Source organism: Coffea arabica, chromosome 8c, assembly GCF_036785885.1.
Source record: "Coffea arabica cultivar ET-39 chromosome 8c, Coffea Arabica ET-39 HiFi, whole genome shotgun sequence".
NCBI classification, from domain to species: Eukaryota; Viridiplantae; Streptophyta; class Magnoliopsida; order Gentianales; family Rubiaceae; genus Coffea; species Coffea arabica.
Window position 1 is genome coordinate 37,818,130 of NC_092325.1, and position 70,304 is coordinate 37,888,433.

The following is a 70,304-nucleotide window of genomic DNA, read 5'->3' on the forward strand; positions in this document are numbered from 1 at the left end:
TCTCTTCTTCGTCTTCATCCTCATCTTCATCTTCATTCTCTCCTCCACCTCTTTCTTTTTCCGCTTCTAATTCTGACCTGCTCGAACCTATAATCATCATGAGATCTCCATCCGTCCATTCCCCTTCTGCCCGAGTCCTGGAGGAGGCGGCCGAGCTCGACGCTTTCATCGAGCAGCAGGCCACTTCCATCCCTTCCCCCAAGTCCCCACATGACTCTCCTGATAGAACGCTAATTTAGCATTAATTTTGTTATAATTTCCCTTTCTTATTGGATTGGATATTGCATTAATAGACATATTTTGTTTGAATTGTATGTTTAGGGGATGTTTATCCAATTGGAGAAGGAAAGTGCAAAAATAGCAGCTTTTAGAAGATTTTCCTCCAAGTAAGTGTGGACGCGTGAGAAGACATCAAACAAGCTTGGAGTGTGTGGGATTCTATGCAGGGCAGTATCCTAATTCAAGTGGGAGTCGTCATCACAACTGGAAGATGATATTATCTGCCAAGTTTCTAATTAGTAATTGGGTTGGTTTAGGAGACTTTTAAGCACTTTGTTTTGCTATCTTTTAGGAGTTAGTTTTCCTATGGTAGGAGATTTCTTTGGCATCAATCACTACAGATTGTGAGGGAGGAAGTTGATTGCGTTTTAGAAAGCTAGAAAATAGGAAAGGAAGGCCGGATCCCGCGTGATTAAGAGTTGAAGGCAGCAACAAATTCGGTGCTTCTTTTCACGGCAGAAATAAAAAGAGCACGATTGCTTTGTTCTTAGGACTTACTTTTTTTTGCTGGGCTAGTTGGCCGATTTTGGCCAGGAACAAACTTGTAAACTTCAAGTAGCTCTTTTGCACAACTGGTTCTCCATTAATGGAGAACTAGTTTCTCAATTCTAGTCAAGGGGCACAACTGAAGATTTGGTTCAACAATTACTGTGAGATCTAATTTATTTTAATTGCTTCCTCCATTTATTGGTATTTATATGTTTCCTGCTTTTAATTGCTATAGCTCGTGTGAGTGATTGAATAGATGCGCAATATTTAATTATTCACGTAGGCTATTTTGCTAAATAGAGGTAATTGAATCCGTAATTGTTCGTTATCTCTATCTTAGTAGCAACTGGCGTAATTGGGTTTATGTCAGGGGAGCATACGATCTAATTTAAACAAACCCTCGTAGCGTGTTTGTTAGTTAGGATTGGGCCTTTCTAATTATTAATGCAACCTAGAAATTAAATCCTACGGTCGTACCTAGGGTTGTTTTTGGGTTAGAGAAATAGCTAACGGTCGTACCTTAACTATCGATAAATTAAGGAAGGGTTGGTTGTTTAGCGCGTGCGAGACAACTAGAACCAATCTATTAATAAAGGTTGGAATTATTTTTGCATCAATGATCAGTGCATGAACCATTTCTGGAGTATACCCTTGGCTAGAGTTTCTCTTAGTTATTTCTTTTAATTAATTATTTTCTGCAGTTAATTTATTTAGTTAGCATTTAATCCAAGAACCATACTTTGGACTCTAGAAGAAACGAATTATCCCCAGTCCCTGTGGATTCGACCCTACTCACCGCTATATACAAAATCTGTATTTTTTTCTCGAGTAGGTATTTATTATTGTACAGGTTCGGCACCTGTCAATTTTTGGCGCCGTTGCCGGGGACTGGTGTCAGATTAATTTGTTTCTTTTTGAATTCATCTTGTTTTTATTTTTATTTATTTATTTTTCTCTTATTTTTTTTATATAGTTTATGGCTTCTAACACTCCGTATTTTGGTGATAGACTGGATTTTGTTTCCGGGGAAGACGATGAGACTAGTTTTTTTACTAAGTTTGCATATAAAGAGGCAGTAAACTCTATTAGAGAAAGAATGGCTGCTGCAACCTGTAAAATTTGTTATGCCAGAGATCATTCAACCGATATGTGCCCCGAATATCAAGATAATCTGAGTATCCCATTCAATACTTTTGGAGATTTTTCACCCCAATATCAAACGTGGTATGACCCTTATTCAAACAGGTATGATCAAGGATGGTGGGACAATTCCAATTTTAATTATGCGACCGAGCCAATGAATTTTCAACAGCAATGGTCTCAACAACCATCATCCGAGTCAGGTATGTCTCTTGAAGAGATGATAGAATTACTAGCTGCTAATGTATCTCGAATTCAGCAGGAGACACAAAGGATGAGTGAAGAGATGAAAGAAGCAAGGCGTGAATGGGCATTTGAAACGAGCAAATTGATTTCTCCAGTTTATGAAGAATTGCCCTCACCGGCTATTATCGACCATGAGAAAGATGAGAGTGCAATTATTCTGACAAATGACATGGTACTGCAAGAGTCTCAAGAAGAAGAATCTAAAGATGCAGTTGAAAAGAAAGATGAAGAGCAAGAATTGAGACCCCAACATCAAATGGTTCAAGTGAATGAATCCAGTGAACAATCTCCAAATGCGGTGAAATCTCCTCCACTCCTTGATCAATATTTTCCTGACTCTCATTCTTTAATTCCTGTTAGTGAGATTGATTTTATTATACCAGACGATTTTGAATTTCATGCCAGGAATAAGTTAAGAGTCATGATGGCAAAATATTTCGAACCAATAAGTGCTCGTGATGGAGGAGTGGGTGAAGATTTAAGATCATCACTTGTTTGTTTGGCGCCATCTACTAATCCATGGAAGACCGTAGCTCGGGTGGTCAAGAATTACTCCATTTACGAGGGCTATCAGGATTACATAGAAGATGAAGCACTGAAGCGAGCTACACGATTTTATCCTCCATGAATAAACAGGACAATGTCTAGTCGAAGACATTAAAGAAAGGCGCTGCTTGGGAGGCAACCCAAGGCCTTTATTTTAGTTTTCTTATGTTTTTGGATTTTTTGTTAAGTGTTAGTTGCATTTAGTGATTTGTTGGTTTTGTGGCAGGAAATTGGCAGTTAAGCGTGCCCACGCCAGGTGGGCACGCCTGAGGGGAAGAAATTTCGTGCAGGTTCTGCGGACTCTATAGCAGTTAGACGTGCCCACGCCAGGTGGTCACGCCTAAGTGAAAGAAAATTTCGTTCAGGTTCTGTGGACTATATAGCAGTTAGGCGTGCCCACGCCTAAGCCAGGGGTTCCTTGAGTTAAAAAAAAAAAAAATTTTCAAAGGACCCGCAGCCCTACACTTTCTTTCTTTCTGTCTTTTTCTCCTTCTTTCTTCTTCCTTTTCTTTCTTTTTCTCCTACTTTTTCCTGCTGTCAGCCGCAGCACCTCGCCTCAGGTCCGCCGCCTGCGCTCCACGCCATTTCGCGTGCAAGCTCCGCCACCAACTCTCGCACGTCCTCTCCCTCCTCTGCGCCCAAGCTCAGCTCCAGCTCTCCAGCAGCCCAGCTTGTGGAGCACAGCAGACCGAGCGCGCAGCTCCACCCGTTGCGCGCAATCTTCAAGCCCGCCGCACGCAGCAGGCTGCCAGAGCACCAGCGACCAGCAGCCCAGGCGCGCGCTCAACCAGGGGCGCAGCAGTGCGCTTTTCGTCTCCGCGCAGTCAAGCCCAGGCGCGGGAGACCCAGCGGCGAGCGACCCCAAGGCGCCTGCCCAAGCGCGTGCGACGCACGCGCGACGCCTTCTTTCACTCCAATGCCCACCCCTGCTCTCTTCACTGTCATCCACTGCCTACTCCAAACCTCCAGTGAATTCTTTCTTTATTTTTCCATCAATAAGTAGCTGAGGCCAGATTACTAGTTCTTTATTAGCTGATGCCAGATTTTAATTTCTTAGCTGAGGCCAGATTTTTGATTTGCTAGTTGAGGACAGAAAATTTGTGCTTGTTTGGGTGCTGTGGCATATCTGTGGATTGATTGTTGATTATTTGGTTAACGTTGTGCCCAACCTGTGATATTTGGGGAAAGTTTTTACTCTAGTTGTCTGTTTAATTAATTCTTGGGGGTGTGTTCATCGGCCGTTTCTGCACTTGTCTGTGATTGGAAGCTGTATTTAGTTGTCAGTTGCTTTGTTGGCTGTTTGTTGACCTCTTTGGAATCCCATTTCCTTGCCTCCACCTTGCCCTCTGATTTCCAATGACTAAACCAAAAAAATAAGGGCAAGAGCAAATGGACACTCGAATGGATCGGATGGAGCGTCAAATGGGTGGGATGGCCCAGAATTTAGCACAGTATCCCCATCACGTGTGTTTCCGCCCGCCTTTCCCTCTCCAGCCGTAATTCAGTTCTGCCCTCCTCCGTTTTAAGGGAAGTTTCGTTGCCCCAATATCTCTGTTTTGCTCTTTCTTTGTTTACATTGAGGGCAATGCAAGATTTAGGTGTGGGGGGGTAGTATATTGGCTTTTTATTGAAAAAAGTGCAAGTGTAGGCATTTTTGTTGGAATTTTTTGTTTGACTATGTCGAATTTTGTCCAATTTTTGCCTATCTTTGTGCTTATTTGTGATTGTTCCTAATAAACGATGATTAGATGTCTCAAATTTTTCTATTGCTAAAATTTTACACTTTAAGGTGTTGAGTATGACATGGTTGATTTTAAGGGTATCTCTTTGGTGAATATTTGAGGTTTTGTGACTTTTGCACTTTTTGGTTAACTTTTCTAAGTATTGTAAATATTTGTCTAGCATTTTTTGTGCAAATTGGTTCAGCTATTAATCTTAGTTCTCCATGTTTGAGAAATGAAGCGGGTTTGTGTGGTATTTAATTTTATTTTTGGTGCTTATTTATGAATAGTATTAGACTATACTCCGCTAGTATCGTTGCCTAGTAACCGGGAGTCTTCACCACAAGTGTCGATTTTCGCGTCAAAAAGCGATGATAGCTATGAGTATGTGGTTTTTAAGCGATGATGGCTGAGTAACCGGGCTCCTTCATTTGGCCAATGTCGGAGTTCGCGTCAAAAAGCTTGAATGGCTAAAAACTAAGCATTCCCCCTGAAGAAAAAAAATTCAAATAAGTGGGGATATTCTAGAAAAGAAAAAATATATGCTAAAAGTGAAAAATGTGGAAGTATTTGAATGAATTGTTAGCCCGCTGATTCATGAATTTTAATGTTGAGATTTTGCTTAATAGTCGAACCATTTGCTTATGGATGCTGGTTGAATATTTTATATTCTTAGATTAGTTAGTCATAAATTGAAAGAGCCCTTGATCTTGAAAGCTATTTGGAGAGATATTTCTTGTAAATTGCCACTAATACTTGACATGTATTTTAATTGTATTTTGGCAATAGACAATTTGAGCAATAACCATTGTTTGAATTTGATCGTTTGATTTGTTGTTCTCATGCTTGAGGACAAGCATGGTTTAGGTGTGGGGGAAATTGATAGAACGCTAATTTAGCATTAATTTTGTTATAATTTCCCTTTCTTATTGGATTGGATATTGCATTAATAGACATATTTTGTTTGAATTGTATGTTTAGGGGATGTTTATCCAATTGGAGAAGGAAAGTGCAAAAATAGCAGCTTTTAGAAGATTTTCCTCCAAGTAAGTGTGGACGCGTGAGAAGACATCAAACAAGCTTGGAGTGTGTGGGATTCTATGCAGGGCAGTATCCTAATTCAAGTGGGAGTCGTCATCACAACTGGAAGATGATATTATCTGCCAAGTTTCTAATTAGTAATTGGGTTGGTTTAGGAGACTTTTAAGCACTTTGTTTTGCTATCTTTTAGGAGTTAGTTTTCCTATGGTAGGAGATTTCTTTGGCATCAATCACTACAGATTGTGAGGGAGGAAGTTGATTGCGTTTTAGAAAGCTAGAAAATAGGAAAGGAAGGCCGGATCCCGTGTGATTAAGAGTTGAAGGCAGCAACAAATTCGGTGCTTCTTCTCACGGCAGAAATAAAAAGAGCACGATTGCTTTGTTCTTAGGACTTACTTTTTTTTGCTGGGCTAGTTGGCCGATTTTGGCCAGGAACAAACTTGTAAACTTCAAGTAGCTCTTTTGCACAACTGGTTCTCCATTAATGGAGAACTAGTTTCTCAATTCTAGTCAAGGGGCACAACTGAAGATTTGGTTCAACAATTACTGTGAGATCTAATTTATTTTAATTGCGTCCTCCATTTATTGGTATTTATATGTTTCCTGCTTTTAATTGCTATAGCTCGTGTGAGTGATTGAATAGATGCGCAATATTTAATTATTCACGTAGGCTATTTTGCTAAATAGAGGTAATTGAATCCGTAATTGTTCGTTATCTCTATCTTAGTAGCAACTGGCGTAATTGGGTTTATGTCAGGGGAGCATACGATCTAATTTAAACAAACCCTCGTAGCGTGTTTGTTAGTTAGGATTGGGCCTTTCTAATTATTAATGCAACCTAGAAATTAAATCCTACGGTCGTACCTAGGGTTGTTTTTGGGTTAGAGAAATAGCTAACGGTCGTACCTTAACTATCGATAAATTAAGGAAGGGTTGGTTGTTTAGCGCGTGCGAGACAACTAGAACCAATCTATTAATAAAGGTTGGAATTATTTTTGCATCAATGATCAGTGCATGAACCATTTCTGGAGTATACCCTTGGCTAGAGTTTCTCTTAGTTATTTCTTTTAATTAATTATTTTCTGCAGTTAATTTATTTAGTTAGCATTTAATCCAAGAACCATACTTTGGACTCTAGAAGAAACGAATTATCCCCAGTCCCTGTGGATTCGACCCTACTCACCGCTATATACAAAATCTGTATTTTTTTCTCGAGTAGGTATTTATTATTGCACAGGTTCGGCACCTGTCATCTCCTGACGGAGCCCAAGGAGGAGCTGGGGAGGACAGCGACTCCTCCGAGGGGACCCCTACTTTTGAGAAGGGGAATGACCCTGAGTTTTACTATGGTCAACCTGACCAGCAAGAGGTCACCCTCTCACCCGGGGAGATGGCCGAGCTGGCCGGATCCTTTTCTGTTCCTCCGGCTTTTGAGCCGAGGGCTGCCGGGCCCAGCGAAAGAGCTTGCCGACCTCCTTCCGGTTTCGTAGCCATCTATAGGGAGCAACTGGTCACAGGGCACCGTCTCCCCATTCCCTCAGCCCTGGCCGAGATCCTAAGCTACTGGGGGCTCAAGATCACCCAAGTCCACTCCAACTCGATCAGGATCATTATCGAATTCCTGATCTACTGTCAGATCTGCTCCATCCCTTACTCCCTTTCTCTCTTCCGAGCTTCCTACACCCTCAAGCTCTCCCTTCTTGGGTGATACTACTTCTCCCGCCGAACTGCTAGCAAAGGTCGGGGTGGGAAGGGCACCTAGGACCTGCTCTTCGGGGTCCCCTCTTCCATAAAGAACTGGAAAGGGGACTTCTTCTTTGTCAGATCCACCGATTTTTCCCCTAACGTGTGGAAGGTCGGGGAAATCAACTCCGACCCCTACCCGGAGGACCTGGACTCCGAAGTTCTCGGCTAAATGGTGAGCTCCAGGGTGAAACTCTATGCCGCCAGATTCTCTACCGAGCAGATTTCTGCGGCCGAGCTGATGGGGACGTTGTCCAAGTCCCCTGGAGAGGTGGTGTCCTCCCCTACCGACCACGACAACTGTAATGCCGACTCTGTGCCACTGTTGTCTGTTGTCTTCCCTTTCCTCTTATTCTAACTGACCTGGTGGTATGTGTTGCAGTGAGAAAGCTTTCCAAGTTGTTGGGCGAGCCCTCCTAGCCGATCACCCCGACTCCGTAGCAGGAAGCTGCCGAGAAGGCCTCCCCAGCTCCTGGGGGCAGTTCGAGCCCCCAAAAGGAGGCATCTCACTCTTCTTCTCCCTCCAAGCAGGTCGCCAGCAAGAAGAAAGCGGCTGAACAGAAGAGGGGCCGAGGGGACGGAACCCCTCAACTCGAGAAGAGGCTTGCGCCCACCCTAGCACAGCCCCCTCTCCTGCTGACGTCGGGGGGCGCCCCTCATGCAGGTCCGGTCCACTTGGGGGTCGGGTCCGCGGAGGAGCACGCGCGGGAGACGCCGCCCCCCAGTTTGTGGCACTTCCGCCACATCGTCCTCCTGAAGCCAGGCCAGGCCCTCTCCATGCACGACTTCGGCCGCTTCTGTCCCCCCTGAGGGCTGTCTATTAACGACCGAGCCCAATTCCATGAGGTGGCTCGTGAGCTAGTAACGGGTTCGGTCCTTCCGCGTGACAAGAGGTGGATGGAGCTCGTCAGCCCGCCCGAGCTTCAAGATATGTACTTCACCGCCCAAATTCAAGTAAGTTCCTTACCGTTTAGGCCAGTTGTACCACCACTTTTCGGCTAAATCACGCTGTGCTAACCTCTTCTTTCTTCACCTCAAGCCAATGCCGTTGGAACCGCCCTGGTGACCCGCTTCTCCGAACCGTCTCCCGACCTGGAGAAGTTGCAGAAGAAGAATCGGGAGACAGAGCAGAGGCTTGCCCAGGCCCTTAAGGAGGCAGACTCCCTTAAGGCCAAGATGGGCAAGGCCGAGAAGGAGTTGGAAGCGACCCAAATCCAGCTCGCCTCCGCCCGGTCCGAGTTGGACCAGGAGAAGAAGGGCGTGGTGAAGCTGAAGGAGGACCACGCTATGGAGCTCTCCGGCACCGTCAGCCGGGAGCGCAAGAAGGCTGTTCGGGAGTTCATCTCTTCCAAACAGTTTGCCGAAGACGTTGCCCTCCTCAACCAACCCATCCTCCAGGTCGGCTTCACGCGAGCCCTTGACCAGGTGAAGGGCCTTAACCTGCCTAGCTTCAACTTAGCTGACTTCAAGGACTACAATCCCGCGGCTGAGGAGAAGCTGAACTGGCTTTTCAATGGGTACTGCAAGGGGCATTCCCTGAAGGACCTGGTGGGCAGGAGCGACGTGGGGACCAACCTAGCGGAGGTTCCCTTGGAGGAGGGCGAAACTTCCGACAGAGCTCTTGGGAAAGAGCCGGTGGCTTAGGGATGTTTAGGGGGATCGAGCTGTACATAGCCAGGTTTTCATATCTGAAGGGGCACTGAACTCTCCATCTGGAGTAGAGAGAAAGCATATCTTCCCCAGTGTGAAGGGTGCGGATATCTAGCATCACCAACTCTCCCAGTATATGAAACCTGCTGCCGTGTTTTTCTCATGTCAGCAGTCACCTGCAAGAGGTTTGTCCGCCTAAGGGTAGCGACCACTCCAGAAACTCTTTCCATGTGAAACCTGCTGCCGTGTTTTCCTCCTGACAGCAGTCACCTGCAAGAGGTTTGTCCGCCTAAGGGTAGCGACCACTCCAGAAACCCTTTCCATTTTCCTTTTATAGTTCGACAGGTTTTGTAATAGATAGGTTGTATATACGTAATTCGAATGAAATCATCTAATCCCGATTTGCAATTCTCGCCTGCGCCAACTCTAACAATCAAGACCATATGCCGACCTCCCGGGTCGAGCACCAAATAGAGCAGCCAAAGTGGTATGCTGACTTCCCAGGTCGAGCATCTGTTAAACTTTAAGTTAACAACTAAATTGTCAAGGACCACAAACTAGGGCTTCAACAAATTATGTAAAATTAAGTCGCGATGTGCCGACCATCTGGGTCGAGCACCACACTTCCAAGGCAGCCATGTCGACCTCGTGGGTCGAGCGTCGAACTCCCCGATTTTAACAAACTGCACCGAAATAGTTTATGACATGCTGGCCTCCGGGGTCGAGCATCAAACCTTCAAGGCAGCCATGCCGATCTCCTGGGTCAAGCGTCAGGCTCCCAAACTTTAACAAACTGCTTCAAAGTAAGTCACGGTGTGCCGACCTCCCGGGTCGAGCCTCCGACTCTCAAATCTTAAAGTTTTGAGCCACACCGACCTCCTGGGTCGAGCACCGGCTCTCAAACTTCCAGGAACGTCGAACTCTCGAATTTTAACAAACTGCATCAAAATAGTTTATGACATGCTGGCCTCCGGAGCCGAACACCAGACTTTAAAGTTTTAAACCATGCCGACCTCCCGGGTCGGGCACCAACTTTAAAGACATTCTATTCATTACCGTGGGAACTGAAGAAGCGCTGAGTTTCCCCTGATCGAACTGACCTGATGAACTCGGCGTGCTGATGAGAAGAGCGTGTCCCAAACCTGCAAAGCAAATAAGAGAGTGGTCTAACTAGGAGGCCCCGAGGTTGTCCCCGAGGGCACTCCGATGGTTAAGTGAGTTTTCCGGTAAGGGAAGTTCTCGGGAAATAAAGAGTCGGGAGTAGTATGTTGATAATGAGCGTACCTTGTATAGTTGGTGTGCGTTACCATTTATATCTGCTTGTGAGTCCTACCTCCGTACGTTTCGAGACCTGCCCGGGATAACCTCAATCCCGCGCTGAAGGGGATTCTCCCCGCCCTCTGCAGGATTGTTTCCCAGAGCCTCTCGGAGCCCTAGTGCTGGTGTGCCCCAGGACAGTTGTTAGGGGCCTGGGGCCCAGACCCAGCTCCGACCTTCCTGGGCTGCCATGTGCCTAGGTCCAGGACGGGGTCTCTGCACTAGCCCATTAGATTAGGTAGGGCTTCCAAGCAGACCTAATCTACACCCTTGCCACGTGGGAGCTCAGCGTCGCACTGCTCTGCCGTGGTCACCTCCGGTACAGTGTCGTTACTGAAAAAGTTGCCCCCGTGTCCTTTCAGTTATCGCGTCTCTTCGGTTTCCGTACCGCTCTTAAATGCGTTCACATGGGGCGATTCAAATTCAGACAGCCGTTTCCCCCCATTTCACCCCCTATAAATAGGAGTTGCCAAATTTCATCCGACTCTATTTGCCATTTTCTTCTCCTCGTATGCCGACTTCCCGAGTCGAGCATCTGTTAAACTTTAAATTAACAACTAAATTGTCAAGGACCATAAACTAGAGCGTCAACAAATTATCTAAAATTAAGTCGCGATGTGCCGACCATCTGGGTCGAGCACCATACTTCCAAGGCAGCCATGCCGATCTCTTGGGTCGAGCGTCGAACTCCCCGGTTTTAACAAACTGCATCGAAATAGTTTATGACGTGTCGGCCTCCGGGGTCGAACATCAAACCTTCAAGGCAGCTATGCCGACCTCTTGGGTCGAGCGTCAGGCTCCCAGACTTTAACAAACTGCTTCAAAGTAAGTCACGGTGTGCTGACTTCCCGGGTCGAGCCTCCGACTCTCAAATCTTAAAGTTTTGAGCCACGCCGACCTCCTGGGTCGAGCACCCACTTTCAAACTTCCAGAACAACCATACCGACCTCCTGAGTTGAACGTCGAACTCCCGGATTTTAACAAACTGCATCAAAATAGTTTATGACGTGCCGGCCTCCGGAGCCGAACACCAGACTTTAAAGTTTTAAACCATGCCGACCTCCCGGGTCGGGTACCAACTTTAAAGACATTCTATTCATTACCATTCATCATCCAAGCCCCCCACTAGGACACTTACCATTGTCTGAGTGTGCTAGTGTAGGATTTGAAATTAAAAGTTAAACGGCATCAATAACGATGAACTTAAAACTTGAAAGTCGAACATTTATTCAATGATGAACTTGTGTGTGGAACATTTATTGTGTGTAGGATAGACAGTAAGATACTCTGGGCCAATCTATTTCACGAACAATCGCAAATTCGAGAAGTGTCAAATGCGTGGTACCTCTACTCCATCTAGTTTCGCAAGCCTGCAGTACCTAACTCGGCTCGCCTCTAGGACCTTGTATGGTCCCTCCCAATTCGGGTCAAGTTTGTTGGAACTATGAACTCGGCTGATAGAGTTCTTTCTTAAGACGAGGTCTCCTGGTTGGTACTGCGTGCTCCGTACTTTTGCGTTATGATAGCGGGCGAGTTGGCTTTTGTACTTAGCCATCCGTCTCGCCGCTTCCTCGCGCTTGGCCTCCAACATGTCCAAGTTACAACTCAACTCTTCTTCATTGGCTGGCGCAACGAAGTTCTGTGTCCGAGGCGAGGGGAGACCGATCTCCGCGGGCACTACCGCCTCTACCCCATAAGTCAGGGAGAACGGGGTCTAGCGAGTGGCCGTCCTGGGGGTAGTGCGGTAAGCCCAGAGGACACTAGGGAGTTCATCTAACCAGTTAGATTGGGCCAGTTCCAACTTAGTCTTTAATCCTTGCAGAATGGTTCGGTTAGCGTTTTTCACCTGGCCATTGGCCTGGGGGTGGCCGACCGATGTGAAATATTGGTTGATCCCGAGCTCAGCGCACCAATTCTTGAAGGGATTTTCGGCGAACAGGCGCCCATTGTCAGATATCAAGACATGCGGAATCCCGAAGTGGCAGACTATGTTTTTTCAGAAGAATTTCTGAACTGCCTTTCCAGAGATAGTGGCCAGAGGCTCCGCTTCCATCCACTTTGTGAAGTAGTCGATAGCCACCACGAGGTGCTCGTATCTCTCCGGGACTCGAGGGAAATGCCCCAAGAGGTCTATCCCCCACTGAGCAAAGGGTTATGGGTTATGGATGGGAATCATTTTCCGAGCTGGCTGGTGGCGCAGCAGGGCGTGCACCAGGCAAACTCGACATTTCTGAACAAGTGCCGCGGCATCTCGAAACACCGAGAGCCAATAGTAGCCTAAGAGCATACACTTTTTGGCCAACAGCCGGAATCCCACATGTGCTGCACATAAGTCTTCGTGAACTTCACGGAAGATGTAGTCGCATTCCTCAGGAGTCACGCACTTTAGCCAGAGAGACAGATACGACCTCCTATAGAGGGTCCCCCCAGCGTAGGCGTACTTAGCAGCTCTGAACTGCAGTCGGCGGGTCTCGATTTTGTTCTCAGGGAGGGCACCCGAGTTGAGGAAATCCGCGATGGGGGTCATCCAAGAGGCCGGGTTGTCTATAGCCAAGACATGGACCTGGTCAATCCTTTTCAGCTTGACCACCTCCACCAGGACTTCCTTGCTCAAGTGGGCAAACGAGGAGGACGCCAATTTCGACAGGGCGTCCGCCCGCTTGTTCTGTGATCTCGGCACCCGCTCGATCTCAAAAATGTCAAACAGGACTCTCGCCTCCCGTACCTTAGACAAATATTTCTTCATGACGTTCTCCTTGGCCTCGTACTTCCCGCGGATTTGGTTGACTACGAACTGAGAGTCGCTCCGGACTTTGATCGCAGTTACACCCATCTGGTGGGTTATCCGCAACCTTGTCAATAGGGTCTCGTATTCGGCCTCATTGTTGGACGTCGGGAAGTCAAATCGAAGTGCGTAGGTCAGCTCTTCCCTAGTGGGCGAGGTGAGCAGCATTCCGGCACCGCTCCCTTCGTTACTTGAGGCCTCGTCTACGAACAGTACCCACGGCTCTTCCTGCCGTACCTCCGTGGGCGGAGAGTTTGGTTCAGCTATGGACAAACTTGCCCCCTCAGCAAGGAAGTCTGCCAGGGCCTGAGTTTTGATAGCAGTACGGGGCTGATAGCTGATGTCATGCTCGACCAATTCGACGGCCCACTTGGTCATCCTACCCGAGACCTCAGGTTTCGTGAGTATCTGCCATAAGGACTGATTCGTCAAGACAACAATGTTGTGGGTCTGGAAATAAGGTCGAAGTTTCCGGACGGCATGCACCAAGGCGATGACTAATTTCTCTGCCGGTGTGTACCGCGTTTCCGGCCCCTGTAAAGCACGGTTGACGTAGTACATTGGCCTCTGAGCTCCCTTGTCCTCCCGCACCAAAACCGCGCTAACGGCCTCATTGCAAGCGAATAAGTATAGGAACAGAGTTTCTCCCTACTCCGGGGCGGTCAGAGCAGTCAACTCAGCCAGGTAGGCCTTTAGGTTGACGAAAGCTTTCTGGCATTCCTCAATCCATTGAAAGTCCTTAGGTGCTTTCAAAATTCGAAAGAAGGGTAGCCCCCTCACCGCGGAGCGCAAGTGGAATCTATTCAGGGCGTCCATCCTTCCCGTGAGCCGCTGGATCTCCTTTATATTCCTCGGAGGGGCCATGTCAAGGATGGCCTGGAGCCTATACGGGTTGGCTCGGATCCCCTCTCGGGACACCAAGAATCCTAGGAACCTGCCTGACCTAACTCCGAAGGTACATTTCTTCGGGTTCAGTCGCATCCGACTCTCCCATAGGATACTCAAGATCTCCCTCAGGTCGGGGATGAGCCGCTGGTCAGTTCGGCTTTTGACAATCATGTCATCCACGTAGACTTCCATGCTCCTGCCGATCTGATTCTGGAACAATTTGTTGATCAGGCGCTGGTAGGTAGCTCCAGTATTTTTTAGCCCGAATGGCATGGTCCGGTAGCAGTAAGTTCCTTCCTTAGTGATGAGGGAGGTCTTCTCCCGGTCTTCCTCGGCCATTTCTATCTGGTGGTATCTCTTGAAAGTATCCAGAAAACACAAAACGTCAAAATCCACAGTAGAATCCACTAACCTGTCGATCTTTGGCAGGGAAAAGCAATCCTTTGGACAGGCCTTATTGAGATCCGTGAATTCCATGCACATCCTTCAGGACTGGTCCTCCTTCTTCACCAGGACAGGATTAGCTAACCAGGTCGGGTAATACATCTCTAGGATGATTTTGGATTCCAGCAGCCTGTCGACCTCCCTCCGGATCACCTCGTTCCTTTCTAGGGCAAAGCTCCTCTTCTTCTGCTTCACCGGTGTAAGGATCGAAAACAACCTAAGAGGGGGGTGAATTAGATTTTCTAAAACCAGATAAGATATAGGTCACTTTTTTTCTGGCCTGCCCTTCTTTTCTCGAAAATCACTCAATGGATCAGATTACAAGATAGCTCAGTTGTTCGTGAAATGAAGAGATGAACAGTTTATAGAGTAGAGCTGTAAACAGAAGTAGAGAGACAAATCAGGTTTCAAACTCCACTCGAGTTTGAAATACACTTTATATAACAAGCTACTTCAGGTTGAACAGACTTGCAACCAATATCTTGTGTACAAGGGAAGGATCACTTCCTTCTTGCCCCAAACCACACTTGGTCAAGCAAGGAAGTTTTACAAACACTCAAATAATCCTCACAATGCTACACTATTGAAGAAGCTATATCACACCTGAAAAGTTACAATAAAATTGCACAAACTGAGAATACAAGAGTTCCTTTTGAGTATTCTAACACTAGAATCACTCACGATTTGATGTAGACTTGATGTACAAAGTTACTCTGAGGTGGTTGACTTTTTTCCTTTTAAAGGAGACCAAGAAATTCTTCAATTAATGTTGTCAACGGATAGAACGCAACTGAAGAGTCAACTAGCCGTTGGTGCTATCGAACGTCCGATATTCAGTTTTTATGCGTCCGAACGAGATCAATGAGTTTTAGAAGTTTTCTTGAATTTCTTAGGATGTCCGATCCCCTATCACCATGCGTCCGAGGGTAAGATGCACACTTGGAAGTTCCTCTTCAATTCCTTCGGACGGCCGATGCGTCCAATGTGTTGCGTCCGAAGTACAGCAACGCTTGTCAGACGTCCGATACTCAGGTGTTGAGCGTCCGATCGTGATCAGTAATCGTAGAAGCCCTGGCTTGTCCTCTTCAGAAGTCCGAGTCTGAGTTCTTCACACGTCCGAAGTTACTCAAAGGATGTCGGACGTCCGATACTCTCTTTTTGTGCGTCCGACATTTTCCTCAGTACTTTTCATCCTTTTTTATCTTCTTTTTGCTTTAAGTCCACAGACCTGTTTAGTGTCATTTCTGAAAAAGGTCTCTACAAAAAGTATTAGTAACATCCATTTATTTTGTACTCATCAAAAGATATGAATTAAGATAAACAATCTCCCCCCCTTTTGATGATAACAAAACATTTGGATAGAACAAAAATATACGAATTGGGGTATAACAACTCCCCCTAACGAGGTGCATGAGTATACAGGAAGAAACGCAACTCCCCCTGAAACTGACTCCCCCTAACTAGTTACTCTACACCATCAGTGCTAATCCAATTCTTTCCCTTTTTATCATCACAAAAGTGGGTATCAGTTTTGATACCAGCAGCATCAGATAACATCAGTACGATCCAACAGAAACATTAACTATAACACGCAATTTGATAACACGGATTTTTCAATCAGATAATATCAGCAAAATTCATTCATGTTCAGCAAAATCTGGAATCAACAGAAACATTCATAACAAACACATTCATTTAGCAGATTCCATAACAAACAACCATTCATAACAACCATCCATAACAAACATTCATAACAAACGCTTAGTCATAACATCCATAAACCGTAGAAAATATCCAGTTGTACAAACCAGGAGTACAACACTTAGTACATAGCATACGAAACGTTTTGCAATGCAAAAGACGAACTATAGTCCTAGATTAAGGTGCAGTGACCTAGTAGTGCCAAGATGGTGATTTTAGATGATCCAGGCCACCTCCTGGCCAGACGAAACTGTTCAGGGTTCTCTTCTTCCTCAGTTTCTTCATCATCATCTTCATATGCTTCCTCAGTTATTGGAGCCTTCCCTATATCCTTGGGTTGAGAACTGGAAGCTGGTGTGGTCTCAGTACCAGTAGTTGGCCATGTGGGCTCAGGTCTTGGCTCTTTCCCATGAACATTTGCATTATTTTCAGGTATTGGAAGGACAAGAAGGTTTCTTTTTTCAATGAAGGAGGATTGTTGAGCAGGGGTCATGGTCATCATGAGACCATCTTCAATAAGCAAGACATGCTGTTTGAGGTCTTCAAGCAAGGATATGACTTCAGAATTGGAAGATAAGGACTTGCTGGCAGACTTTCTAGAATGAATGGTGAAAGGAGAAACATAGTCTGACTGATCACGAGAAATCCTAGGAGTGACAAGGGTTTCATGAAAATTTTTCCTTCTAGACTCAGTCACAGTCTCCTTATAGCACCAATGGCCATCAAAAAATCTTAAGTTCTTTCTTTCAAAATAAGTTTTCGAAAAAACTGTTGAAGCACTGTTTTTGGGAGATTTTCCAGAAAAAAGTATTTTAAACTGAGCAAAGATAGGATTCAGAAATTTACCATAAGAGAACTTTCTACAACTATCAGTGCTAATTTTGAGCAGAAACTTGCACATCACAAAATCAAAGTCAATACGGATTTTTTCAACAAAACAGTAGAAAAGATAGAGTTCCATTTTGTTTGCATCTGTTCTGTGGCCGTCAGTTGGCACCAACAGATTTGAAATGATGGTGAAGATGATCAGATTTTGAGGACTGAGATCATCTAATCTTGCCTCAGCAGGAGTGTTGAATTTTGTTTGAAAATATGTCATGAGTTTAGTATTGTAAAAATGATGATAGGCAGAAGGGAATTCCTCATACGAAAAGAAGTTTGCAATTTTTCTTTTGTAACCATCTTCAATCTTTGTTTTCAAAATGGAGTTTACAATGTCAGGTGTTAAGGTGATGTTCACAGAGTTGACCCTAAAGATGAGTTCTGTGTGTGAGTTACCCTTTCTAAAATTAGCAAAGAACTGATAAAGCATGTCAGGGTAAAAGGTATTAGGAATGGTCAGAAGATGAACCTATTTTTGGAATTCAAACAGTTTAATAACAGGTTCAAGATCAAGCTTACGAAATTCGTTGGGAAGGATGAGCCTTTAGATGATGAACCTTTTTTGAGAGACTAACTCATATCTGTCTCTGATTTCATCATCAATGAATTTTGGAAGAGGAGTTGGTTCTGTTACGGGCTGAGATACTGGATTCTTTCTAGAGCGTTTCCCTTTCGAGGTTTGTGTGGCAAATGCCTCCACATTTTGAGTTTCAGATCTTGTCCTTGGAGACTTCCTGGTGGAGGGTTCAGGTGTTTGCTGATTCTCAGCAGTATTTCCCTCATTCTGCTGATCAACAGAGGGATCAGCAGATGGCTTTTTCTTGGATTAGGGAGTGCTCTTCCTTTTTGCAGTTCTCTTTTCTTTTCCAGATGACCTTGTGACAGTTTCATCACCCTAGATAGTCTGCTCTGCTTCCTCATTTCCACCAACAATGTTCCCTTCAGAGTTCTGCCCTTCCATCTGCTCATCAGATGATTCACCAGTTGGAGTAACCAGTTTTCTTTGGGCAGTTTGCTTTACTTTACCACCACGGGTCACCATCTTCTTTTTAGGTGCCTCAGTAGATGGTTCCACAATTTCAATATTCTCATCTCTAAGCCTAAAGGACCGTCCGGCACTAGTAGATCCTCCTCTGATTCTAACCATGATGCAATGTGGATATGGTTTTTGACGCAGAATGTGGTGTATAGATGAAGAGTGCAGTATGAGCCAACTAAAATGCACTAAAATGTCGCAAGGAGAGAATTATGTGAAGTTAGGGTTTCGTATGTAAATTGAGAGTTTTGGGATAGTTGGGGGTTAGGAGTGATTCTTATGAGTGGTTAATGATCAATAGAGGTGTAATAGAGTTGGTTGAGTCAATTTCTTGGAACTTGGATTGATGAGAGAGGAATTTGAATTTCAAATATGACAGGAAACTGAAAGGTTGCGTCCGACACTATGGAAGAGAATGAACTGGAAAGAATGGATAACTGCCTTATAGGGTTCAATTTTTTAGTGTCGGACGTCCGAACGAAGTGAAGCGTCCGACACAACCGTCCGAACCAGGGTTTTTCTGAAACTAGATGAAGAACACTGTCGGACGTCCGTTCCAATTCATCGGACGTCCGATAAAGATTGACCAGAAACAAAACTTAGAATATTTTTTCTGAAACGCCCAGTTTTGTTCTAAAGAACACAAATTGATTCAGTGGAAGAGCTTTTGTGAGGATATCAGCGATTTGCTCTTTAGAACAAACAAACTGAACACGAATTACTCCCTTTGAGACAAGATCACGAATGAAATGATGCTTTATATCAATGTGCTTAGTCCAAGAGTGCTGAATGGGATTTTTTGTCAGATTAATTGCACTAGTGTTGTCACAGTACTTAGGTACACATTCATACACTAAACCAAAATCATTCAATGTATTTTTCATCCATAACAATTGAGCACAACAAGCACCAGCAGCAACATATTCAGCTTCAGTAGTGGACAATGAGATAGCATTTTGTATTTTACTAAACCAAGATACCAAATAATTTCCAAAAAAGTAGCATATATCAGTAGTACTTTTCCTATCTATTTTACAACCACCGAAATTAGCATCAGAGAATCCACATAAGGGAAGTTCATGACATTTTGGATACCACAAGCCAAAGTTTAAGGTTCTTTTAAGATATCTAAAATTCTTTTTACCACATTCAAGTGTGATTCCTTTGGACAGGATTGAAATCGAGCACATAAGCATACAGCAAACATGATGTCAGGCCTACTGGCAGTTAAATAAAGTAAACTTCCAATCATACCTCTGTACTTCTTTTCCTTAACTTTTGTACCTTCCTTATCTTTGTCAAATTTGGTAGAGGTACACATAGGTGTTCCAACATGCTTTTAATCTTCCATTCCAAATCTTTTCAGCAGCTCCTTGGTGTATTTTGCTTGATTTATAAATGTTCCATCTTGGATTTGAACCACTTGGAGTCCAAGAAAGAAGTTCAACTCTCCCATCATGCTCATCTCAAATTCTTTTTGCATGATGATGGAAAAATCCTTGCACAAGCTCTCATTAGTAGCACCAAATATGATATCATCCAAATATATTTGCACAATTAAAAGGTTTCGTGAGTTTTATCTTGTGAAAAGTGTAGTATCTATAATGCCCCTTTTAAAATCATTTTCAATCAAAAAAACCTCTCAAACGTTCATACCATGCTCTAGGAGCTTGTTTTAATCCGTATAAAGTTTTTGAGAGTTTAAAAACATGATTTGAATAAGATTTATTTTCAAAACCAGGAGGTTGGTCAACATAGACTTCTTAATCTATAAAGCCATTTAAGAAGGCACTTTTAACATCCATCTGAAATAATTTAAAATTCTTGAAACATGCAAATGTTAGAAACATTCTAATGGACTCCAGCCTAGCTACGGGTGCAAAGGATTCATCAAAGTCTATTCCCTCTTCTTGGGTGTATCCCTTAGCCAACAGCTTGGCTTTATTTCTAACAACCTCCCCTTTTTCATTCATTTTGTTGCTAAAAACCCACATTATGCCAATGATAGGATGGTTTTATGGTCTAGCAACCAGTGTCCAAACTTTATTTCTTTTAAATTGGGTTAACGCTTCTTCCATACCTAAAATCCAGTGCTCATCATTCAATGCATCAACAATATTTTTAGGTTCAAAATGTGATACTAAAGCAAGGTTATCTACCAGATGTCTAGAAGAACGAGTTCTGACCTTTTCAGATGGATCACCAATTATAAGCTCCCTGGGATGGTTCTGGACAAATTTTCAGGTTCTTGGAAGATCATTAGGAGTAGTGGTATCTCTGTCATTCGCTTCTCCAGTTGGACTGTCCTGTGTATCAGTATCCTTTAAATCAGTTTCTGGTGAAGCAAAGCCATGATCATTGATTGCTAACTTTTTTAATTCTTCTTGAACACCTATATCATCATTTTCACCACAACTCATGGAAATGTCACCGTTAGATTCATCAAAAGTAATGTGTATTGCATCCTCTATAACCAGTGTTCTACTATTATAAACTCTGAAGCCTCTTTTGTTTTCACAATATCCCAAGAAAATTCCCTCATCAGATTTCTTATCAAACTTTTCAAGATGTTCCTTGATGTTCAAAATAAAACATTTACAACCAAAAACTTTAAAGTAACCAACAACAGGCCTTTTTTCAAACATGAGCTCATAGGAAGTTTTGTTCAGGATTGGTTTTAAGAGAAATCTGTTCATGGTATAACAGGCTGTGTTTATGATTTCAACCCAAAAATACTTTGGTAAATTGCATTCACTAAGCATGGTTCTAACAGTCTCTTGGAGAGTTCTATTTTTTCTTTCCACAACACCATTTTGTTGGGGGACTCTAGCAATAGAGAATTCATGTGTGATGCCATTGTTATCACAAAAATCTGGAAAGCCACAAAAACGAAATTCAGTACTATTATCACTTCTAATTTTGATAATCTTCAAGCCAACCAAGTTCTGAACTTTAGCAAACAGTGACCAAAGTTCTTGAAAGCATCATCTTTATGTGCAAGAAACATTACCCATGTATATCTGGAATAATCATCAACAACAACAAAACAGAATCTCTTATCACCAAGACTTGTAGTTTGTGTAGGACCAAACAGATCAAGATGTAAAAGTTCTAGTGCTTTTGAAGTAGAAACACACTTCTTGGGTTTAAAAGATACCTTGACTTGTTTTTCAAATTGGCAAGCATCATATATCCGGTCCTTTTCAAATCTGATTTTTGGGAGACCTCTAACAAGATCTTTTTTAGAAATTTCTTTTAGCAAATCCATATCGAAGTGACAAAGCCTTTTATGCCACAACCATGGGTCCTCATTTGCAACTTTGAGACATTTGAGATAGGAGGAATCAATTTTTTCAAGGACAACTACATAGATATCATTAACTCTTTTTCCTTTGAAAACAATATTGAACTTTGAGTCAGAAATGAGACATTCAAGTTTCTTGAACAGTACCAGCAGATTCCTATCACACAGTTGGCTAACACTTAATAAATTGTAGTTCAAATTGTTAACAAGAAGAATATTGTGGATAAAGGTTTGACCATTCTTACCAACATCACCAATACCAACAGTTTTGACTTGGTTATCATATCCAAACGTTACCTTTCCACTTGCTTTTTGCTTGAGTTTAATGAAGTGAGATGCATCACCCGTCATATGTTTTGAACATCCACTATCAATAAATCATTTTGATTCTTTAGCAGTAGTATTCAGGTTCACCTACACACAAAACCACAAGATAATACTTGGTACCCTTTACATGTTGGGTCCTTGAGAGTTAGCATTATGTCTAACCATCCACATACATCTCATGCTATTTTTCATGTTTTTCTTAACATAGCAGTTGCTATTCATGTGACCAAAGTGGCAACAGAAATTACATACTGACATTGGATCAATCAAACGAATTGGTTTAATGAATCTGACTTGCCTTCTCCTATGGATAGCAAACTCATTTGCGTTTTGATTCAGTTTTATTTGATGAGAGTTAAGATGAGGTTTAATGTCATTCTTTTGAAGACAGTTCTGTTTCATATGATGTAACAATTTGCATAAGTCATCCATCCTTTTTCTTAGACAACATTGTTCACTTTTGAGTGTGTCACAAAAATTTTTCTTTTTGTTGAGTTCAGCAAGCACATCAGTTTCAGTTCTTTTCAAGTTTTCATTTTCATGCTTAAGACACTTGTTTTGTCGAAAAAGATTTGCATTGTCTTGAATCAGAAAATTAATTTTCTATTTTAGTTCTTTGTTTTTAATATAAGATTCTTTCAAATTATTAACATCATCATCAGATTCATTGTCACTATCAGTTTGGTAAGTACAAGAGGTTATCTCATCATCACCAATGGCCATGAAAGCCACTTGAGTAGATTCCTCTTCTTCCTCAACTTCACCTTCTGAGTTGCAATCATTCCAGGTGATCTAGAAATTGTTGAACTTTGGTTTTCGTTCAACCTTGTTCTCCTTCTTTTTCTTTATTGGACACTCATTTGCATAGTATCCTGATTGACCACATTCGAAACACTTATCAGTCTGCTTCTTGTTGAACTCCAGTTTCCCTTTGTTTCTAAAGTCATTAGACTGATTTGGGAAGGAATTGCTAGATCCACCTTTCCTGAATTTTCTCTTGTTAAGTATTCTTTTGAAATCTCGTGTGATGAGTGCAATATCACTGTCATCACCTTCCAAATCATTTTCATCCTGTGAAATTGTTTCATCTTCGTCTTGTGATGCTTTCAGAGCAATATTCTTTCTTGCCTTGGTGTCTTCTTCATCCTGCATCTTAGATTTAAGTTTTAGTTCATAAGAGATTAGAGAGTTAATCAGAGATTCAATGGATAAAGTATTCAGATCTTTAGCTTCCTCGATGGCGGTCACTTTGCTCTCCCAGTCCTTTGATAGAGCATTCAGAATTTTTTAGTTCTTTTCACCTAGAGAATACTCCTTCTCAAGCACCTCTAAATCTTTGATCAGATCATTAAATCTGCAATACATTTTATCAATATTTTCATGAAACTCCATCTTGAAAGATTCATACTTGGTAACCAGAATGGATTTCTTTTGCTCTCTCATATTTTCGCTTTCTTCGTGGATCTCTCTAAACTTATCCCAAATTTCTTTTGCAGATCTGCAGCCTTTGACTCTAATGGACTCATTTGACTCTAATACACTGTATAGAACATTCATAGCCTTAGCATTTAGAGTGAGATGAGTTCTATCTTCAGCAGTCAACTCATTTCTGGTTTTTTGTCTCAGCCTATAGGTAATTTCATCAACAACAGTCGCGTCATATGGACCTTCACTAACAATAAACCACAATTCAATATCAATGGATTGTAAGAATATAATCATCCTTTCCTTCCAACTCACATAGTTTAACCCATTGAACATTGGAGGTCTAGTGACAGATTGTCCCTCAAAGAACATGGCATTGTTGGTTCTCATTTTTACTCCCAAGCTGATTGAGCTTAATCTCTATGAGTCCAAACTCTGATACCAATTGTAAGGATCGAAGACAACCTAAGAGGGGGGTGAATTAGGTTTTCTAAAACCAGATAAGATATAGGTCACTTTTTTTCTGGCCTGCCCTTCTTTTCTCGAAGATCACTCAATGGATCAGATTACAAGATAGCTCAGTTGTTCGTGAGATGAAGAGATGAACAGTTTATAGAGTAGAGCTGTAAACAGAAGTAGAGAGACAAACCAGGTTTCAAACTCCACTTGAGTTTGAAATACACTTTATATAACAAGTTACTTCAGGTTGAACAGACTTGCAACCAATATCTTGTGTACAAGGGAAGAATCACTTCTTTCTTGTCCCAAACCACACTTGGTCAAGCAAGAAAGTTTTACAAATACTCAGATAACCCTCACAATGCTACACTATTGAAGAAGCTATATCACACCTGAAAAGTTACAATAAAATTGCACAAGTTGAGAATACAAGAGTTCCTTTTGAGTATTCTAACACTAGAATCACTCACGATTTGATGTAGACTTGATGTACAAAGTTACTCTGAGGTGGTTGACTTTTTTCCTTTTAAAGGAGATCAAGAAATTCTTCAATTAATGTTGTCAACGGATAGAAGGCAACTGAAGAGTCAACTAGCCGTTGGTGCTATCGAACGTCCGATATTCAATTTTTATGCGTCCGAACGAGATCAATGAGTTTTAGAAGTTTTCTTGAATTTCTTAGGATGTCCGATCCCCTATCACCATGCGTCCGAGGGTAAGATGCACACTTGGAAGTTCCTCTTCAATTCCTTCGGACGGCCGATGCGTCCAATGTGTTGCGTCCGAAGTACAGCAACGCTTGTCAGACGTCCGATACTCAGGTGTTGAGCGTCCGATCGTGATCAGTAATCGTAGAAGCCCTGGCTTGTCTTCTTCAGAAGTCCGAGTCTGAGTTCTTCACACGTCCGAAGTTACTCAAAGGATGTCGGACGTCCGATACTCTCTTTTTGTGCGTCTGACATCTTCCTTAGCACTTTTCATCCTTTTTTATCTTCTTTTTGCTTTAAATCCACTGACCTGTTTAGTGTCATTTCTGAAAAGGGTCTTTACAAAAAGTATTAGTAACATCCATTTGTTTTGTAATCATCAAAAGATATGAATTGAGATAAACAACCGGCTTGAAGCGAGAATCCACGTTGAGGTGGTGGACGGCCAGGTCAGTCAGAATCCCGGGCATGTCTTCAACCATCCATGCGAAGACCTGGGAGTATTCCCTTAACAGGGCCTTTAAACCCTCCTTCTCCTCGGAAGATAGCGACGAGCCAATGCGGAGGACCTGATCGGGCCGGTTCTCCCTCAAGGGGAACTCCTCAGTCTCGTCCTGGGTGCCCAACTGTTAGGCCTCCTCCCCCGAGATGTAGGACTCCAGGCTGGTCGCCTGTGCGACCACCTTCTCCTATCCCCGGAGCATGACCAAGTAGCAGGCTTTAACCACTTCTGGAACTCCATGTACCTCGGTTATTCCCCCTGGGGTGGGGAATTTGACGCTGAGGTGGAGCGAAAAGGGAATAGCCCGGAGGACGTTCAAAACGAGCCGACCCAAGAACACGTTGTACGGGGATGGTTGCTTGACCACCACGAAATTGACAGGGATGGTTCGGTACTTGGGGGCCTGCCCTACCGTGACCATCAGGGTGATCATCCCCTCTGGGTTGATAGGCGGCCCGATGAAGCCCATTAGGGGTGTTCGAGGTGGGGTCAACTGTCCGTCCTCTAGACCGAACTCTTTGAACACCCTGTAAAATAAGATGTCCACCGCGCTCCCTTGGTCGACGTACACCTTTTTCACCCGATAGTTATTGGTGACGTCTATCACGATGGCCTCGTGGTTCCCGAACGCTAGGGGAATCGCATCCTTGGACCGAAGGTGATCTCTTCGTCCATGCGCAACCGCTTCAGGGAATCATCCCCCTCGGGAGGAGGTCACCTGTTCTTCCGAACTGCATGACTGTCCCCCCCTGTGGGACCCCCAGCGATGGTGTTTATCACCCCTACTAGATTCTGGATGTCCTGGTCAAGGGAGCTTCCCAGAGGAACGTCGCACCGCTCAGGGCGGTCGCGACGCTGGCCCTCGCCCCTGTCTCCACGGTAGGTGCGTCCGGGCTCCTGGTCTGGACTATCTTGCCGCACGAATCGTCCCAAGAAGTCGCGCTGGATCAGATCCTAGATATCCCTCCGCAAGGCCCTGCACCCCTCCATGTCGTGCCCGACGTCACGGTGAAAGGCACAGTACCGGTCCTGATTCCGTTTGTTGCGAGGCGTCCCCATCTTAGGCGGCCGTTCTCCCAGATCCTCCGCCTCCATGACGGCTAGGATCTGGGATCGGGGCCGAGTCAGGGGGTGTAGCCTTTCTCCGGAAGCAGTGGCGGAGCGGGGGTTTTCTCCTTCGAGAGTTGGTCAAAAACGTTCTTCTTGGCCGGACCATCCTTGTTCTCGGGGCTGTTTCCCCGTTCTCTCCGATCTCCGAGCTCCCGATCTGACTCTCTCTTCAGGCGAGCCGCCTCCTCTGCATTAGCGGCCGCGTGCGACCTAGTCAAGAACTCCTCCAGGTCTCCGGGAGGCTTCTCGGTTAGTTTGTAGAAGAGCTCCTCTGCCCTGAACCCATTCGTGAAGGCGGCCATGACCACCTTTTCATCCTTGTCCCTGATCTGCAGGCTCTTCGTGTTGAAACGGGTCATGAAATTCCTCAGTGACTCGTCCGACTTCTGCCTGATCGCCATCAGGTGGATCGCGTTTTTCGAATAAGTCTTTGAAGAGACGAATTGGGCGACGAACTGCCTGACCAGTTCGGGGAAATTTCGTATGGACCCCGGTGCCAAACCCTGGAACCAGAGCCGAACCTTTTCCTTCAGAAACATGGGGAAGGTTTTGCAGCGGATTTCATCCGCGACGGTTTGCAGACGCATGTGCGTCAGAAAGACCGAGAGGTGGTCTTCCAGGTCGGTTGAAGGGTTATACAGCTCAATGTTCGGGATCTTGAACCTCTGGGGCAGTGGGTAGTCCTCTATCTCCGGGTAAAGGGCGAGGTGGTATAGTTGTCCTCGTACAATTGCGGCCGCAAGATCTGCTCGAGTTCGTCTCGAACAGGCTTCCACGGGGAAAGATTGCGCGGCCGGCTCTTGACAGATCGGTCAGAGGAGCGTTCAGGCTCGTTCCGCGCAGGCCTCCGCGGGGAGCGGTTTCTCGGTCTACTCCCCACAGACCGGTCGTGGGAGTACCTCTCGCTATCTCCGACCACTGAGACTCACGGGCGAGGGGGAGTCCGTGGCCGTTTCCTTCTGGAGGGGCTGGTCCCGTGACTCATCCTTCGAGGGGTCGGGGGTGATTCTTTCTCCTTCCTCTTCGTCTTGGAGATCTGTGCACCTTCGGTTTCGCCTCCCTCCTTCACTTGTCGGATCATGTCTTCAAGCATGGGGAAGTTCTCCGACACAAACTGAAGGATCTTTTGTCTCCGTTCCCCTGAAAGGGCTGAGTCCCAGGCGTCCCGTGCAGCCTCGGTCTCCCTTCGCCAGGATCCCTCGCCAGCTCCGGGATCGGTGGTCTCCACGGTTCGCTTGGAACGCGTTCTTGCCATCAACACAACTACACTTTACCTTTCGGTTCCCCCAGACGGCGCCAACTGAAAAAGCGCTGAGATTCCCCTGACCGAGCTGACCTGATGAGCTCGGCGTGCTGATGAAAAGAGCGTGTCCCAAGCCTGCAAAGCAAACAAGAGAGTGGTCTAACCAGGGGGTCCCGAGGTTGTCCCCGAGAGCACTCCGATGGTTAAGTGAGTTTTCCGGTAAGGGAAGTTCTCGGGAAATAAAGAGTCGAGAGTAGTATGTTGATAATGAGCGTACCTTGTGTAGTTGGTGTGCGTTACCATTTATACCTGCTTGTGAGTCCGACCTCCGTATGTTTCGGGACCGGCCCGAGATAACCTCAATCCCGCGCTAAGGGGGATTCTCCCCGCCCTCTGTGGGATTGTTTCCTAGAACCTCTCGGAGCCCTAGTGGTGGTGTGCCCCAGGACGGTTGTCAGGAGCCTGGGGCCGAGGCCCAACTCCGACCTTCCTGAGCTGCCACGTGCTTAGGCTCAGGACGGGGCCTCTGCAATAGGATCAATACAAATAATTATAATTCGTTAACAGCACAAGTAGAGATATTTGGATCTCTATGTATGGGGCTACAACATATAAAGCAGTGAAACTTGAATTGGAACAATTCTAGCCAAGAAGTTGGAGGGCCATTTTACACGATATTCCACCTTATACAATTACTGCATTGATTAATAAAAAAGTTTACATGAGGTAAGAATTTCAGTCTCTAATGAGTTAGATCTCGCTTGAGAGTTTAAGAAAGAAAAAGTATAAGTTAAAACTCCATGTTTAAATTTCTCTCAATTAAATTCTCTAGCATATTTTATTCTTTTTGAATTCCAGGAACCAAAAGTTTTAGGTTGTGATCAATTAAAAGTCTTGGATTCAAGTTTCATTAAATGTAAATTTTTATCTAACTTTATGTTAGTTATCATCTCACTATCTATGCATTAGTTTGTATTCTTGTTTTGTTAATCACATAGGCCCTAATTAATAACATAATCAGCATTTAAATTTAATTGGTTCAGATCTAAATATGTTCAGATGCATTTGATAACTAAAAATTGAATATCTAAATTAATTAAGTGATACTGAATTTTTTAAGTAAAATTTGCTTCAAAGAATAAGTGATAAGTTATTCACTTATCGCTTAATATAATATGTACTCAAATGTATTAGATTTAGTACTTAACAATTCATTAATTTAATATATTCAAACTTCATATTTCAAACTTCAGTTTTATCAAACGCAAACCTTAATTGTTGGCTGTAATCAATTTGTATTGATCCCACCATTGTGGGTTACATGTACTCTCACTTTAAAAAAAAAAAACAACTTTTTTCCGTTGTTTTATTCCTTGCCTTTCTTTTGGAGTTTTTCCTAGTCCTTTTATTTTCATTTTTACTTATTTATTTCCTTGTTTCAAGTGTTATCTCCAAGCGATAGTCTCCAAAAAAGTTGATCCTTAAAGGTTAAGAACGAAGATGTTGTAATGCTCAAAGCATTAAAAATGCAAACACTTGAAAATAAAGAATGAAACTAAAACTACAAGTCACTTTTTTATTTTCTAATCATCTTTTTTTATGTTAAAATGGTACATTATATATCAGAAAGTGTTACACTATGATTTTTTTTTTTTTTTAAAAAAAAAGCAAACAAAATCTAAATGCTAATTTTTTATTTTAACTATAGTGATACAGTCTAACTTATTGACAAAAAGAATTTTTCATTTTTCGTTTTTCAACATTCTAATGTTAATCTTCTCAAACAAAATTTTCAACTCAAATTAATATTTCGTTCAACTTATTCATCCTCTGGCTAAAAACATCTAACACGTCAAAAGTGAAACGGCAGAAATGTCAACTTATTAGTGTATTTCTAATAAAAAAAATTTTTAATTTTTTTAAAAAAGCCAAGAGAGAGAGAGAGAGAGAGAGGAGTTGTGACTTGCAAGTAGTAGTAGCACTTAGCAGTGGGGCAAAACAAGGAAATAACATGACTTCAAGTAGGGCTGTCAACGGGTCGGGTCCGGGCCGGAATTCATTATTTCGGATCCGGACCCGAATTACTATTCCGGACCCGGACCCGACCCGTTTACCCGACGGGTCTTTTATTCTATGTTCCGGATCCGGATCCGGCGGGTCCCGGATCCGGATCCGGGTCTACCCGAACAAATTTAGCAAAATTTATAATTTCTAATAAAAATGAAAAAAAAATATATTTGTAAACTAATTTTTAACTAATGCAAAGAAAAAACCAAATAAGAAAAGAAATCAAATTAACTTTATTAAAATACATCACTCTAATCAAATTATATTGATAAATAAATATATTTAAAATTATTAATTCATTTATATCCGGATCCGGGTCTAATACGGGCCGGAATACTATATTCCGTATCCGACCCGTTTTTTTGTTTGACAAAACGGATCCGGATCCGAATCCGAAAAACGGAATTAAATCCCTACCCATACCCGCAATAATTTCACGGATCCGGTCCGGATCCGGGTCTAGACCCGACCCGAAATAATTTTATTTTTTTTTTTTTCAATTTTCCGATCTTAATTTTCCAAAGCTACAATAAGCTGAGCTGAAGAGTGAGAGAGGTTGGATAAAGTCATAAACCCTGTGTTTCTCAGCTCGCCATCGGCTCCTTTTCACTCCACTCTCCCCGCTCCCAACTCCCATGAATCCACGCTCTTTCTCCATTTAGGTAAAATTTCTGTTTCGATTTATCTTTCTTACTGTGTGTGTTCGTGTGGTAGTGTGTGAATTTCTGTATACCACTATAATCTTACAGGTATATACAGGGTTTCTAATAGCAGACAAGTGTGCAAATTTTTTTTTTATAACCTGTATTTTGGGATTTTTGGACTTGTTCTTTACTGGGTTTTGGATTTTGACTGACGGGTTTTGAGTTTTACGGGGATTTTTTTTGGGGGGTTAAATATTGTATTATATTTGCAGAAATTGGCAAAGATTGTACATTCTTGTTAAATGTGTGAAAATTTTGGCTGTTTGTTTTTTACGAAATATTGTGCTTCTCTTATTTTGCATTGTAATTAGTATGGAAAGATAGGATCAGGACTGGTAATTCATATTTGTGGTTTTGGGATTATCATATTCGGGGAAATTCAACCAAAAATGGTTTTTTTGTTTACTTTGTTTTGAGATTATTCTGTGACTTTTCTGGAAATGCAGACATAAAATGCTTAGACAGAAAGTCATTTGGGAAGCCTGAAAATGCATTAGATGAGGATATTGTTTGCCCAATTTACGTATTAGACCCAGCCCGTGGAAGATTTGTTTGAGGCTCAGCTGCATAGCTCATTGATTTAGCCATTGGGTTTTGGACCTTTGGTAATCACGGTTGATATGAATAAAAATGCTTGCAATGAATTATTGGAATGTAGTAAATTTTCAAGTACAATCTTCAAAACTAGATGGATATGCACCCACTTTTCCTTAATGTTTTGAAAAGCTCTGGTAATCACTATTGTGAAAAGTGACGGAGTGAATCGTCAGTAGAAGGTATTGAAAGGTGGATGAGTTTTTGATCCTGCTTCAAAGTTTTAAGTTGTTGTAATATCTATTAAGAGTTTGTGAAGGCATCTACTTAGGATCTACATGTGGTGCACACGCACAATTATCTGTTCTTCCCTTCTAGTGACCTTTCAGTCCAAAGTGCTCAATTTTCTAAGTATTCTTCTGTGATTTATTAAGCAGTCTTCTTTTATGGGTTTACTTGGAGGTTTATGTGCGTCAATTTCTTGTTACTGTAGTAATATCATGAGAAAAGAAAAGTCTTCCACTTTGCTTCTATTTTTCTGATTTTGAATTTAATTTTCATTTTTTCTGTCATATTGAAGTGTGTGAAATGTTTTCACTTTCTTGATTGTAGACCTTTACAAGGTAACTGAATATGATTTTAGATGGATGCCGTTTGAACCCTGGAGATGCTTCTATGCCTTACATGGCATGTAATCTGAAGTCTTATAGGTTAGCATCTTCAGGCATCCCTTGTTTGTCTCCCAACGTTGTATTAGCGAGTGCTGGAAGTTCTTGGGCTCCTCATCACAACCGTATATCCTGCTCGAAAGGTGTGTCTGTCTATCTTTTGAGGGTTATTTATCATCCATCCTTGTCGCTTATAAACATATACGTAGAGTATTATCTCTATCCTATTTATTTTGATATAAAACCAGTTGGCTCCTGTGCTTTGTGTTGCTGATGTTTAGGTAAAGGAATTGTTTATTTCTCAGTTATGTAATTTTTCTTAGTTGTCCTTTTCTCATATATCTTAAAGGGCCTCTGTAGCTGGATGGCCCTCTTAAGTTTCTGTATAGATTTGAGTTCATATTTTTCGAACAAGATATAGTCTTGCCGTCTTTATGAATTGAACTGTGGGGGAAAAGTTTTTCTTACTACCTATCAACTTTACTGGATTGAAGTGGAAGTAGAACTAGATGCGATTAAAGTCATTGCCATCTCAAGTAATTCTGCTTCGCTGTTGTTTGCCCATGTCCAAACAATTTAGTACACCAGCGATCAAAGTCTACATGCTTGTGCACTTTGGTGTTGACCACCTGAAGGGAGCAATTAGAAAACAAATAGTATGTTGCTATTGCATTATAAGACAGATCAGGTTAGAATTTAATGGTACATATGGACTATGGGCTTTTCGTGTGCAGAATCTCTCCAGAAAACTACCATTGATATTCTGAAAATATGGTGGCCAATTGTTCAAATGATTTTGGAGCCCTTGAATTTTTGTTTTGGCAGCCATCCTCTTTGCTTTCGTCCTTAATTGTGGAATATTTTTGCCTTATCTTAGCTATATCAGATGTTTTTAATTCTATTATAGTTTTCATCTCTATTAATCATTTTCTTAAATATTGTTCTGATTGGTCATTTCAGGAATTCAGATTCTCAGTCTTTCTTTTGCTTCATCACCACTGTTAAATAGTGAACTAGGTGGGCTATCACATGCTGTACCTAGGTTACCTAAGCGCCGCCAGTTTTTTCGACCTCCAAGGGCAGCAAAGGATGATGTTCCTTACAGCTATAGATACCCTTCTATGACCAAGAAGCCCAGGTGGTGGTGGAGAACTTTGGCATGCCTCCCTTATCTGATGCCTCTACATGAAACATGGATGTATGCTGAGACGGCATATCATCTACATCCCTTCTTGGAGGATTTTGAGTTTTTAACATACCCTTTTTTGGGAGCCATAGGGAGGTTGCCAAGTTGGTTTCTGATGGCATATTTTTTCGTTGCATATCTAGGAGTTGTTAGGAGAAAAGAGTGGCCTCATTTCTTCAGATTCCATGTGGTGATGGGCATGCTTCTTGAGATAGCTCTGCAGGTTATTGGCACTGTGAGCCGCTGGATGCCTCTTTCTGTATACTGGGGAAAGATTGGAATGCACTTTTGGACTGCTGTTGCATTTGCTTACCTGTTTACGGTTTTAGAGTCCATGAGGTGTGCCCTTGCTGGAATGTATGCTGACATTCCATTTGTATGCGATGCGGCATACATTCAAATTCCATATGACTAAAGAAAGGCCTTGAAGGATGACTATTAGTTTCCTTTTCTGATGGAACATTTAAGACATCGGCGATGTGGATATTGATCTATCATGGATTGAACCTGAAAGTTCTGATGTTTAATTTGCATTTCTCTTTTACAATTTTGGCTTTTGGAGATAGCTTTGGACCTCATTTAATTAAATTTTGTACCGTCTCTTATTATACATGTATGTCTTGGGAGAATATGTAATGGGCATGAACAAGCAAAAGCTTAGGATGTTTTTCGGCTTTTGGAAATCAGATCACCCTATCTTCATTGTTGTTGTTTCAACTGAAAGTTCGCCGTAAAATGGTGAGGTAAATTATTTTAGGGTAGCTCTTCTTCCCTATTAAATTTTTTGTATTATAAGGTTTTCTTTTTGCATTCATGGCTACCCTTCAGCCACAGCCCCTTTAGCTGGTCTTTTGCCGACTTTCTTGGTGACTCTCTGGTGCTTTCTCCCTTGCGGATAAACAGACTTCCAAACGCAAAGGGGTGCCTGCAGTTTTTTTGTCTAAAGATGAAACCCTGAAGCTAGCAGCGCAAGACTCTGGAGTAGGAAACAATTAAAGTCTAGAGTTGGACCTTCTTTGGTTGATGATGCATTGGCTTCTCCATCCTATTAGTATGAGCGGAGTTGAAGGACACATTTGAACCAATGGGGTTCGTGATACAAACAAGAGGATTGATGATATTCAAGCTGCCCCTTTCTCTACTTGGACACCTTTTGTTAGGAAGCCACTGGGTGAGATTGGTGCAGATACTTTGGAGCAAGGTCAAATTTGCGATTCTCCCACTTCTTTCTTGGATTCAAATGATCTTGATTTAGATAAATGTCTAGCAGAGCTAAAGTTCAACAGCAAGACATAATTGGATGCCCCATCCAAGGAATTCAATGATGCGTAAATGAACATTTTGAGGTAAAAAAAAAAAAAGAACAAAAACAGAGTAGACAATGTCAGAAAGGACAAGAAGTGTGCAAGAGTAAGCACAAGCACAAATGAAGTGGCTGAATTGTATTCCTGAACCTTCCTCTTTTCCATTTCATGGTAGCAAGCCCAAATGACAACTTGACAAAAAATCTTAAAAATCTTGAAGTTGTTTGCCTGTTTTGGTATCATGCGGCGAGGCCGGCCTCCAGGGCTCTCCAGCATGGCTGCATTTGAAATCAACCAAATAAAATTCAAGTTGTACAAGACTCTCTGGCAGTTGTACATGCTTTTTGTCTAGGCAGCACAGTAATGACATTTGAGTCAGTAAAAAGCCCGTCACTGACTATTTAGTATTTACAGGCACAACATATTTTATTTAGGGAATAACATCAAACAGTCATCAAGGTTTTCGGTAAGAGACTTGTAAAAAGACAGGAAGACAGGAAGAGGGGGGGAGAAGCACTACAGATTTGCCAAATAGGTTTATCAACTTGTCTTCTAGATTTTAACTTTCAATTTCGTGATGGATGGATGATGCATCAGAGGGAAGTCAGGAAGATTGTGGGAAGATCATTAGCTTCATGGTCCAAGTGAGAAAAAATTTCTAGTTCTTCATTTCCCTCATCAATTATATCTTCATCTGTTTTGAAGTATGGCCTGCATTTCCTTTCTTCCTTTCTCAGTCAAATTGCATACTCACAAAGGATTCTTAAAAAAATGAGAGAGAATGCAAACGAAGCATGTGCCGCTATTCATAATCCTCTTCTTTCCTTGATGGAAGAAAGGAAACTGTACAAAATTTATCTGTTTTCTACGTCACAAAAATTGTGCCTTGCTATATCATATATATAAAAAACTACTACTGTTCTCTAAATTTACATGCCAGTGCTGCTAACTCATGTTTTTACTCAAGCAAGAGGTCAGATCAATGAACTTGTCTTCTCTGCAAGGGATTGTCAAACCCCCCATTGGATGATCAAAGCCAAATTCTTCCTCAGCTTGACTCAACAATTCTTGGAATGTAGGCTGATTCAGGTAAGCTATGGGAATCACAAAGCGCTTCTTTTCGCTTTCTCCAACGTAAACTGCAATATAGCCCTTCGAAACATCCTTGGAAGATGGTCTAAGGCTTTGCTTAGCTTGAATAATACGAGGCAGACGGATGGCCATCACTTTGCTGGGGATGCTTTCTCGTATAGCTTGGTTGAAGAAAAAGAAAGGTAGGAAACTTGCAAGAGAAAAAAGAAAAGCTTTGGATCAGTGTTTTGATAGCTTATGTTTAACAGACAAGTTGGAAGGGTATATATAGAAGAATCACAAGTTTTTTTTTTTTATCTTGATGATATGTATGTGGTGAAGACTAAAGAGACATTTTCGTGGACATTAGAGATAATAGCTGATGAGGTATCACATGGTTATGCCTTCCTACTCACGCTGATCAAGAATGCAGAACCATGTACTCATTGAAGCTTATCAGGGCCTACCACTTCCTTCAACAAGAAACAGAGAGGACCACTTCAGAAATTAAAAAATATCAAGACAGGGGAGTGAGCATTCAATGATTGCATAGCAGACATTGTAGCTGTAAAGCTTTTTTTGGCAGTTAAATCCCTATTTTCATCTCCAAGTAACTTGCGAGTTTTGGAAACAATGAAGGGTTAAAATTACTAGCTACCTAATGGAATACGAGCTTATTCATGTTCCTTCTAAGGTTGATTTATTCAAGTTTTACCTGTTGTTGCAGGTCAAGCAACCAATCTACATACTAAAAACTTGAACATTCAAAATCCCTTATCATCACATGATAGACTCGCATCAAAGCCATGCATGCCGAAGTAGCTAATGCCTTTCAGCATTTGAATTCATTTCAGACAGAGCACTGTGTAAATGAGACCGTGGTATCGCACAGGAACAATGGAAAAGCTCCAGTGATAACATCTCCAGGATTTTACGAGGTGGTAAAGTTTAGTTTTCTCTCTCCAAGCTCCAGTGATAACATTTCCAGAATTTTACGAGGTGGTGAAGTTTCTTTTTCTCTCTCCAACTTCCCAGTTTTCATTTTCTGCTAACAGATTAGATCTTCCTAATCTGATCTCTCACTTGGCACTACATGTTACAAAGCAACATTGTCGGCTAGGAGAAGAGGCATAATTTAATGATCAGTAATTGGAGAAAGTCATAAAACTACAAACTTTTGAAGCAATATAGACCTTGTACGCGGTGGAGGAATTGACAAATTTTCGTGTTAAACGTACATGCCAATAAAACATGGCTTCTCTGGCAAGAAACCTGTTACTTCATGGATTACATGTTGGAAATTTCATTATCCATTAACTTTCAAGTGGTTGCTCAATTACAGTAGCGTATGGTATGAATTCGTACATTTTCTGCTTTGCAGATTTAAGCCATTTTATCATATAGCTATTAAATACCAAAAGAAGAAAAGGAAAAATGCCAAGTGAAGATGTCAATCTATTCCATGACAAATTGTATTTACAGTATGCACCGAGGGTGCCCCCAAAAAAAAAAAAGGAATCTAGTTCTGCTTTTCCAAAATTGGATTTACCAGATTCTAGCAATTCTGCTAAAACATAAGCTTCCAAATTTGCAATCACGGCTTGTTTATCCTCCTTATGGGGACCTAGAGTTGCAGGTGAGATTGATAAAAATTTCTTCCGTGCATGGAATTGTCAGAGCACCCATAGGCCATACGGTGGTTGAATCCAAACTCTTTTTCAGCCTGGGGTAGCAAGCACCGAAATGAAGGATGGTTAAGGTAATATAATGGGATCACATATCTCTTCCTACGGGCTTCCCCTACATAAACAGCAAAGTGGCCTTTTGGTACATCTTTACCTCCTAAATTAGAAAGAACTCGATTCAAAATCTGCTTAGCATGAAAAATTCGTGGCACGTGAATACCCATTATTCCTGGTTAAAGCTCACTGTGATTGATTCTTGCACTTCGTGGACGAGGTTCTGTTATGTTGGATTTGGTTTGAATGGCAGCAGATATATATAGTACAGGAAGAGAGGAGAAGGTGGTGAAAGATCTTTTGACATGAGAGGGCGGTAAAAAAATACATTTGACATTGAGGTCCACATAAAAAAATAATATGATTTTCTGTTGTTTGATTGCGGTCACCAAGTATCCACTAAGATCACAAACTTTATAGTTGGTCATGGCTGCTGACAGAAAAAGAGGTTCGACACATGAAGATGTTCTTATGATGTAAACTAATAAGTTTCTGAGCAACAAATGGTTCTACAGAGACAAGAAATTAATGTTATGTTCATTGGTGATTCTAGTAGTATTGATGCATACTAGTAAGATAATGAGCATCACATATTTCAGCAGCGACAAGCAACACATTCAATGTTGGTTGATGTTCCCAAATTGCTCAACTAGAAGTCAAGTTATAGTGCATTCTTAACATCATGTTTTATGCACCTGGTTGAGCAGATACAAGTAAGGCATATCATGTTTGTTGATGGTTCTACATATTTAGCCAATTGCTTACACAAGTTGGGTATCAATGTATTCTTGACATAAACTAGTAACACAATGAACATCACACAGTTCTGCGGAGACGAGCGATGCACATCATGTTGGTTGATGGTTCTACATACTAAGGCAAAATGCTTATATACCAATTAAAAAGCTGGGTATCAATGTATATTCTGCTTGTTAATGTATTGGGTGGATTAAATAGCAAAATGGAACTGACCAAGCATGTCTTTCTCAAAAAATAAACTAAAAACCTTGCCATGTCCATACCAGATGGAGATTGGTAATATCTCCTCTCTCAAAAGAAAAGTGGGTAACATGTATATGAGTTAACATTTCAAGAGAACACCCAAAAAAAAAAAATAGTTTAAATGATTTTCAAAAACTGAGAGTGAGCAAGTATGAGCAAAGTGGAAGCGTGAAACTGGGGATTACTGACATTCCTCCTTTCCATAAGGTGACAGCAAGCCCAGCCACATCCTATATTCAGAAAAAATTCAAAAATGTTGAAGTTGCTTTTCTTTCAATTTCAGTTAGCACAAATTTTCTAGATGTAATGTAGCATAGCTACTCCAAGCAGCTTTTGCTTCAGAGATGTTACAATTGAGTGCTTCTGTACTGCAGGCTACATGGGAGTCTCTATTCTTCGACAATGCTGCCTCGCTGAAATGAATTTAAACTCAGTAACGTCCTATCTACTTGTTTGATATGATTTCAACTTCTAATTCCCCGTTGGTATGAAATGAATCGATTTAGCAAGTGGAGAGTTTTCAGTAGGTAGATCGATTGCTTCCTGTGCAACAACAGTAAACTAATATGAACTGTAGTAGGACAAAAAATGAATAAGCCCGAATTCCATTTGGTACTAATTTTCATCCTTCAACATTTACCAGATTTGTAGATTACCTTGAGATGACAGTAAGATTTAGATGGCAAAAAGGTTCATTGGCCTAATAACTTCTGGTGTGCAATCATTGAACCTCAGTCTTGATACTTTGAGTTCAAAAGGGGTCCTCCTTGTTAGATGTTCAAGAAAGTTGTAGGCCCTGCTACACTTCTTGGTTCTAAATTCTTGATCATTAGTTGGGAGGCAAAACCATGTGATAATGCATGACTCATGTCCTGTCTTTAATGTCCGAAGAAAAGCCTCTTTACCACATCAACAAAATGATGATTCTTCCGTATATAAGCTCATAACTTGATTAGCACAGCACAAGTTCTTCATTCACAAACATTATAGAAAGCCTTCTTTATCCTTTAAATCTTTCTATTCATTGTTTGTTTGATTTAATACAAGGAAGCATCCTGTACAACAATGGCTATTCGTCTGCCTCGTATTATTCAAGCTAAGCAAATTCTTAGGCGCTCCATATTGACGTCTAATGCTGCCATTTCAGCTTCTGTAGATGTTCCAAGAGGCTATTTAGCAGTTTATGTTGGAGAAAATGAAAAGAAACGATTTGTGATTCCCGTTGCTTACCTGAATGAGTCCGCATTCCAAGAATTACTAAGCCAAGCCGAGGAAGAGTTTGGTTTTGATCATCCAATGGGGGGTTTGACAATCCCCTGCAGAGAAGACATGTTCATTGATCTCACTTCTCGCTTGAGTAGATGTACGAGTTAACCGAGCTGGCACGCAGTGTTAGACAATAATAGTATTTAGTTGACATAGCAAAGCACAAACTTTGTAATGTAGAGTATGCAGATTGCTTTTGTACATTGCTTTTTTTTCCATGAAAGCAGAGCATTATGACTATTTGAAGCTGTCTGAAACTGCCATTAGTAGAGGAACAAAATACAGCTTCAAAAGAATGATTTATTAATCATACTTATCAGATTCGACCTGCAGCATTCTTCTGTTTAAGAGGAACATTTGCAGAATAACATTCATGATCCATGCTACTCTTCATATTCTTCAAGAAGAAAAGAAAGGTATTAATCAATTAATTGAAAGAATAATTGTTGGCCTAATTGCTAGCACAAGAATTGCTTATGTCTGTGTTTAAGCAACACTATTGTTACGTGTTGATTGGTGGTTAACTTTCCAAGCAAAGTTCTTTTGAAACTTTTGTTCCGCAATAGCATAAAATCTAGGTATTGGACAAGTAGTACTGATCTCAGACAATTTGATTAATGACACATATAATCAAATCTAAAGAGCAGGCAACTTGATTAATGACATATTAATCAACTATTCAGGATAAAGAGAGAAGAGTTTATTTCATAAGAGGATTTATTTCAAGTACTATAAGAGTGAGTTTGAGCAGAAACAAAGGGGTTGATGCAGATTACTAACCTTGCTATACCTCTCTTATGATCTTACGAAAAGCCCTGATGACATCTGAAGAAGATTCACAACCTGTAATAATTACCAAACTTGCAACATCAGTTACATCATAGGTTCATCTGAGTGAAAACAAGCCATGATCTAAAAGAATTGCCCACACAAAAAAAAAAAAAAAAGAAGCCTTCTCCCTTTCTACTGGTAACATGAGGAGCATGGTGTTTATGCAGCTTGAGGCAGAAAGGAAGGCAATTGACAATAAAATTATATGGGTGAATTACATTTAAGGGAAAGCAAGTATTTTACATCAGATTAAAGCACCCACCTTCGTCCTTACTCGAATTTGGAGTATTGCATTTCCAGCTAGATGTGTTAGAATATATATATCTCTCCTACATAAGCCTGGTGCGTATTTTCAATTGTGAGCAGTGTAACTGACCAGTGAAGACTTCTCCGAAAGAATGGGCAAATCCAATCTCTTCTTAAGTGTTTTGCTGCAATATTAGAAGTTTTAGCGGTGGTTAATATCTCCAAGCTTACAAGCTACATTCAAAAGAAGCTCTTGCAGATTGCAGTGAAGTTTGAACACATAAGTAGGAGACAGCTTACGAGAAAAAAATTTGAAGGTCAATCCTCTCAGTCATAGGTTGTCCTCATCTGTTAATGAAGATGTTTTTACAGCGGGTTTTCCACCAAAAATCCTTTTGGGTCCAGAAGATAAACATCAAAAGCCAGGGTTAAGGAAGCAGATTACTGAATAGGCCCCCATTCAATCCACTCAAAATGAGAAGCTGTTGGAAATTGAGGAGAAGATGATGGAAAACGTGCAATGAGATGGGGTTGGATCGATACATAGTGCCTAACGAATTAAGGATGAGTTGCATCCTAAATCAATTTAGCAGGAGGCAGCTCTAAAGAATTTGGATGCAGCAGACAAATTGTTGGTGTCTGTCTCAACAGGGCAATAAAACGGAAATTAAGTACCGATGTTTCACTGTTAGAGAAGACAACAAATTCGAGAACGGACAAGTGCTGCATTAGCATATCTTCAGAAGGAGTTCAAACCAAACCTCCTATTCAATAACAGATGGTGCGAAACTAGGATTACAAAAAGGCACACAAATGAAAGATGTTTTTGACGGCTTAATCGTACGAAACCAGATACTAAGGAACGTTTAGGCAAAATTTAATGGGTTCATATTTTAACATATTGTGTGTTTGGTAGTAAAAAATAGAACAAATATGGTACTGAATTTCTGCAACAGTTACTTCCGAAAATAAGTATTTAATATGATATACACTCAAATATCTCAAATATATCAGATCTAGTACTTAACTATTCAATAATTTAATGAATTCAGACTTCGGATTTCATATATCATATTTCAGTTTTCAAATTTCAATTTTATCAGACGCATCCTAAATGAAGAAAGAACTAATCAAATGTTCGTAAAACAATACAAACACGGTACAATTCCAAATCCAATATTGCAATACCTTTTTGTCACCATAATTGTGTGCACGTTAAGCCAATAATCTAGAAAAGTACATTAAATTTGACATACACAAGCAAATATACAGTTATGACTGGAAATTTTCAGGGAGGGGGATTCGATGTGAATACAGGCTCCAGAAGAAAGCCAATTAAGGCCGCCACATATTGTGGAAAATTTTTGGTCAACCCTTGCCTCCCGTACCACCAAGTTGGTGGTGACCACCAGGGCAAAGGCTTAGTGGCGGAAATTTTCGATATACATGTAAATAGAGTTCTGTTTGAAGGACTAGACATCACTCATCAGAGAATTACGTATGTATAGGACTGCACAAACATACAGTTTCCACTTTCCAGTGCCATCAAAACTGACGCACACCCTAAGATTGAGGTCTAGACAGAACACTGGCTTTTTTGTGAATTGCGATTGTGTTGCATTACATCTGCAAATATTATCAGACTTCCAAATCAGAAACAAAGAACAGGTTCTTAAAAGCAGACATTCATGCATCAATCTACTTGTAGAATTCCAACACCCAAAGGTCAAAGAGTCGACATTCGACTCTTATGCCTCTAAATCCTGCTTTAGTAGCCAAGGCCCGAAATTCCAGCTCTGATCTCTCCTTTGCACCGGGGGAACAAACAGCCATCATGAAAAGATCAATTTGCATATTGCTTTTGGCAGCTGCATCGCTATTTTCAGGATTCACAGGAACGATTGCATCGACAACAATTACCTTTCCATCATTTGGTAAAGCCTTGTAGCAATTCCTCAGCAACTTCACGCAATGCTCATCATCCCAATTATGAAGTATCCACTGCAATGATTAGATACCCCAGAAAATCATCGTGTCACCAAGGGAAAAAAATAGAAAAGAAAAATACAATTGCATAAGCACGAAAAAAGAATTGTAAGAAAAAAAAAATAACCCTTTAATTTCATGCACATTGTATAAATTCTTGATATTTCAACTTACCTTCATAAAAATTGCGTCCGCTTCTGGAACACTTTCAAACATATCACCACCCTTATGCTCAATCCCTGCAATTTCACACGTCTCTAACTCAATTGCAAAAGGTATGTATGGCTTTCATGGATTTTGTAGATCAGAATCTAAAACTCATGCAGAAATGTGAAAGCAAAAGACTCAATCAAGCATGACTTCTTCGAACAAGAATAATTTAATGTTATTACAAACTCAATGAGGTCTTGACTGGTAAAAGAAAGAATGCACTTTACTTAGTAAGTGCCATTTATTTCGATTTGTATCCTAAGTAATATTCAATTAATCATATGCAGAATCTCTATGGTCACCCCGAAAATCAATACATGAAGGATAAATGATATTATACATACCAGGGTAGGATGGGGCAAGCTCAATAACATGTGGCAAGTCAAAATTAATGCCCTTAATGTCGGGGTATTTAGATGTTATCATATGGATGGCTTGTCCAAGAGCACCACCCACATCAACTAAGGTTTTGAGATTTTCAAAACCCTTGTAGCACTCGAGGGCCTTTTCTAGGACCACCTTTGTATGGCAGCTCATTGCCTTATCGAAAGCCTCGTTGTACGTGGGATCTTTTGTCATATACTCGTATAGCGCACAGCCATGAGTCCTCTTGAATGCATTTCCTCCTTCCAGAACTGAAGCTTCTAATTGATACCTGAAATTGATCCAAGTTGTATCTCAGAATCAAATGGGGGAGTGCCATTAGTTGAATAGTTTAGAATACTATACTAGTGGCAAGTTAAAATATAGCCTTAAAGTAATTGCAAAATTTGAAGTGTATATAATTGTTTATTCCTTGTTGCAAAAATATATATATGAAGGAAGAAGTTGCATTTTACTCATAGCTCCTCATTTTATAGTTGGCCTCATAGACGTAATTTTGTCTTCTTAATCAGTAAATTGTTGATGTTCCTCGATATATCAAATTTAAAATGAAGAAAATAAGGCCTTTAACTGCTATATAAGAAGCATTTGATCATCCTTAATTAATAGAGTGATGAAGTCTTGGATAAGAATCTACAATGCACTAGAACGCCCTTGTTGACGATCCTTTACTCCGACAGCATCTTAATTAATAGAGTGATGGCGTTGTATTGAGACAAAAAACCTTTCATTAGAAACCTAATTTTTGTTTAGACCTTTTAATATCTTTATGATCTAAGATGTACCTAAGGTTTGAATAAAAACAAATATTTGATATTTATAATTTTGAGGAAAGTCGTCCCAAAACTTTGAAAAGGGCTAAATATGAACCTTTCTGTGTCCAATTTTGAACAAAAAGGGAAAAATAAGAAAATCTTGCCAAGTAGTGATGGTGAGAATCATGTCAACATTAGTTAAAACAATAAAACTTAAAATCTAGAATTGTCTGCACAAATTACTTCCCCTTTTTTAACCAAAAGAAAAAAATCAATCATTTTTCAGTATTTGCAAACTAGAGTTTCAAGTAACATTAATATGAAGTGAGACATAGGTAAATAACGACTTTACGATGGATTTTAAAATAATAGAGTCAACATTATTGTTGTCACTATTAGCAATTATACAAAAAAAAAAAATTTATAGTATACATTTTCTTTTTTGGTAGAAATAGGAAACATTGAGATCCAAATTTGGTAATATACATTTCCTCTTTTTGGTGTTTACTACTCAAGTTTTCCTGAGGCATGGTCTATAATTTAACAAATTGGATTTGACTGATCAGAAACAAAATTTGCAAATGTACCAGGAGTCCATCAGCAGTTTATTTTGAAGGTAAACCGAAAGCTGCCTCAGGGTTGCCCCATATTGGTGTTTGATAAAGTATTTGGCAACTGGTGCCAACCCATATCGTCTTTCATGATGAGCACCGGCACCACCATCAACGACCGAGCAAGTCAAGACCGAGTAGCCGGCTAGGAGGCGAAGCATCCGGTCCAGAAAAACAGGTGCATCAGGGTTTTTTGTGGGCATTTGGGATACAATCTCGGAGGGTGAAAGTTTTCCACCAGGTCCAGCTTTTGCAATGATTTCCAGCACATCCAGCTTTACGGCGGCGTTCAGCACCATCGGCACTGTCATCATTGTCATCAGCTGCATGGCGTAGGAGAACCATTGCTCTTCTTCTTCTTCTTCTTCTTGTCCACTTATGGTATGTTGGCTTTCTACCCGGCAAGACTCCATCAACGATCTTGAATTTTTTAGTGATGAAATTTAGGTATGGCAATGGCAGCACTGAAATTGTCTGATTTAATGAGCAGCTGTTTTAAATTTTACTAATTGATAGGATATGTTTCCCAACCAATTCTTCACGTCAAATATAACTTCTTAGTACATCAATAATTGTAATGGACGCAGGGCGCACACGGTTGTGAATAACAACAGCTCGGAATAATATAATATTTTTTAAATAAAGTGTAACTCTACATAAACTACTTGTAAAACTTTATAACAGAGGCACAATTATTACATATGAAACCAACATGAATAATAACAAAAAATCATTTTTCTGTTGTAAGAATATACAAGAAGTTTACATAGCATTATAAAATCTTTAAAAAATGATGCACTGTTCAGGTCAACTGTTCCTGCCCCCATCCCAATTGTAATATATTCTTTCCTTTTTTAGATATATGTAATCTTCTTGTACCATTTATTTGTCAAACTATGAAAGATTTGATTAACGAGTGCTAAATGAACACATATTAAGATTTTTGAAGTATTAACCTTAGAATTAATCTTTTCTACAATAACAGTGTGTACACGTACTGTCAATTTTGGATAAATGATAATTGTACAGAATTTGAATTTGAAATCTAACTTTTACATATATGTCATAAATTTAACCGTAAGTGTACATAAGATTTACTCTTAATCTTATAATTAAGTTAATTCAGAAAGTATCGAAATGCAAAGGGTACAATAAATGTGAATATTGTCTTGATATAGTAAATTAGGTATAATTTAAATATACTGACAATTGCTCAGTTGATAATTATTGGGCAAATCCAACAATGAATCCGAATCATAAATTCCTTGGACACATGGTATGGACACTTATAGAAGCAATGTATTAATGTTGGTTGTACAATGAAGCACAACTTTCTAATAATAAAAAGGGGCAAAGTCGAGATATCCACTTATCCATCCATATAAACGATCATTATATGGATGGATTATCCATATAATTCATGTATATCCAATTAGTAGAACAAAACGATAAAAAAGACACAACTGTATTAACTCAGTCATAAGCTGAAACCGTCTCTTTTTTACTCTTTTCCTCTTACAAAAGTGGGACCTCGGGACATTTTTCATTAAGGAAGCATAGAAAAATCATCAACTAATGTCAAAGTCATTTTATTTTTATTTTTTAAAAAAAGTGGCAGCTAATTTGTTTGTTGAGAGAGAAATTGTAGATGGCCCAGCAAAATAGCATGGTATTACATGTCTCTGTTCTCAACACATAAATTAGAGAATTTTCCATAGTTGAAGAGGAAAAAAAGCATACACTCTATTCATTTTCATTTCATACTTTGTTTAGGCGACATTGCATTGAATTTATAAGTATTTACATAAATCATAAGTTTGTAGCATCATTATTTCATCTTTTTCATCAAATTTTTTGAGATTGGGATTACCAACGAAGATACATAAATTTTTGGAATATAAATTGCTATGCAGATTTGGATCCTAAATTTAGGACTTGGGCGAGTAAATGGTTAAATGGATGAATCATGGTTTTGTAGTATCCATTTAAATGGCATCTAATTAGATCCATTTATTAAATGGTTCTAATCGGATGGGATCAATTTTATCCACAATACATTTAACTATAACCATTTATCCATTTTGTCACTTCTAGTCTTCGATCACAACTTTAATACAATAATAACTTCTTTTATTAGCACTAAAATTCAAGCAAAGTGTAGATTTAAATTGAGAGAATATGAATTTAGCTTCTTCTTTTCTTTTTTTTCCTTTTGTTCATAAAATGTGCCCATCATCGACATTTTATTTTGCTGATCACATAGTAGGTGAAGGAGAGCCAAAGCAGGATATGTAAGAGAGGACGAACCAGGGGAGGTAAAACAAAAGGAAAAAAAAAAACAAAATAGTATTCTAATTTCCTTGAAATTTCTTTTAAAAAATTTAAAAATAAAAGGGATGAAATTTAAGAAGTAAAAAAGAGAAAGGAGGATTAAAGCACATACTCTACCACGCGCAGTTGTAGCAATGATAGTATCGGCCCTCAATAGGAGAAGCCCATCTCTTAAAATTCCACATCGTAGTTCGATGTTTTTTCTTTCACCTTACAAGATGTATATATTTTAGGTAGAGCAATGAGAAGTGTATGGGACAAAATATCCATACAAATGAAATATCCAACCAACAACCACACAATGTGGACCACTCTGAACGTCTCCCCTTCCCTACATTTAAATATATAGTTATCAAATCGTCTTTAATTTTTTTTTTCTGTTGTTTTTCATACAAATACTGAGCACATAAAGAATATGGGGATAATTTCATAAACATCCTCTAAGGTATCTGGCAATTTTACTGAGCTTTTGTTAAGATTTTAAAAATTATACATATTTTTTCTTAATTTGACACTTTTAGGAACCAAACTTTAGACTTGGTCAAAAATTAAAATGAATGTTCCAAAATACACTCGCCTTATAAAGTTCGATTGCTCTCTAAAGCAATAACAATATGTTTAGCCCACATATATTTAAAATATATATATATATATTGTCGAGTTTTCAATATCAAATTTATTGTTTAATAAGCAATTATGATAATAGTTTTACTACTATGACAAAATATTTTTTTTCAATACCAAATTTATTCTTTCTAAATTAGAGAAGAGTGCGTCGTCATAATGCTTTTAGAGTTGGTGGCTTTTCAGATTCGTGAAACTATCATAATGCTTTACAATAGCAGTTTTGAATCTTTGTTTTTTTTTTTTTTTGGAGTTAGTATTGCTTTTAATACCAAAAAAAAAAGAAAAAAAAAGGATTGACAAATAAAAATTGGATCACATTAAAAGTTCTTCATAAAAATGTCACTAGCTTAACATCTAATTGGGACGTCTAATTCTCGAACTCTCAACCTTAACTGTTAGATCAAAACCTTCTTAAGCCGTTGTGAAAAAATGACATATAAATGTGATAAACGACCAGTTTTTATGAATTTCAAGGTGAAATATCAGCCACGTTCCCCAATTTCTCTTTCGTGGGAAGGTACAGAACCTGCAAGTTTTCTCAATTTATTAAAGAAACATGTTTTCACGAAATTTTTCCTTAAACTGCAGGCTATCTCTTTATCTAGGAGGCACTCCAAAAGAAGTCTCTGTGGTGCACCATACTGGTGTTTAATCAAGTACTTGCCCACCGATGTCAAGCCATAACGTCTCTGATATTGACCATCGGAGCCACCAGCCACGACGGAGCAAGTGAAGACGGAGTAGCTGACAAGTTGTTGATGCCTATGCAATAATAAAAATAATCTTAATTGCCAATTAAAGTAATCAAAATCTGATTCTAAATACTGGAGCAGGAATTCTAGGTGTGCAAATGGATTACTTAATTCACCCTGTTCTCGAAAAGTTTGCTTAATTCACCCTTCTTAAGCCGTTGTGAAAAAATGACATATAAATGTGATAAACGACCAGTTTTTATGAATTTCAAGGTGAAATATCAGCCACGTTCCCCAATTTCTCTTTCGTGGGAAGGTACAGAACCTGCAAGTTTTCTCAATTTATTAAAGAAACATGTTTTCACGAAATTTTTCCTTAAACTGCAGGCTATCTCTTTATCTAGGAGGCACTCCAAAAGAAGTCTCTGTGGTGCACCATACTGGTGTTTAATCAAGTACTTGCCCACCGATGTCAAGCCATAACGTCTCTGATATTGACCATCGGAGCCACCAGCCACGACGGAGCAAGTGAAGACGGAGTAGCTGACAAGTTGTTGATGCCTATGCAATAATAAAAATAATCTTAATTGCCAATTAAAGTAATCAAAATCTGATTCTAAATACTGGAGCAGGAATTCTAGGTGTGCAAATGGATTACTTAATTCACCCTGTTCTCGAAAAGTTTGCTTAATTTAATATACCAGAATGGGATTGCTTATTCACGAAAATTTATTGATTTGTATAAAGGGCAAACATGATCGTCTCCTCAGGGTCGTCTTCTCAAGTCAAGCAGGGTGGTCTCCGCACAAAGTTGACGAAACAGTGGCAGCCATTGTCCTTGATCGGGAGAATTCTATACGTTCGAATAATGAAGAAAAAAACGAAGCTACTGCCAATGATTCCTTGGTTTCAACCTTTTCCTGACATACGAGAGGAGAAAACTACTAAAAGACGAAAAGGAAAAGTAAAAAAGTAGTAACTACCTTCTTCTCCATTGTCTGCTATCTAATTCCTACCGCCCTCTACTATTGCGGCGCTCCAGAGGAGAAAAGGAAGGCTACTGGTCTTGTTTCATCTCCTCTCTCTTCGGCAATTACCAAAAGCTTTTCGATTATTATAAAACTCTGCCCAGATGGAATGAGCTTCTCTTCTTTACTGCTCACTGCTCAGTGTAATATGTAAATACGTACAAGGTGCAAGATTGTAAGTATTTGGTTTTTAAATATACTGTTTGGATTGTAAGTTATTTGGGATTATTTGGGATATTTTTACTGTAGCACTTTTTATGATGTGATGTATGTGAGATGAAAAGATATTGGGAAGATAAAAAGGTGTATTGGAAATTGTAAAGATGATGTAAGCAAATAAAATTGGAGAAATATGAAGCAATCCAAACAAACCCTATAGTTAAGAATTGTTTGTGAAAATGATGTGAAATATACACTAAAAAAGATAATAATGTACTAATAAATGAAGCATAATTGGAGTAAAAAGGTTATATGATGTCCCAAAAAAAAAAAAAAAAAAGAACAAGAAGAAGAAGAAGAAGAAACTGGGCAATAGCCAATAGCCAACAAACTCTCAAGAATCTGTCACATCCACAAAGTCAAATTTGTAAATTTCACTAGCTTTTGGCACTAGCCGACAATAACAGAGTCAAAACAATTAAGAAATGGGATTAGTGAGTCAGAGAATTAGTGAAAACATAAAGAAAAACATAAATGAATTAATCAAAAATTGAATGATTCAAAGTTTGATTCTTGTATCTGATAGTTGGGGATGAAATTGGTTAAAAAAAAAACCCACAACTATGAGTACTCATCTTACATTCTCCCTTTAGGATCCAAATCCTATATTTACAACCATAGTATACAACCACAGGATCGTAAAGTCTCCATCCATCCATAAGGTTTTCGTGCTCTATCATTATAGGATGAATATAGATTTTGAAGATGGAAGTGTACTTACATAAATTTTAAACAGCCAAAAGGAACTAATAAAACACCAGTCAAATCACGGTGGCAATTGGCAAATCACCAGTTCACCAAACTGGAGCCATAGATGCGGAGGAGGAATTGGGGCCGCCATGAAAATTGTGGGACTTGATATGTTCTCCAAGTTGGATTCTGGTTTCTTTTTTTTTTGAACAATATGATGGATGTTTTTTGGGATTTTTTGACCATAAAATATTTTGTATAGCACATTTGTTTCTAAATACGTAGGTGAAATAAAAAGAAAGGTAAAGGAAAATCATACTCCCTCCATTCTATTTTGATCATCTTGTTTTTCTTTTTCATCCGTCTCAAATTATAATCCACCTTTCAATTGAAGAATATATTTAACTTTTAACTTCTCTAAAATTTCGTTATTTAATATACTTCATTATCAATGAATATAATTTGTCTTATGTAATAAAGTCAATTTTTCACTAATAATTGTTTTCATATATTCTTGAATGGTGCAATATATCATTATTATTATAATTAATGTAAAAGTATAGTAATTAGTGATACTCCAAATATTAATATAAAGGTACTTTAGAAAAACATTAGACTAGATTTACTTTTTCAACAAAATGGTAACTAATTTTGTCTAAACTGAATGAAAAAAAAATTAAAACTATTAAAGTATGACGAAAGAAGTATTTAAATTTTTCTAGGAAACATGTCTTCAAAAAAAATAGGGTAAACAACAAAAAAAACCCTATGGTATAACTATCTTACAGCAAAATCCCCTATGATTTCAAATCATACGTGTTGATACATCATGGTTTGAAGTAATTTCAACATTGATGAAAATCATTAAAACAAACGGTTTTAAGTGAAATGACAGAAATGCCCTAATAAGCAAAAAATAGCCTAAAACAAACGGTTTTTTATTCATTAGTTTCATTCACTAATAATATAAGCAAAAAATGCCGATTTCTACAAGTTTGGAGCAAATTTAAAGAAGAATCATGATTGTTTTATTAAGGTATGAGGGGCAAAATAAGTATTTCAGGTCAAATTTTGCATTAAAAATATTTTTTGGAAGAACCATGCACATTTCTAGCGCATTTACATCACACATGTTAAATATAACGATTTTCGTTGATTTTTCACTTTACTTCAAACCATGAGATACCGATGTATATGATTGAAAACTATAAAAGACTTTTTTATAAGATAACTAAACTACATGGGACTTTTTTGGTGTTTGCCCAAAAAAAATTATGCCCACACAATCGGAGCCAATGTATACTGAATCTGAGACATGAGTATTTAATTTAGCATACCACAAACACTACTCATGTTGAGCCCCAAAAATTTACACGAAGCACGCGCACATGCATAACGAGATATGACAGCGGGGCAGCAAATCTTATTCGGCAGAACTACCCCTTTTATTTCCTGGCTCAGATCCCCAGAATCGACCCTATGCAATAATTGGCTGGAGAATTTGAGTGTGTTTGACTTGATTTTTTCTGAAAAACAGGCTGCGTTTGGATTGAGTGTTTTTGCACCTGTTTTTGAAAAACTGTTTTTCACATTCCAAATGCTACAGTAAATTTGTATTTAAAAAACAACTTCAAAAACACCATATCCAAACAATATATCAAAAACAACTCCAAATATATTTCAATTATGTATATTTAATTTGTATATTTTAATAAGTATATTTTAATAAGTATATTTTAATTATGTATTTTAATATGTATATTTCAATTATATTTTAATATGTATATTTCAATTATGTATTTTAATATGTATATTTCAATTATGTATATTTTATATATTATATTAATATAAATATATTTATTTCAATTATGTATAATATTACATATATTATATCAATTGAAATAAATATTATATATTTATACAAATACATTTATTTATATATAAATTTATAAATATATTTATTCAATTTTGTTTTATAATATTTATTAATATATATCAATATGTATATTCAATTATGTATATTATAGACAAATTATATTAATAATAATGTATATTATTTATATTATACATTTCTAATATTATATATTTATACATACATATTATAAATATTTTATTTTATTTATAATATATTTTTATATATTTATAATATATTTACATAAATATTATATGTTATATAAATTATATATAATATAATATATTAGACATTTATATAAATGTACATTTATACATAATATATAAATATTTATGTATATTTATAATATATATTTATATTATGTATAATATATAATATAATACATTTATAATACATTTATACATTTATATTAATATACATAATATTAATTTTACATTTATACATAATATTAATACATGTATACATTTATATTAATTATATTAATACATTTCTACATAATATTAATATATATTTATAATATATTAATTTATACATTTATCTAATATTCATTTATAATTTATACATTTTTAATAATATACACTTATATATTTAAATATATATTTATATTATGTATTATATATAATATAATACATTTATACATTTATATTAATATACATAATATTAATTTTACATGTATACATAATATCAATACATATATACATTTATATTAATTATATAAATACATTTCTACATAATATTAATATATATTTATAATATATTAATTTATACATTTATAATAATATACACTTATAATTTATAATATATTTATAATATTCATTTAACATTTATACATTTATAATAATATACACTTATACATTTATAAATATATTTATATTATGTATTATATATAATATAATACATTTATATATTTTTATATGAATATATAAATATATTTATTTATAAATGTCTATAAATGTATTATAAATGCATAAATGCATATTTATATAAAAATATAAAATTTATACATTTATACATTTATATAATATTCATTTATAATTTATACATTTATAATAATATACATCTATACATTTGTAAATATAAATGTATTATAAATGCATAAATGTATATTTATATAAAATATAAAAATTTATAATGTTCTAAAAATACTCAAAAATATGTTTCAAAAATACCTCTAAAAATAATCCAAAAAAATCTACAGTAAAAGTTTTCATATAGCTTTTGAAAAACAACCCCAAAAACAACTAATTCAAACGGACTTGTTTTTCAGATTCAAAATGCTACAGTGGTGTTTTTAAAAAACAAACCAAAAACAGCTAATCCAAACGGAGCCTGTGTAATTTTCTTGGAATATATGTAGGAGGTGTTTTGTGGGTTTTAAATTTTAAGAATTTCAAATATAGAAAAAATCACAATTTTTTTACACTATCGGTACTGATAGAAAACCCATAATGTCCTGGCATTTCATAAATCTTAAACGAATATGGTTTTAGAATTCAAGGAAGATCAACTGGATTTTAGTTTGTAAAATATAGCAAATTTAGCTCTAAAGCACATCACAAGACCACGCATTACCTATAGACTCTAATTGACTAAAAAAATGTTAAAAAAAAAAGAAAGAAAATTTCTAGCAGCCGATTGGTAAGATATAAGAAGTGGAGAGAAGACAAAAAGATTAGAACTCAGTATCTCTAATTCTTCGGGCCTTCTCCAAAAATGACGTTTAAGATGCTATATAATGATAAAACCTCTAATTTCCGATTTATGGTAATTATAGCATCTTTTTCAGGTCTTTGAAAAAACAATAAATTCAAACTGCTCAAGGAGGAAATACCAAAAAAAAAAAAAAAAAAAAAATCAAAACAACAAAAACAAAGATAGAGATAAGCCTATATTCAGATAGACAAAAGATGGCAAAATTCTTTGAGTCTTGGCTGGTGGTGTTGTTAAAAGTTAAAACTCATATTTTAACATCACATCAATCTTTCATAATCTTGGGTTTTACTGTTTCGGTCATGGTAAGGAGCAACACTACTATTGTTTTTTTTCCTTTTGGTAAATAAATTTTAAGATACTACAAATAAGTATCACCATTATGGATTTGTTATCATTTTTTACCTTAATAAACTCAAAGTTATAAATTGCTGCCTAACCAATAATATTAATTAATATTCTCTTCATTCTTCAACTATCGTAGCTTTGACTTTTATGAAACGCTGAAGCAGGAGGAGGGGCATAGAAAATTAGTTAACATCTCAGAGATCAATTTGCAAGCAACAAAATCGTAACCGGGACGAACAGTTAGGTAAATTGATGCTCAACTTCAAGAGTTGAACGGGTGAATGAAAAGTAGACTATGCTCCATTAGTTTCGTGACCATTTTAAGATATTGTAAAGTAGGAAAATGTATATCATATGTTTAATCCGAACAAATCCTATGTTTAAATCCCTTTTTTTTTTTTTTTCTGAGACGAGGGATGGGTTTGAAGGTTTCGAAGGAGGATGTATACGTGCAAGTTCGAACCCTTTCATTTATACTATAAAAAAGAAAAAAAAATCCATTATTTTCTTTTTGTTTTGTTTTGTCTTTTTGCACGGCAATTTGTTTTTCCTTTTTTTTTCATCTAAAGGGTCTAAGCTACTAAACCGATGTAGGTCAATCACCCCAACTTTTGCTCCTATGCTGGACAGGAATAGACACATTTTCTTGGTTTGGTTTAAATGCAGAAGTCTTTTGGAATGTTGTGTCAATGTTGCCTATCTAATGTATATCCTCTTTTTTTTTAAAAAAAAAAAAACCAAGTAAAGGAGAGATGAGATTTAAGAAGCGAAACTGCGACATAAAAATTAAAATTCAGAACGTTTAATTATCAGGATTTCAACTTTAACCGTTAGAATAAGATCGGCTCAATTCGTATATCCTCAATTTCATCCACGCTGTATATCCCCAACTTCAAGTAAATAAAGAGGAAAATGTGTAAAAGACATGTATGTTTATTTATCAGGAATACCTTATTTTATAAGATAAATTTGTACTAGTATTAAGCACTTATTTTATTATATCTGTAGTAAAAATCTAAAAAGGTCGGTGTTCACTTTTAAAACCGAAGCAACTAATGATGCTCTTAACGGAAAAAGCTTATCAAAAAACCAAATCGAACCGCACACTTGTGAGTTGTGACCCACTAATGAAAAGCAATACTATAATATATTGCTTGGTTTGAATTTCTCATAGCACACCAAACAATGGCGAAAGTTCATCTCTCTCTTCATTGAATTTTGCAATTTTTCTTTTTTAATTAACTTCCCACCAAACGGATGCCGAGCAATAAATTGTTTTAATTATTGACCACAAAAGAAAATGAAAAAAAAAAAAGAAAACTAATGTCAATAAATAATTAGCTAAGGCAGCAATTTATGGCCTTTTTTTTTATTAACTTAAAGAAGACGCATTTAATTCTAGGATAAGTTTACAGATCTAAGGGCATGTGTCTCCTGTCTTGAACATATAATTTTGTTTAATCTACTTTTCCTTCAATGCCAGACATCCATCTGAGGTTGGTGCAGGATAGGTTTGAATTTGGAAGTATAATTGTTAGTGAAAAGAACCATTGACTAAACAAGTTTCATTCGGTCTTTTTTTTGAAATAGTCCCGCCATTACCAAAGTTCAAATGACAGGAATAGCAAGCAATAGAGGTAGTTAGATGCCATCTTTGCTTTTGTACTGGGCTACAATAATTTATCCGATCGAACTTTATTTGTACTGATTTCTTAGATCTGTTGTATCTTTATTTGTATTGATTTCTTGAATCTGCTGTATCTATTGATTTCAGATCTATATGTATTCATGCCATGTTTGTTTGTTGTATTTTCTGTCATTAGTGCAGATTTATTGAGTAAAATGATATTTTCTGTCCCAACAAATAAAAGAAAAAGAAGCCATCTTTGCTTTAATAAAATCCATGAATGTAAAACTATTTGGATGGATTCAAATACACAATTTGGTAAATCTGATCTGTTCGCCAATTTTATGCGGATTCAAATACACCAATTTTAAAAGTTGCTTTAGTAGCCTCAGACACGAACCAACTAATTGAAAGTAAAGTTGATGAACCTATTTTCTTACTGCACTTTAATCTGGACCCTAATTGGTTTCGATTAGACAAGTGACGTGGTATATTTTTGGGATTTAAGTGCATTTAACCTTGCTTGCTAAGCTGTCAACGAGCTCATCGTCAACCGCTCCTCCTCGGCAGCTTTTTGCCGTGTTGTACATATGGATGATTTTGCGGCATCCTTCTCTTTTTATTTTATTTTATTTTATTTTTTGTCAACTGTGAATATCCGGAACCACTCGACTAATTCTACAGCACCCAGGCAAAGCAGGTCCAACCGTTGCCCAGGAGATCAACAACTGGGTTGCGAACTGGAATCGAACCTAGGTAGACTTGGAGTAACTACCCCGCCTCCACCATCCGAGCAACCCAGCGCGGGCTCTTTTTCTTTTATTGATTTTTGAATAAATAAAGGGCTTGCATTCTTCTCTGTTTACGGGGTTTGTCGGAAAAAAAAAAGGTTATCTTCAACCAAGGTTAAGAAACCCGGAATAATAGATCTTTTTTTTTTTCAATTCAAAATTTTAGGCCTTCTTTGGAAAGTAAATTTTTGGAGAAAAATTTTTAAGTTTTTCAAAAATATTTCGTTCTACACAATTTTCAATCACCTTACTACCTTATATACATCACATTCTAAAAAAGCGTTACACTAATTTTACCCCAAAAATTCTCCCAAAAAAATGCAATCCAAACAAGCTCTTATAATCTTACGGTACTTTAGTTAATTATCCAACCAATTGTGAATTAGCGATGGCTATAAAAAATAGGAGTTATAAAAATGATTCTCCTATTTTAAAAAGACCCTTCTTCTAAGATTAGTCCAATAAAATGTTAACGCCTCTTCTTTTTTTTTTTTTATCATGGATTGCCCAATTTAGCTTTTTTTGATCCTATAAAAATCATCTCGTAGCATTTTGATATCAGTTTCAAGTAGCACTGTGAGTTGCATGGAAGTTTAAGATTAAAAAGAAAAAAAAAAGAGCATCTTGCAATAGACGTAAATATATCAATTTGCAAGTAAAATAGATGGATAAATACATCACTTTAATAGTGATAAAAAAAAAAAAGAAATAAGACATATCTTTGGATTCTTTGCTACATTTTTCCCTTCCTAGTGTCTACATTACCTTATATTATATGTTCGAGAAGCTGCAGAAGCTCAGTAGCTGGGCCACGTACAGAAGCTAGAAAGCAACTGGAGCCTGGTGCCTGGTGGTGGGCGGAGACAGTGTTGACTTTTTATTCTTGAAAAAAAGGAAAAAGAAAAAATGAAACAATTTATTTGAAAGTCTTGAACCTGTGGCACGGGTCTGCTTATTAATCCTTCCAGTCTCCTTCCTCAGTACCCTCTTATGTAGTGCATGGAAATTTCTCAAATCTTACACATAAAGAATTATGCCAATTGAAGTTAGTTCAATTGACCAGAGCGGGTCACTTTCTTGCAAAAGATTTGTTCATAAGAGGATTGTATTGATAAATGATCTGTTAAAAAAAAAATATTACATAGAGAATTGTATGCTTAATTACCGATTTTTATCCAATCATCTTGCAACAGAATGCATCTCTGTTCTCTCCATTTACTTTTATAAATTGTTATTTATCTACACACTAGATGACTAGTTTAGGTAAAAAATAATAATAAACCCAATTTTTTTCCTTTTATGAACTCGAGCTAAAATTGTTTTATGTTTGAATTGTATGTAGTATTTTGGAACAATGTAGAAATTGTGGACTGGGATCATATCCTTCATTTATGTGTGGAGGTGGATCCTCCATTTATTCGGTCTAAATAAATGAGTAACAGTCACTTTTTCTTAGAATGAAGGTTATGTTTTAAAAAAAAAAAAATTTCTCACAGGGCAAGAGTGAGATTAATTAAGAAGCGAGAAGAGAACAAATGGATCTCCAATTTCTGAGGTCTCAAATTTAGCCAATAAATCAAAACCTTCTCGGCAAGAAGGGCAAGCTAATTGTTAACCACCAGCCTTTGGGCAAAGGTTGGTGGTCACCACCAATGCATTAAGGTTTGGTGGGGTGGGAGACAGGGGTTCAAACCTTGCCTCCCACCAATTTACCACATTTAAATATGGCATTGCTTAAAAAATTCAGGCGGGTGCGTAATGCATCCGTTTCGTCCGGTGGTAGTTTAATCCCCTCCCAATTATTCTAGAATCTTTTCAAGTCCTCTCCCTCCCTATAGTGTAGGAAGTTATCATATCGACAAAAAAAATTTTTCACTTAAAATTTTAAACAAGGAATCGCATAGTCTTGACACAAACTAGTTTCGTCCCACCATAAATGCAGTAACATGTATAAAAAAAACCAGTATAGATCATACACATAAAATGCATAAAAAACTAAATATAGATTGGCACGTGTATATAAAAATATGAGAAAATTTTGTGAATATGTAGCAATATAATTTTGACCGCGTTTAGTCTTTTTGTTTGTAGACTAACTAGATACTTGGATGACATATACAATTCGTATATAAACATTTCAACAATAATGAGCAATCAATTGATTGTATATGAAATTTCATATAGTATTTCGTATAAAAATTAGAAAAAAAAGGATTGGAGCTAATATCTTGTTGTTCATTTCTTTACCAAGTATATAATCCACTAATGCAAAATGAAAAAATCCTAAAATAGAAGAAAAGGAAAAAAAAAGGTTCTTAGGAGAGGAATTAGACACATATGATCTTCATCCTACCTATAATGGTTCCATGAATGCAGCCATTTACCTGTGATCTATTATCTTCAATGATCTTCTTGCAATTTCTGTTTTTTCATAGAACTTGCTCAACCATAGATGATTGAGACAATCCCTAAGGTAATCTGCAAATGTTAATTCCACAACCATATCAATCCCACAAACGTAGGCAAAGCCACTCATATACATTTAATCTACCCTACATGCACCTAGACTATAGATCAATTCTTATCCAATCTCAGCTTAAAACTTGGATGAAATCAAAGATTCTCCATTCTTTTTGCTTGCAAATTCAAAAAACCAACAAAAAAAAAAAAAAAAAGAGAGAGAGACCCAAATTACTGCAACATATCATAACCCCATGACAAACTAAAGAAATTTTCATCCTTTCTTGTCACTCTTCTATTTTATATCGTATTCCAGAGGTACAATAAATACAAGTATATTATGCGTTTAATAATTTTGACTTTCAACTTATTATTGTCTTTGTTTTTCATTTTCAGTTAATCTTCAAGAATTAAAACACATTGCCATATATAACCATCATATTCTAGAAGCAAAATCATAAATGGAACACAATCAATGTCCATCCCAAACTCAAATAAAAACACTAGGCTAACAAGTGAAAACCAAAAAAAAAAAAAAAAAAAGTCTCAAATTCCTTTCCCAAAAAAAGAAGTCACATGTTCGAAAGGGAGGAGGACAAAATGGTAATTTCACACCTTCTCCTCACATACCAGCATCTGGAAGTAGCAAAATCAGGAGTGGCTTTTGATAACAAGTTTGAACCATTCCATCATCCCGCTCTCCTCACTTTATCTCTAAATAAAATATCTCTATATATAATTATATATACGTCACCTTAAAGAGAGACATATTTTTTCACACACAACAACACACACTCACTCACTCACTCTACTGCCATTACTGAGTCTGCTGAGTTGAGTGATTCATCGGCGACTTCCAAACCCTAGCTGCGGTGGTATCGAGATAGAGACAACTCTCGGCCGGCGAATCATCTCTGAGCTGTTCGAATTCAAATGCGAAGTAATTAAGCTCAGCTCATCTCTCTGTTTTTCCCTGGATTTCTGGAAATTTCTTTTTTTTTTTTTTTTTTTGTTTTGATCTGATCGCTTTTATTAATGTGTAGACGGAGATTGATTATCTGTTGTTTGTGCTTCCGAGTTTCTCATTTTTACTATTGTGATAGTGTTTGGAATTTTTTTTCTGAGTTTAATGTGATTTTTAGTTGAATTTTCGGAGCTTAGTTTTGAATTTGGACTGGCATTGTGTTATAATGCGTAGATCTGTAATTCTGGAATCGTTTTATGGATCCTTTTTGCCTCTTTTATTTCAAAATTTTGATGCTATAAGAGGTCGGCTTCTTGAAATGTGTTTGTTCTTAGAAGATTGTGGCACATTTTGTCTTGGTCATTTGTTTTATGGATGCTGAATGCTATTTTTAAAGGAGTTTAAATTCTAAATTTAAAATCTAGTCTGGAGAAAGCGATTTCATCCGGGAGTTCTTACAGCTGCCGGATCAGGGTACGTTTGATTGTTGCTTAGTATTTGAACGTTCGTCCGAATTGGAAAAGAAGGGGACTAATTTTTTTTGTTTGGTTTCAGTAAATTATTTCCTGCTCTGCATCTTTTATTTGCTTTCCTGGTAAACTTCTAAATTTTGGATTCAGTGGCTATGAAAAACAGAAGAAACCTAAAGAAAAAATAATAAATAAAAGGGCTGCAGCTTCAAAAGGAAATGCTGTAGAGTTAATTTTCCAGGATTATAAAGCTGCTTGACGAAAAGTTTGCTGCAGGATTGCTAATTTCTGGGACAAGAGTATGAGAACTGAAGCTCAGATATTTGGATCTTTTAAATTTATATCTGGAGACAATGCAGGTCAGTTTTTTGACTAAAATATGAACTCCTACAGTTATAGTTTGTTTTTTGGATAGTGGTAAAAGAGCTGGGGAAATAATTTATTTTAAAAGGATTGCAGTTCTCTTCAAAGTCAGAATCTTATTTTCAGGAAACTATTTCTGCCATGATGTACCATCATTTTTATGCTCTGTACACAATGCATGACATATTTAAGAATCCGTAACATTTCTTTGGGTGTAAAATGCAGGTCTGAGAGAAGGTATTCATCATTGATGCTTTGCACCACTTTATAAGGCGTGCAAAGATGAGTCAGGAAAATAAGCGTTCAAATTTTGAAGAGCCAGCAATGCGCATTACTCGTGCACGGGCTAAGGCCTTAGGCCAATCTGGAGGACTGCCGCCACTTTACCCTTCTTCCAAACCTAATGATAAACGAGTCCTTCGTCCAAACTTCAAAAGAACTGCACCTGATGAAAACAAACCTGTTACTACTGCTGCTGCTTGTCATCAACATAAGAAAAGGGCTGTACTTAATGATGTAACTAATATAATCTGCAAAAATTCTTACAGAAGGTGCATCAGTTCACCCAAGCTACAGGTAATATGTAATATATGTTTCTGTTAATCTATCTAAAGTTCATTTTCCTAAGCTAATATGCATATCAGAAGATAGCTAAATAATGCTTTTCTGAGCCATCTATGCTTAGATTGTCAGTGCTTTCAAACTTTGAACGACTGTATTGTTGAACAACCTGCTAAGCAGGAGAAAAAGCACTCTATCAAGAGAAATGCAAAGGTGGTACCTGCTGCTCGTGGAGAAAAACCTGAGAATAAAGAGGAGAAGATTGAGAACTTAACTTGCGAAATGAAAATAAAGGCAGAGGAAAAAATTAACCTGTCAGAAAATATCAGAGTGTGCATGGGTATTAAATCAAATGAAGCCATCGGCATAAGAGGCTGTCTTGTAGCGAATCTTGCCCCTATAAAGCAGAACCACAGCAAGCATGTTGAGCTCCAGAATCAGCCAAAGAGAGGTTAGATGATATATATCAGTATGATACCATATCTATGCAAAAGACTAAAAGAGGGAACTTTCCCACTCTGTGTAAATATGTATAATGATAAAATATGTAAGATGAACTGATGAATTGGCTTGACATGTCGAATTCCAAAGTGCATTCTGAAGAGAAATAAGAGAAGTTCATTGAATTGTTGCAAAGGAAGGATATGCATGAATTGTACTAAACCTTTTTAGCTGTTTCATGCAGAAAAAATTGAGCCTTGCCTGAAACATGAAGGTTCAGATGATCAAGGAATTACTGATATTGATGCAAAACATAAAGATCCCCTGATGTGCAGCCTCTACGCACCTGACATTTACAGAATTATGACTGCTATGGAGGTCTGTCTTATGTTTTGCTAGCCATGATCCTTTAATTCCTTTTGCAGTTATTAGCCGAAGCCAAAATGATATCTGATTCCATTATCACCCTATTCAATTCCTTCAGAACCTAATTCTCTAGTTAAATCACGCAAGGATTTATTAATAAAAAAATGGGTCTCTCTCCCTCTCTCTCACTAATAATTTCTCCTCTCTGAACATGGAGCCATAAGCTGGTTGGACAAGCATTGTGTCTTTGAAAGAAGCTAAGCGATCACTTGCAAGCTAGAAGTAGTTCTGGTCCCATCCACGGTGATTCCTGGATAATTTATAATATTAGGCAATTGTGCCATTGAGTCATTTTAGTTATTTATTACATTAGGCAACTATTGGGAGTAGTTGTTAAGCAAAGTTCTAAAACTGGTTTGCTTTCCTATGTAAAATGGGAAATAAGGCTCCAACATCTTTTAGGAAAGTTCATTGTTTAGAGGTACTGTTCACCATCTGAAGCAGTCATAAGATCCTGTCATTCTTTGGCTAGAGCTAGTATGCAAGATCTCCCCTATCTTGTCCTATATCTCTCTCTCTTCTTATCACAAATTGACTGCTCTTGGGGCAGTGTACTCTAATAGTTACTTTTATATCCACAGCTTGGCCGGAGGCCTTCAGTTGATTACATGGAAAAGTTGCAGAGAGATATTACGCAGGGTATGCGTGGTATTCTGATTGATTGGCTTGTGGAGGTTAGTTAACTCTAAACTATTGAATTCTCTCAAGATAGCATCCCTTATCTGTATGAAACAAGCCCATTGTCAGTTAAGAATACGTTCTACAAAAATTTCAGATTTCTTAAATCATTTAAGCTTTGTTAGTGACAACTATTTGTTTTTCTTGATCTTTTATTAACTTTGTTGTCATAGTAATGTGATATTTTTCTCTCATTTTCAGTAAGCATCTGGCAGTCTACATCTAAGTCTAATTGCATGTCATCCCTACAAGCTTTTGGAATTGATGCTGGATCATCTAATGCTGATAGAATTAACAATTTTTCTCTCAAGTGTGCTTACCAGCATTCTAAATTTATAACTAGGTTGGAATTCCAAGTAAAATGCATAATTCACTGTGGGCTATCCTGCTGCTTTTTCTCCGTTGGAATTCAGAATTTTCTTATTGTACTAGGCAAATATCCACAGCATTGTGTTCTTTGCTGATTAAAAACGTATGTTTGTATTGATTTTTTCCGATGAGTACATGCACATACTTTTCATTATGATCCTCTTGCTTTCTCTTTCCTAAAACCTTTATCACTTTACTTTTAATGAACAGTGTTTATGTAGTATTTTTGGATATTAAGTTCGTACTTTCCGAAGCATCATGTAAATAAATTGGCCAAACAATTTCTTCTCTGTTGTAGGTTTCTGAAGAGTACAGGCTTGTTCCGGACACCCTTTACCTGACTGTAAATCTCATTGATCGTTTTCTCAGTGGAAATTACATTGAGAAACAAAAGCTGCAACTGCTTGGAGTTACCTGCATGCTAATTGCTTCGTAAATTCTAACTTCTCTTTCTTTGTCATTCTGGCAAATGCACATTTTGTTCTACTTTGATGTCCCACAGTTCTGTTTGCTAGAAATACTTTGTAATGTAGCCATAATATCAATTACTAGCCATGAATCAGGAACAGTATTTTTCTCTAATTAACAAAGAACTACATTATGATTTTCCACTTTGGTTTTACTTTCTATATATTATTCTTCAAATGGACTGCCAGAGAATGCGCTAAGTTACTAGCAATTTCCTAACTCTATCTTTACATAGCACTGAGATCTTGGGGTGCATGATATGTAGGAAGTATGAAGAAATTTGTGCTCCTCGTGTGGAAGAGTTTTGCTTCATCACAGACAACACCTATGGAAAAGATGAGGTATGCTTTTACTTTCCTATGAGTCCTGATGTACATTTTATCAAGTGGAAACTTAGAAAGAGAGATGCCATGATCAAGTACCCAAGGCACTAATTGTGGGAAAACGTGATAGATGAAAATATTTTGAGTTTGTTTTGTGTGATTCTTCAAGTTTCTGAACTGCTGATCTCAATTCACAAAGCACTTGGGCTCTATTGCATGACAAGAATGTCCTATATCCTAGCTACTTTAATCAGATACACTTTCATTTTACCAGTTCCCTTAAGTTGCAAAGTGCTATGAATCTTTTGGCAGTCATTACTTGGTCAGCCATAGTCAGACTTCACTATTTTGACTACAATTCTATTTTCATACGGTTAATCCTAAGAAGCCTATACAAGAATGATGCTGGATATTATCCTCGATGTTAATAGTAAGGAGCTAACCTTCTTGACTGCCTTGTTCATTATGATATTTTTTCGCTTTTCCAGTGTGGTGTCTTTGTAAGTATCGTCTGTTTAACTATTTGAAATTCTGTACCACCTTGATGAGCTGAACTGTGGATAGCGCCTCTGATCATGTCATGAAGCAAGACCTTTTAAAAAGCTTCATCCTGTTCTCCTGCTTGTTCCTCTAAATTCTGAATTCAGTTTCTGATATCATTAGTCAATGGGAAGTGAACACTGCAGCTGTTCAAGCGCAAAATCTTCTCAAATAAATTGTTGATTATTGTATAACTTGATCTATGGAGGCTCATAGGCGGTGTCTTTGGCAGGTGGTAAAGATGGAAAGCAGAGTTTTGAACTTTTTGGGGTTTCAGTTGTCGCTTCCTACCACGAAGAAGTTCCTTAGGTACAGTGGCATATCTACTTTGTAAGTCATATAAAACTATCGGTTTAGCCTAATGCTTTTTGGTCTTTACTTTTTGAAATTTTTAGGAGGTTCATCCAAGCAGCACAAGCTTCTTATGAGGTAAAGGAGGACAGGAAATCTGCTTTTGGCATGTTTTTATTTGCAAGATAAGCCTCTAACTTTTGACTTGCTCATTGTAGGTTCCTTCTGTCGAACTGGAGTTTTTAGCAAATTATTTAGCAGAACTAACTCTTCTTGAGTACAGTTTCGTGAAGTTTCTTCCATCACTTACTGCTGCATCTGCTGTATTTTTGGCCAGATGGACACTTGATCAGTCAGACCACCCATGGGTCCGCATTCTTATCTTGAACCATTTTATTTCCTTTTGTTAGCTGAACTGAATGGAAAAATAAAAAAAAATAACTCCTAAAACTCTTTGCAGAATCCAACTCTGGAATATTATACTAGTTATAAGGTGCAGGAGCTGAAAACAACAGTTCTTGCATTGCAAGATTTACAACTAAATAAAAGTGGTTGCCCCCTTAATGCCATACGTGAAAAGTACAGGCAGACAAAGGTAATGGTTTACAAGCCAACTTTTTTTTTTTTTTTTTTTTAATTTACTTCTTCCATTCCTTTTTTCTTTTCCTAGGTTTTTTTTTCCTTCTATTTTTCCCCTTTCTATTCTCCGTGTGTGTGAGAGAGATAACGGACAAAAAGCTAAGTAAAGCAATATATTCTCCCATATTGCAACTTTTATAACAAAAATTGGTTGTGGTTTGGGCTTTGCCTTATTCTGATGAGACTGCTCCTTTCATGACAGTTCAAGTCCGTGGCAACTCTATCATCTTTGAAACCAGTTCAACCACTGTTCGAGCAACATCTTGGTATATGATCACCATTCGTCCTAACTGATCTTGGCATTCTGCTAATTTAAGACGCTTAAGCCTCAACTCGTCGATCAAGCAGTATTACCCTTCACAGCAGCATTCTTTATTTTATCCCGTTGCAATTAATCACCATTGTTGTATCATTGTGACTAGTTCTCCTACTACCAGACTGTTTATAGCATCCAACTATAAAAGGTAAGAGTGGTTTTGAGACTGTAATTTATAAACTATTTAAGGTTGCTAGGCATCTTTCAATAACCTGCAAGAAGTAACCTAACAGCAGCTGCTAACTACTCGCTGGCTTGCAAGATGTATCTATGTGACTTTCCTATGTGTATGAGAGCTATAAAACATGGGGTTTTCTATTCTTATATTGAAATAAATTCTTCAATAGTTGTCAATAGTTAGCATATCTGTCAAAGTAGATTTTGAGTTGCATGATATCTGCGTTCTTGGGCTATGAAAACGAATTGTCAGAGTAAGCTAAATGATACATTTAATCTTTTTTTTTTCCCATCTTACGGTCAATCTCATAATTCCATTTTGAAAAGTTCTGGTTTTTCAACGGCATTATTCAACAGCCATTCAAATTCCCCAAGCATATTTACCTAAGTTCAAAATAAGGTCAATAACTTTCATTTTCTTGGTTACCGAAGCTAACTTTGGGTAGAAAAGGTGGTTTCATTTGAGGAAGGTAGAGAAAGATCGGATAAAATAAGGTGGGGTGTAGAACTCTGCAGAAGAAATTTCTAGTCGCAAGACATGGAGGTCTGTTTCGAGAGAGATAAAACTGAAAATGTCCAAAAATAGACCCTTTTAGCGAATGAAGTGGCATTCAGTAGGATAGGACAGGACAGGGGAATCTTATGTGTAATGCCTGTGGAAATGGTATTGAATCTATTGAACGATGCTCCATTTGTGTGTCCAGAGGCTGAAAAGTTGTGGCAAATGGCACGAGGGCCTTAGAAAAGAAGTTCAGAGTGGTTTTTGGCAGTGGACTGAATTTGATTTAGCATGCTTGAACCATAACGGGTAGAACATCTAACCATTGGGCTTTTGTCTAATGGTCTGGAGAGTATCCTAAGATCCTTCCCTTACACTACTAGATTAGGGGTTTAAAGCACGCCTAATGCATTAAGGAGAAGTATAGTGCTTCCATTTCTTAAAAAACGAGTCGTGTACTTGTCTGGTTTAGAGATTCACCTACAAGCCCAGTTGGGCTCCCCCTCTCCGATAGCATAGGAGTAGAGTAGGGTGGATTGTTGACGTTAGATAAAAAAGAAAAACATAAAAAATAAAGGCATTTATAAAACAGACAAACCGGATAGAAGCAAAATGGAAGACTCCTGCTTTATTAGGTATCAGGTATCCTTAGAATCGAAACGGTCGCTATAGGCCTGTAGCTGAACCTCTTCTGCACAAGGTAAGTTCAGGGATAGCAGCAATAATTCTCAGGGCAAAATGATAGCAGGTTAGACCAACTCTGGCAGGCCAAAGAGCAACCCTAAACTCCAAGAAGCAGATACAATCAGGACTGGTCTTTAGTTCGATTGTTGATAAACTCAAATCAGGACAGGGATTTAAGACGTCCTTAATATAAGTTCTCTGTCCTGTAAATGCTCCTCTTATTTTGTAGAGAAAATTTGGCAATTCAATTAGCCATTAAACTAGCTACAATAGCTTTTCAAAGTAGTACCTGAACAAATTTTGGGCACCTGGCCAGCTTATTGTAACTATTTCTTGGTGACTGAATAAATTTTCTATCGTGTGAGAAAAGAAAAATTTTTTTTTGGGGAAAAGTTATGTAAGTAATTAGATTCTCAGAACACATGTATTAATTTTATAGGACCAGTAATTTTTACTAGTTTTCATAATTTTGGATGAAAAACAAATCCCTGAGATGGTAATATATATTGACCTGCATCTGTCAAGGTTATTTTCACCTTAAAAAGAAAGCTTTCCATAGCATTTTGTCACAAAGAGGAGTAAAAACAAGAAACTCTCGAGTTGAATTCAGGAAGAGGAAGAACATTTTCGTGAATGAACGGACTAATTATGTAATCTCAACTAGTTAGACAAAGAATTAAAACATGTAATACTACTTATTAGCAATTAAGATTTCAAACCTTATGCAGGTTTCCAAAACCATTAATTAGAATCTTTCTTCAGTAGCTCAATTGCAAAATGTAGACATGTCAATAGATTCAAACCTTCAAAGCCAGAGCCACAGTTCTTAGACCCAGACACAAATCCTCACGAGTACCCAGGTGTGTGTGTGTGTGTGTGTGTTTATATATACAGAATATACACAGTCTTTCTTCCCGGTAGCGAAATAGGATTGGGTCCTGTGGGATGTGGTCTGTTTCATTGGGTTTCTCACAGACATTTCCATTTGAGTAAGATGAATCATCAAGGACAACGATAGACCTTAGTTCAGTTGCAAAACTTGAACATGAAAGTGCTGACAGTATCATAAAGCATCAAAAAGTGAATGTGCATGTCCCAGACAGACACAAATCGAAAAAACAAAATCAAAATGTAACATGACATTAACAAAAGATGTTAGTTGCTATCATTCACTACAACACCCTCCTTCTTCTCCCCCCTGGAGTAGAGTAGAGGTAACAATGACGTAACAGATACAAGTTACAACAAGAAGCTATTACCAGATTGTACAAAAGAACCCAAAACCTCCAGACGGTAGGTATAAGCATCAATCTTTGCTAGCTACTATCCCCCAACAAACTAGGCAAACAGCAAGATTTTTATGGCCAGTCTACATAAAACACCTGTTAACAACGAATTGAAGTTGCTAAAGGTGTTACCAGAACTGCAATGTTTTCTGCTATTGGCTTCAGACTGGCAGCATTTTCCAAGTGTTCCCATGCTTCCTTCCGCTTTTGAGCTGCCAAGTTTAGTTGTTCTTTTTCCTCTTTGTAACGCAAATGGCAAGCAAGGAATAATGCGTCATCCATCTCTTTAAACATGCTTCTTACATTTAAAGTCAAATTCAGCACGGCATGGTTCCAATGGCTCTGAGCATTGTTTTCAAGAGCTGGGAATATGATTGGCAGTATCACATGCCGGTTATGTGCAATCAGAGTGGCAATTTGATCATTATTCCAAAGGAAAAGAGCCCTTTCAGCTACCTGCAATAGATTCAAAAACACAACTAAAACTGAGAATTGTTACAGAAAACATAAGCGTAAGTTCAGACGCACAAGTTCTCAAGACCAAAATCTATTGAATTGCACACAAGTTAAAAGTGAGAAATAGCAATTGCAACATATGATAATGTTCTTATCAGAAGTTGACCTATTCAATTACGAGAAAGGTAAATGTGAAGGCAATTCCAAATCCAAAAAAGGAGAGAGAGAGAGAGAGAGAGAGAGACTGACAACTGTCTATTCCTTCTCAATATCTACCCCTTTCCTGACAGTAAAGAGTCAACAGGCCTCCCCCACCCCCCAACCTCCAAAGAAAAAGAAAAGAAAAGAAAGAACAGGAAAAAAAGTTTTGCGTAAACACCCACTAGCTAACTTGTCCTCCTCCTTTTGCTTCAGATGATCCCACTTCCTTTGGCTGTAAACTATCCATTTCCAACATTCTATCCCCATCCCCATACCCCTTCCTCAAATCCTGCTTATGGATTTCCTCACCTCATCTCAGTTCTTCAGCCATTCCCCTGCCTCTCCACATCTCTCTCTCTCTCTCCCTCTCTCTCTCTCTTTCCCTCTCTCTCACATGCACACACAGATACACACAAACTTATCAAATACTAGTATGATGGCCTGTGGAGGTGTACTGGTGGTGATTGTTCAAAAGACAAATAAAAAGAAGGAGAAAGAAGTGAAGAAAAGAGAAAGGTAAACCAGAATGAGAGAGTGAAGGCTGCCACATCATTGATGTTATCTACTGCACATCTGTATCTCTTATTATGTACCCTTAAATTTTACATCTATCAAGGGATAGCATAATGATCCTAAAATCAAACTTACTGCATATATAGCATTCTTTCAAGTAAAAGGAAAAAATCAGGAAAGAAAGCAAATAAATAAACAAACATAACGTTAGAGGCCTCCTTCAGATTTCTTTGATCTGCTTTGTCTCTTTCTCTCCATTCTAGATTATGGAGCAATTAATTATATTAGCCATCTTACACGTCCGGACATTTTTAACAAAGAGAACAGACAACAATTAATAGCATGCCAAAATAGGAAAGCACAATTAGATACCTTGAAGCAAGAAGCTAGGAGATGTTACTGGATAACAAATAAAACAATTACCTGAAAGTGGTAACTGCTAATGCAGCATCCGATCCGCCAAAATAACGGGACCATGACCTTTTGGAATTCAGCAACATGGATTGCTTCTAAAATCTCTTCCAGCTCACTGAGAAACATCACCTCTTTCTGGCTATTTGTTATTGGCCAGTACTTTAACAGTCCCTGAACTACAGTGCTAGCTAACTTCGGATCCTTCTCAATAAACTGCGTTACACAGTACGACAACTGCTGGTAGTAAACTCCCAAAGATTTTGGCTTGTGCAGCGGTAGCAAAACCCTCCACAGAAAGATTTTATGCTCCTCCTTCAATGGCAATGCGAACCCTGTTATCACACTCCCAAAAATTTCCAACAATTCAGCAATTCCATTATGCTTCTCGGTCTCAAGCACAAACCTATAAAACACATTACTTATGCTTCTCCTTATAAAGGGCCGGTGAACCATAAACTTCCCATAAAGCCTGTGCAAAACAGCTTTTAGACAGTCTCTTTCCCTTGGATCTTCAGCATCAAACAACTCAAGTAATCGTACAATAAATGAATGATTCAAATACTTCTTAGCCACCTTAGCTTCTAATGCAGATGAAGTAACGAACTTAAGCAATAAATCGTACACTAACTGCAAATGCGACCAAGCAGGATCGAATGTAGGTTCATCATCATCATTTTCACTAGCATGTGAACTATTATTTTTTGACCTATGGTCAGGCGGGAAAACACGAAATAGATTAACTGCACACATCTTACAAACAACTAAAATTGCGGGTTCCGAGTACTTCACTGTATTGGATGACACAAAATCAACTAGTTCAATCAATGTAGCTCTTTTTAACTCCTTCTCTGAGGTGTTCTTACTTGGATTAGTAAAATCAAATACTACACAGCAGAGACTTAACTTACTAATGAAAAGATTCATCTTTTCAGAGCTGGGAACATCTTTGAAAGGCACCAATGGCTCAAACCCTGCAACCACACTTGCTGGAAAAACAGCTGAAGAGGCCCTCTTGAGAGCTCCTCCACCCGCCCCCCTTCCTGAACTGCAGCCGCTATTTTGGCAAAAAGGGTCAGATGAATCAAGTGACTCAGCTTTGGAAAGGGATTTTCTAGGGAGTCTGCTGAAAATGTGCTTCAGCATTGTTCTTCTTTCCCTTTCTTTTAATAATGTCTGAATCAAAAGAATCTAAGTACTACAAAAACATAACAGGAAATTAACAAAATTTCAACTGAAGTGCA

At 38.4% G+C, this 70,304-nt stretch overlaps 7 protein-coding genes across 8 annotated transcripts in view; 3 read left to right on the top strand and 4 right to left on the bottom strand.

The window, feature by feature from the left end:
• Positions 1-9,281: 9,281 nt before the first annotated feature.
• Positions 9,282-13,518, bottom strand: LOC113706071 (uncharacterized). The gene is made up of 3 exons (XM_027227961.2): positions 12,462-13,518; positions 9,912-9,997; positions 9,282-9,368 (listed from the first exon to the last, which is right to left on the bottom strand). Exons 1-3 carry the CDS (start codon positions 13,516-13,518, stop codon positions 9,282-9,284), a joined length of 1,230 nt encoding a protein of 409 aa, XP_027083762.2.
• Positions 13,519-29,575: 16,057 nt separating this feature from the next.
• LOC113705244 (protein TIC 20-I, chloroplastic) lies at positions 29,576-32,861 on the top strand. 2 transcript variants are annotated; one of them, XM_027227033.2, is made up of 3 exons: positions 29,576-29,714; positions 30,903-31,101; positions 31,919-32,861. In XM_027227033.2, the coding sequence occupies exons 2-3, from the start codon at positions 30,924-30,926 to the stop codon at positions 32,557-32,559; spliced, it is 819 nt and encodes a 272-aa protein (XP_027082834.1). In that variant the 5' UTR covers positions 29,576-29,714; positions 30,903-30,923; the 3' UTR covers positions 32,560-32,861. The 2 variants fall into 2 exon arrangements, with proteins under 2 accessions (XP_027082834.1, XP_027082835.1); XM_027227034.2 differs by having other exon boundaries at positions 29,584-29,714; positions 30,934-31,101; positions 31,919-32,773.
• Positions 32,862-34,230: 1,369 nt separating this feature from the next.
• Positions 34,231-34,772, bottom strand: LOC113705646 (auxin-induced protein 15A-like). Its single transcript, XM_027227563.2, has one exon. It carries the CDS (start codon positions 34,670-34,672, stop codon positions 34,394-34,396), a length of 279 nt encoding a protein of 92 aa, XP_027083364.1. The 5' UTR covers positions 34,673-34,772; the 3' UTR covers positions 34,231-34,393.
• Positions 34,773-38,254: 3,482 nt separating this feature from the next.
• LOC113705644 (auxin-responsive protein SAUR22-like) lies at positions 38,255-38,762 on the top strand. The gene has a single exon (XM_027227562.2). The coding sequence runs from the start codon at positions 38,326-38,328 to the stop codon at positions 38,632-38,634; it is 309 nt and encodes a 102-aa protein (XP_027083363.1). The 5' UTR covers positions 38,255-38,325; the 3' UTR covers positions 38,635-38,762.
• A 2,163-nt stretch (positions 38,763-40,925) lies between these two features.
• On the bottom strand, positions 40,926-44,036 carry LOC113706457 (caffeic acid 3-O-methyltransferase-like). The gene is made up of 4 exons (XM_027228359.2): positions 43,526-44,036; positions 42,144-42,454; positions 41,764-41,828; positions 40,926-41,604 (listed from the first exon to the last, which is right to left on the bottom strand). The coding sequence occupies exons 1-4, from the start codon at positions 43,960-43,962 to the stop codon at positions 41,302-41,304; spliced, it is 1,116 nt and encodes a 371-aa protein (XP_027084160.1). The 5' UTR covers positions 43,963-44,036; the 3' UTR covers positions 40,926-41,301.
• A 14,718-nt stretch (positions 44,037-58,754) lies between these two features.
• Positions 58,755-65,193, top strand: LOC113702925 (cyclin-A2-2). The gene is made up of 13 exons (XM_027224104.2): positions 58,755-58,924; positions 59,695-59,777; positions 60,007-60,357; positions 60,523-60,793; positions 61,028-61,161; positions 61,791-61,883; positions 62,555-62,688; positions 62,990-63,065; positions 63,820-63,896; positions 63,983-64,016; positions 64,097-64,246; positions 64,339-64,473; positions 64,720-65,193. Exons 3-13 carry the CDS (start codon positions 60,064-60,066, stop codon positions 64,789-64,791), a joined length of 1,470 nt encoding a protein of 489 aa, XP_027079905.2. The 5' UTR covers positions 58,755-58,924; positions 59,695-59,777; positions 60,007-60,063; the 3' UTR covers positions 64,792-65,193.
• A 2,113-nt stretch (positions 65,194-67,306) lies between these two features.
• LOC113704014 (serine/threonine protein phosphatase 2A 57 kDa regulatory subunit B' kappa isoform) overlaps positions 67,307-70,304 on the bottom strand; it is a 3,553-nt gene continuing 555 nt past the window's right edge. The window contains exons 1-2 of the mRNA XM_027225608.2: positions 69,073-70,304; positions 67,307-67,935 (exon numbers count right to left, since the gene is read on the bottom strand). The exon at positions 69,073-70,304 is cut by the window's right edge and continues 555 nt beyond it. Of these exons, the coding sequence (XP_027081409.2) occupies positions 67,579-67,935; positions 69,073-70,206 (1,491 nt within the window). The 5' untranslated portion in view covers positions 70,207-70,304 and the 3' untranslated portion in view covers positions 67,307-67,578. The remainder of the gene's footprint in view (positions 67,936-69,072) is intronic.

Excerpts from the sequence above, each read along its gene's own strand:
- LOC113705644 (XM_027227562.2), top strand. The coding sequence starts at position 38,326 with ATGGCTATTCGTCTGCCTCGTATTATTCAAGCTAAGCAAATTCTTAGG.
- LOC113705646 (XM_027227563.2), bottom strand. The coding sequence starts at position 34,672 with ATGGCCATCCGTCTGCCTCGTATTATTCAAGCTAAGCAAAGCCTTAGA.
- LOC113706071 (XM_027227961.2), bottom strand. The coding sequence starts at position 13,518 with ATGTACTACGTCAACCGTGCTTTACAGGGGCCGGAAACGCGGTACACA. Across the intron at positions 9,998-12,461 it reads CCGGCTGTTGGCCAAAAAGT|GTTTGGGACACGCTCTTCTC; the intron begins GTATGCTCTTAG and ends TTTGCTTTGCAG. Across the intron at positions 9,369-9,911 it reads GCGCTTCTTCAGTTCCCACG|ATGCTCGACCTGGGAAGTCA; the intron begins GTAATGAATAGA and ends AAAGTTTAACAG.
- LOC113705244 (XM_027227033.2), top strand. The coding sequence starts at position 30,924 with ATGATTTTAGATGGATGCCGTTTGAACCCTGGAGATGCTTCTATGCCT. Across the intron at positions 31,102-31,918 it reads CCGTATATCCTGCTCGAAAG|GAATTCAGATTCTCAGTCTT; the intron begins GTGTGTCTGTCT and ends TGGTCATTTCAG.
- LOC113702925 (XM_027224104.2), top strand. The coding sequence starts at position 60,064 with ATGAGTCAGGAAAATAAGCGTTCAAATTTTGAAGAGCCAGCAATGCGC. Across the intron at positions 60,794-61,027 it reads CCAGAATCAGCCAAAGAGAG|AAAAAATTGAGCCTTGCCTG; the intron begins GTTAGATGATAT and ends TGTTTCATGCAG. Across the intron at positions 63,066-63,819 it reads ACACCTATGGAAAAGATGAG|GTGGTAAAGATGGAAAGCAG; the intron begins GTATGCTTTTAC and ends TGTCTTTGGCAG.
- LOC113706457 (XM_027228359.2), bottom strand. The coding sequence starts at position 43,962 with ATGGAGTCTTGCCGGGTAGAAAGCCAACATACCATAAGTGGACAAGAA. Across the intron at positions 42,455-43,525 it reads AAACTGCTGATGGACTCCTG|GTATCAATTAGAAGCTTCAG; the intron begins GTACATTTGCAA and ends GATCAATTTCAG. Across the intron at positions 41,605-41,763 it reads CGGACGCAATTTTTATGAAG|TGGATACTTCATAATTGGGA; the intron begins GTAAGTTGAAAT and ends TAATCATTGCAG.